The sequence below is a fragment of the Somniosus microcephalus genome, chromosome 28 (genome assembly GCF_052327205.1).
Source record: "Somniosus microcephalus isolate GS21.2 chromosome 28, FLI_Smic_1.0, whole genome shotgun sequence".
In the NCBI taxonomy this organism is placed as follows: domain Eukaryota; kingdom Metazoa; phylum Chordata; class Chondrichthyes; order Squaliformes; family Somniosidae; genus Somniosus; species Somniosus microcephalus.
Genome location: NC_141014.1, coordinates 38,530,937 through 38,593,976, shown reverse-complemented (window position 1 = coordinate 38,593,976; position 63,040 = coordinate 38,530,937). Strand labels below are relative to the sequence as shown.

At 47.1% G+C, this 63,040-nt stretch overlaps 3 protein-coding genes across 3 annotated transcripts; 1 reads left to right on the top strand and 2 right to left on the bottom strand.

The window, feature by feature from the left end:
• Positions 1-9,190: 9,190 nt before the first annotated feature.
• Positions 9,191-10,524, top strand: LOC147099629 (urotensin-2 receptor-like). Its single transcript, XM_085969335.1, has one exon. It carries the CDS (start codon positions 9,261-9,263, stop codon positions 10,272-10,274), a length of 1,014 nt encoding a protein of 337 aa, XP_085825461.1. The 5' UTR covers positions 9,191-9,260; the 3' UTR covers positions 10,275-10,524.
• Positions 10,525-18,015: 7,491 nt separating this feature from the next.
• LOC147099628 (galectin-1-like) lies at positions 18,016-30,813 on the bottom strand. The gene is made up of 4 exons (XM_085969891.1): positions 30,707-30,813; positions 27,095-27,174; positions 25,273-25,432; positions 18,016-20,147 (listed from the first exon to the last, which is right to left on the bottom strand). The coding sequence occupies exons 1-4, from the start codon at positions 30,713-30,715 to the stop codon at positions 19,998-20,000; spliced, it is 399 nt and encodes a 132-aa protein (XP_085826017.1). The 5' UTR covers positions 30,716-30,813; the 3' UTR covers positions 18,016-19,997.
• Positions 30,814-37,834: 7,021 nt separating this feature from the next.
• Positions 37,835-51,146, bottom strand: LOC147099627 (galectin-1-like). Its single transcript, XM_085969890.1, has 4 exons — positions 51,040-51,146; positions 47,077-47,156; positions 45,230-45,398; positions 37,835-39,510 (listed from the first exon to the last, which is right to left on the bottom strand). The coding sequence occupies exons 1-4, from the start codon at positions 51,046-51,048 to the stop codon at positions 39,361-39,363; spliced, it is 408 nt and encodes a 135-aa protein (XP_085826016.1). The 5' UTR covers positions 51,049-51,146; the 3' UTR covers positions 37,835-39,360.
• Positions 51,147-63,040: the final 11,894 nt, after the last annotated feature.

The window sequence follows — 63,040 nt, the reverse complement described above, 5'->3', positions numbered from 1 at the left end:
TGACTGATGAGTCCAATGCGGGACCTACAGTCTCTGTCACAGGTGGGGCAGACGGTGGTTGAAGGGGCGGGTGGGTGGGGTGCTTGGGTTGACGTGCGCTCCTTGCACTGCCTGCGCTTGGCTTCCGCTTGCTCCCGGCGAAGAGACTCGAGGTGTTCGGCGCCTTCCCAGATGCTGCTCCTCCACTTTGTGCAGTCTTGGGCCAGGGATTCCCAGGTGTTGGTGGGGATGTTACACTTTTTCAAGGAGGCTTTGAGGGTGTCCTTGAAGTGTTTCCTCTGCCCACCTGGGGCTCTCTTGCCGTGCCGGAGCTCCGAGTAGAGCGCTTGTTTTGGGAGTCTCGTATCGGGCATGGGGACAACGTGACCCGTCCATCGGAGCTGATCGAGCGTGGTCAGAGCTTCGATGCTGGGGATGTTGGCCTGAGCGAGAACACTGACGTTGGTGCACCTATCCTGCCAATGGATTTGCAGGATCTTGTGGAGGCAGCGTTGGTGGTACCTCTCCAGTGCTTTGAGGTGAGATGACTGGCCAAGACACCTTCTTCCGACTGCAGTGCTGATTTTCTTTAGCCACCGTATTTTTATACAGCTTTCCTCGTCTTTTGCATTAAACCATTCATTCAGAGATAGTGAAATGTCCCTTTAATGTCAGTCTGAGTTGTTTTGAGCTGTCAAACGTTCACACTCACACATCCTGTGTGGCTATTATTCAGTTTGTCCTCATCACTGCCCAGAATTGTTCATTCACTCCGCAAGTTTACAAAGGTGGCAGAAAACCACTTGGTTCGGTTCATGAGTCACGTCGTATTCTGTATTTCAAAACTGCAAAGGTTTGACTTCTCACCTTTAACCTCAGAAAAGTCACCATGTCTACAATACTCAGGGGGTTTGTTTATCTCTGTTGTCTCTCACTACCCCCTGCACTCACAACCATGGTTCCTGCCTTATCAGTGAGAGACTGCTTGTTACATTCACCAACTTTATTTCACTTTATAAAACCTTTTTGCCAGGCAAAGTTTTTCAAGAAACATTAAAATATAAGGGTCTGTATATACTTTCTACAACACCCCCCACCCCACCCGCGCCCCCCCACCCCCACACCCCACCACCCCGCTCAATCGAAGAAGGTTATTGTGAATGTTGCCCTTTATCTTAACGTGACTGGAGGACAAAGTGATGCTTCAGTTGTACAGAGCCTTGGTCAGACCCCATCTGGACACTGCGTTCAGTTCCGGGCTCCGACCCTCAGGGAGGATATATTGACCTTGGAGGGGGGAGCAGCGCAGATTCATCAGAACGATAGCAAAATACTGCGGATGCTGGAAATCCGAAATAACAACAGGAAATGCTGGAAAAACTCAGCAGGCCAGGCAACATCCGTGGAGAGAGAAATAGAGTCAACGTTTCGGGTCTTGATAAAGGGTTTTGACCCGAAACGTCGACTCTAATTTCTCTCCACGGATGTTGCCTGGCCTGCTGAGTTTTTCCAGCATTTTCTGTTGTTATTTCATCAGAATGATACCTGGGGCTCAGAGGGTTAAATTATGACAGGTGGCTTAAACTTGGCTTGTATTCCCTGGAGTTTAGAAGGTTGACTGGAGATCTGATCGAGGTGTTTGAAATGTTAAAAGGATACGATAGGGTAGATACAGGGTAACTCTTTTGTGTTTTGTGAGGGGGTTGGGGGGGCAGTCTAGAACAAGAGGGCATCTTCTTAGATTTAGAGCCAGGCCGTTCAGAAGGGAAATCAGGAAGCAGTCCTTCACACAAAGGGCAGTGGAAATCTGGAACTCGCTCCCCCAGAAAGCAGTGGATGCTGCCGGTCAACTGGAGGTTTCAAGGCAGAGATCGACAGATTATTGTTGGATAAATGTATCAAGGAGTAGAGCGGAAAGGCGGTTAAATGAAGTTGAGGTACAGATCAGCTATGATTGAATAGAACGGTGAAGCAGGTTCGAGGAGATGACTGGGCTCCTCCTGTTCCTATGTGCCCTCCCCCCTCCTCCATGCTGCACCGTAACAGTGAACACATTGCGAACAGGCTCATTGCTCAGATGGGGGAAACTAGTTTACCACTACTGCAGAGCAGCCCCTACCTATCTCTGTAACATCTCTCTTGGCGGGACAGTGTCGAGGGAGCTTTACTCTGTATGTGACCCGTGCTGTACCTGCCCTGGGAGTGTTTGATGGGGCAGTGTAGAGGAGCTTTACTCTGTATCTAACCCGTGCTGTACCTGCCCTGGGAGTGTTTGATGGGACAGTGTAGAGGGAGCTTTACTCTGTATCTAACCCGTGCTGTACCTGCCCTGGGAGTGTTTGATGGGACAGTGTAGAGGGAGCTTTACTATGTATCTAACCCGTGCTGTACCTGCCCTGGGAGTGTTTGATGAGACAGTGTAGAGGGAGCTTTACTCTGTATCTAACCCGTGCTGTACCTGCCCTGGGAGTGTTTGATGGGCCAGTGCAGAGGGAGCTGTACTCTGTATCTAACCCGTGCTGTACCTGCCCTGGGAGTGTTTGATGGGACAGTGTAGAGGGAGCTTTACTCTGTATCTAACCCGTGCTGTACCTGCCCTGGGAGTGTTTGATGGGACAGTGTAGAGGGAGCTTTACTCTGTATCTAACCCATGCTGTACCTGCCCCGGGAGTGTTTGATGGGACAGTGTAGAGGGAGCTTTACTCTGTATGTGACCCGTGCTGTACCTGCCCTGGGAGTGTTTGATGGGGCAGTGTAGAGGAGCTTTACTCTGTATGTGACCCGTGCTGTACCTGCCCTGGGAGTGTTTGATGGGACAGTGTAGAGGGAGCTTTACTCTGTATCTAACCCGTGCTGTACCTGCCCTGGGAGTGTTTGATGGGGCAGTGTAGAGGAGCTTTACTCTGTATCTAACCCGTGCTGTACCTGCCCTGGGAGTGTTTGATGGGACAGTGTAGAGGGAGCTTTACTATGTATCTAACCCGTGCTGTACCTGCCCTGGGAGTGTTTGATGAGACAGTGTAGAGGGAGCTTTACTCTGTATCTAACCCGTGCTGTACCTGCCCTAGGAGTGTTTGATGGGCCAGTGCAGAGGGAGCTGTACTCTGTATCTAACCCGTGCTGTACCTGCCCTGGGAGTGTTTGATGGGACAGTGTAGAGGGAGCTTTACTCTGTATCTAACCCGTGCTGTACCTGCCCTGGGAGTGTTTGATGGGACAGTGTAGAGGGAGCTTTACTCTGTATCTAACCCGTGCTGTACCTGCCCCGGGAGTGTTTGATGGGACAGTGTAGAGGGAGCTTTACTCTGTATCTAACCCGTACTGTACGTGCCCTGGGAGTGTTTGATGGGACAGTTTAGAGGGAGCTTTACTCTGTATCTAACCCGTGCTGTACCTGCCCTGGGAGTGTTTGATAAGAACATAGAAGCAGCTTAGCAAGTATTGAACGCCCCCCCGCCCCCGCAACCAACCAACCTGAAGACCCTTGCAGCACCGTCCACCCAACCTAGAATTCACAGTTCACAGACCCTGTAAGAATGTGTAAAGGAGGTTCACTGCAATTCAAGTCGAATAAATTGCTTTAAGATATAACAGCAGCTTAGATCAGGTGAAATATTAGCAATCACCTACTTTTTGTTTTTTTATTCATTCACGGGATGTGGGCGTCGCTGGCAAGGCCGGCATTTATTGCCCATCCCTAGTTGCCCCTTGAGAAGGTGGTGGTGAGCCGCCTTCTTGAACCGCTGCAGTCCGTGTGGTGAAGGTGTTCCCGCAGTGCTGTTAGGGAGGGAGTTCCACTCTCTGGGTAAAGAAGTTTCTCCTGAATTCCCCATTGGATTTATTAGTGACTCTCTTATATTGATGGCCCCTAGTTCTGGTCTCCCCCACAAGTGGAAGCATCTTCTCTACGTCTACCCTATCGAACCCCTTCATAATCTTAAAGATTCATCTTCAAGACACTGGGAGCAAAACTGGGAGAAAAATCATAGAGACATTAAAACAATGAAGCTAGCTACAAAAAGACAAGTTGCAGTTGTTGTTCAGGTCGGTTCCGGCTGTGATGCACACCGAGGTCGAATAACCAGCTGCTACTCACCATCTCGCTTCAGGCGTGAAATGGCCACGTGGGCAAGGTCCCCAAGGGCAGTCACTACACAGGATTACATGGGATATACAGCACAGAAACAGGCCATTCGGCCCAACCAGTCCATGCCGGTGTTTATGCTCCACTCGAGCCTCCTCCCGGCTTTCCTCATCTAACTCTATCAGCGTAACCCTCTATTCCCTTCTCCCTCAGATGCTTGTCCAGCCTCCCCTTAAATGTATCGATACTATTCTCCTCAACCACTCCCTGTGGTAGCGAGTTCCACATTCTCACCACTCTCTGGGTAAAGAAGTTTCTCCTGAATTCCCTATTGGATTTCTTGGTGACTATCTTATATTGATGGCCTCTAGTTATGCTCTTCCCCACAAGTGGAAACACTCTCTCTGTATCCACTCGATCAAAACCTTTCATCATTTTAAAGACCTCTGTTGGGTCACCCCTCAGCCTTCTTTATTCAAGAGAAAAGAGACCCAGCCTGTTCATCCTTTCCTGATATGTATACCCTCGCATTTCTGGTATCATCCTTGTAAATCTTCTCCGCACCCTCTCCAGTGCCTCTATATCCTTTTTATAATATGGAGACCAGAACTGTACGCAGTACTCCAAGTGTGGTCTAACCAAGGTTCGATACAGGTTTAGCATAACTTCCCTACTTTTCAATTCTATCCCTCTAGAAATAAACCCTAGTGCTTGGTTTGCTTTTTTTATGGCCTTGCTAACCTGTATCTCAACTATCAGTGATTTGTGTATTTGTACTCCGAGATCCCTTTGTTCCTCTACCCCACCTAGACTCGCCCCCTCCAAGTGATAAGTGACCTCCCCATTCTTCCTACCAAAATGTAATACCTCACATTTATCCGTATAATGGGCGGTCAATCCACTGCCGCCATCTTGGGACCCGTGGAAGTTGAATTTTATCCTGGGTAACTCCGAGCAGCGAGTTCCCCTGATGGCAGCGTTCCCGTTAAGCCGCGCGGCCACGCTGTGGTCTGGAGGTCCCACGCAGGGCGCTCACTGGCTCTACAAAGGAAATAACCGCGCGGGCGCAAAAAAAATCGAATGGACTGCGCGGCCAGTTAAAGGGCCCCGCACACCAACAAAAAAAATTATAGGGGGTCGTTGGCCACATAAGGTGACATAAACAATGGGATTTTTTAAAATCAACTGATGCAGACAAATTAACCAAAATCTAAATCAAAAACCGGAAAAATTATGGAATTACTTTTGCTGAGGAGAAGGGAAATGGGTTAATATTTCGAGTGAAGAGCTCTCGTCAGAACTGCGAGCTGAACGATGGGGAAGCATTTTCGTATGGCTGGGAAAAGGCAGGTGGAAGAGGCGATTTGGGATAGTGTAAAGTGGGCAATATTGGATCAGCCGCCCGTTATACGTCTCTTCGTTTCCGTTTGAAGTCGCAGTGGGAACTGAAGCCCGTAAGCACTGCGCTGATCGCTGAACGGAAACAATAAACCTACCCAGCTTACGGGGTTCAAAGACCCCAGTGCGAGCAGTGCCAAGATCAGGCCACCCCTATTGGCACTGGCAGATTACTGGGTGTCAGTGTAAAATTCCGATGTAGCTAGAGAGAGAGAGCGCGCGATAGGGAGAAAGACAGAAAGAAAAAGAAAGCGTGATGGGAAGAAAGAGAGAGCGATAGGGAGAAAGACAGAGGGTGTGACAGAAAGATAGAGAGTGCAGTAGGGAGAAAGATAGAGGGCGTGACAGAAAGATAGAGAGTGCAGTAGGGAGAAAGATAGAGGGCGTGACAGAAAGATAGAGAGTGCAGTAGGGAGAAAGATAGAGGGCGTGACAGAAAGATAGAGTGCGCAGTAGGGAGAAAGATAGAGGGCATGACAGAAAGATAGAGAGCGCAGTAGGGAGAAAGACAAAGAGAGAAAGAGTGTGACAGAACTAAAGCGATAGTAATGGTCAGAAAGACAGAGAGAAAGAGAGCATGACAGAAAGAGATAGCGATAGAGAGAAAGACAGGGAGAGAAAGAGGGTGAGAACTAAAGAGATGGTGATAGGGAGCAAGACGTAGAAAGAGAAAGGCAGAGAGGAGGCAGAGAAAAACTGATGAGCAGAGAGTGGGGCAGGGAGAGAGAAAAAGAGAGGGAGATGGAGGAATAGAGGGAGGGGAAAGGAACTATTGCGAAAGTGAGAGGGTAAAGAGCAAAATTCTGATCACCCACCTAACATACAGAGAGTCGGCATGTATAAGAGCATCACACACGCGTGACACACACGTGGTCGTCCAACCCACAACCTTCAGATCAAGAGTTACACATCTGTCCCCGTGCGAGGTACCGAAATAACAATCTCCCAGCTCAGGGCCGCAATGCCCACAGGCTATTATGACCAATCCCCTTCTGACCCAGCGCCCACACAGGGGTCACTGGAGACCAATCAGAAGCAGGAGCTCAGGCTGATCATCTTCTCATTCTTAGCCTGGTTGGGGGGGGGGGGGGAGGGGGCGTGTTGAGGACAATCGAATCAATCCTGCTACCGTCCTAACTGAGCATGGGTCGGGGGTCAGACCTGGACCACCTAGTCCTTATGGCTCAGTCCCTCGATGGACAGTTCACTCACCCAGTGAGTTACTGGAACGGAGGGTCAAAATTGCAATTTTAAAATTTCTTTTAAAAGGTGGAGGAAGTATATTTTGCACAAAGGAGGCCATTGAAGTTCTGCTGAACCTTTATAAAACACTGGACCGGTCTCAACTGGAGTATTGTGTCCAATTCTGGGCACCACACTTTAGGAAGGATGTGAAGGCCCTTGAGAGGGTGCAGAGGAGATTTACCAGAATGGTTCCGGGGATGGGGGATCTTAGCTACAAGGACAGGTTGGAGAAGCTGGATTTGTTTTCATTAGAGCAAAGGAGGTTGCGGGGTGATTTGATCGAGGTGTACAAGATTATGACGGGTTTGGATAGGCTAGACGGGGAAAGGCTGTTCCCACTAGTTGATGGTACAAGGACTAGGGGACACAGATTTAAGGCTTTGGGCAAGAGATACAGGGGGGACGTGAGGAAAAACTTTTTTATGCAGCGAGTGGTGAGGACCTGGAACTCGCTGCCGACGGAAGGGGTGGAAGCGGAGACACTCAATATTTTCAAGGGGAGGCTGGATAGGCACTTGAGGGAAATAAACTTGCAGGGCTATGGGGATAGAGCGGGGGAATGGGACTGACTGGATTGCTCTACAGAGAGCCGGCACGGACTCGATGGGCTGAATGGCCTCCTGTGTTGTTATGACTCTATGACTATGACATAAATATATCTCACACCCCAGGCTATACCTTATCCTACGTATAGCACACTCCAAGAGTTGACAAGGACTGATGTCAGGCCATATGATTGGGCGTACAGTATTTAAGGACAAACTGCATTCTATTGGCATTACTTTAAACATTAGAAGGGAAGGTACTTGTCCCTTTCAGAGCACTTTAAATACCTCAAACCAGGGCGCCTTAGTACCAGGGAGCACGGATGGGCACAGGTTCAGGAGCCAGTCTTTTCAGTTGGCATTCTGAGAGGCATCATGTAGGGCATGTGCCAAGCAAGGGTCAGAGGCATGAGATGGAGGGAGGGGGAAGAGAGAAAATCAGAGGGGGAAGAAAGAAGAAAGAAATACTTGCATTTCTATAGCGCCTTTCACAACCTCAGGGCGTCCCAAAGTGCTTTACAGCCAATGAAGTACTTTTTTTGAAGTGTAGTCGCTGTTGTAATGTAGGAAACTCGGCAGCCAATTTGCGCACAGCAAGCTCCCAATGTGATAATGACCAGATCATCTCTTTCAGTGATGTTGAATGAGGGATAAATATTGGCCCCAGGACACTGGGGAGAACTCCCCCCGCTCTTCTTCGATATAGTGGTCGTGGGATCTTTTATGTCCACCTGAGAGGGGAGACGGGCCCTCAGTTTAACGTCTCACCCAAAAGACAGTGCAGCACTCCCTCGGGAGTGTCAGCCTGGATTTTTGTGCTCAAGTCTCTGGAGTGGGATTCGAACCCACAACCTTCTGACACAGAGGCGCGGGTGCTGCCCACTGAGCCACGGCTGACACACCTTGGTGACTTATGCTTCTCCTAGTGTCTAGGTGCAGAGAGGAGACTGCTCCATGCTTCAGAAGTAGGTGGCCATGCAGATGAGAAAAAAGATGTAAGTATGGGCTAAAAATGTACCCATGAGAAAAGGCGGCCAAAAAAACTCTTTTGGGGGGAAAATTCGGTATCGCCCTGTTTGGGGCGCCATTATCGGCCGTGCGCAAAGTTTAGCGCCTGGCGCTAATTATCGCCTCCGACAGCAAACTTGGCTTTTATCGCCCCTGGAGGTGATTGAAGCGCTAAATCAGGCGCTTCACACCTGTCTTAAGGTGCAAAGGCCGAGGAGTGAGGCGCTACCTCAGAGCGCTGGCGAAGCAAGGAAGGGCAATTTATTATGTTTATGTTAATGTATTACAAGCCAAATGAATGTTGAATGTTTAAATGTCTTAATCTAAATGTACACTCTCGGGAGCCGCAAGCCTACATTTCGTTGTACTGCACTTGTGCACTAACAATGACAATAAAGTTGATTATGAATATGATTATGATTATGAAATAAACCTGCAAAGTGCTGCTCAGTACCCAAAACTCCTTCACACAGTGTTGAATCTCTCCAGAAGTCTCTCTCTCTCTCTCTCTCAGAATGCGTGGTGCAAAAATGTCACCGACTAAAAAAGGCAGGAAGCGGTCGCCTTTAAACAGCGCTCCCCCAGTCCCTTCCTGACAGCATAACGCTCCCCTCAACCTGTCATTGCTAGCGGCAGGCGGTAAGGCAGGGGGCGCCACTCAATATCCGGTCTGGAGCACTTACGGGGCGTTGCGCACTCGACTGACGTCACAATCTGCCGGAGCAGGAGATCGTGGCGGTATTGTTTAGCGCCGCTGCAAAATGTTTAGTTAATTTCGCGCGCGGCACATACATCGCCGCGCCCGGGCGCTAATTGCTTTGCGCCCCATTAGCGCCCTCTTAAGGCGCTAACGGGAGGCGCAAACAGCTGAATCTTTTCCCCCTTTGAGTACTCATAGAAAAATACAGTGTGGATTATTTTTTAGATGCCCTGAAATGGGATAGCAGGAAGCAGAGACATCATAAGAAGTTACGAGACACTGTGGCAAACTAAGAGGCAAAATGGAAGGAGTTGATGGAGGCCAACTGTCAAAGGTCAACTCGACTAGCAATTCATCCCTTCAAAGTCAAGGTAATGTAAACGAGATCCTGATCACTTCATTCCTCGGCGCTACTCTGGTTCTCATGTGCATCTTTGGTACAGTCGGCAATGTCTACACTTTGGTGATCACCAACCAATCAATGAAGTCTGCCGGCTCCATGTACGTCTACATTACAAACCTAGCGCTGGCTGACCTTCTCTACTTGTTCACCATCCCTTTCGTGGTGTGCACCTACTTTGCCAAAGATTGGTACTTCGAGGAAGTCGGGTGCCGAGTCCTCCTCAGCCTGGACCTGCTGACCATGCACGCCAGCATTTTCATTCTCACCGCCATGAGTATGGAGAGATACAGGGCCGTGGCAAGGCCCCTGCACATCAGGCGCTCGAGGAGTGGCAGAAAGCTGATTACCGTGGTCATTTGGCTATTGTCCTGCCTTTTGGCCTTACCGATGATGATTATGATCCACCTAAGAGAAAGCACCAGCCCTTCGGGGTCACGGAAGAGAATTTGTTACCCAACTTGGAAACCAGAGGCCTACAAAGCGTATCTCACCATTTTATTCCACACCAGCGTCCTAGCCCCGGGCATCATCATCGGATACTTGTACATCCGCCTGGCACACACCTACTGGATCTCGGGTAGGACGGTTTTGGAGAAGAAGAATGGCATCCTGAAGCAAAGGGTTTTGTACATGATTTTTGTCATCATCTTGGCGTATTGGGCCTGCTTCGCTCCCTTCTGGGTCTGGCAGCTGGTGAAACTTTACAGCCACGAGTCGCTGAGGTTGTCGCCGCCGGCCCACATGTACGTCAACTTCTTTCTGACCTGCTTGACCTACGGCAACAGCTGCATCAACCCGTTCCTCTACACGCTCCTCACCAAAAATTACAAGGAGTGCGCGGCGCATCGCCGCAGGGGCTCGGCCGAGCGGGTCACCTTTAAGAGGTGGCAGGGAGAGAGCCCAAGGGACTGAGAGGTCGGCCGCGCAAAGGGGCACCAGGAAAGCGACGCGAGCGAGTGCACAAGGAGAGAGGTCGGGCGGCCGCGTCTAACTCGAGCGAATGGGTTTTGTTGCCAGTGACTGCCGGCACGGAACTAGAATGAGTTGCTGTTGAATTTCGCATCATTTTACCTTCATGTGTATTCAAGATAAAGCAGATGACTGTGTTAGAGGTAGAGTATGTCTCCCCATTAGCTAGTGATAAAAGAACATAGGAACAGGCCATTCAGCCCCTCGAGCCTGTTCCGCCATTCAATGAGATCGTGGCTGGTCTGTATCTTAACTCCATCTACCCGCCTTGGTTCTGTAACCCTTAATACCCTTACCCAACAAAAATCTATCAATCTCAGTTTTGAAATTTCCAATTGACCTTCCCCCCACCCCACCCCACCTCACCCACCACCCCACCCCCAGCCTCGACAGTTTTCTGGGGGAGAGAGTTCCAGATTTCCAGTCCCCTTTGTGTGAAGAAGTGCTTCCTGACATCACCCCTGAACGGCCTGACTCTAATTTTAAGGTTGTGCCCCCTTGTTCTGGACTCCCCCCACCAGAGGAATTAGAATGTGCCTTTAGATCTGGTTGAATCAGATGCAGTGAGGGCCCCATCCATCTGATCCCTCTCTTCTGATAGGGAGAATTATTCCAATTTTTTCTCTGCGCTGTCCTATCAAGGGCAAATACAGTGAGAGTAAAGCTTCCTCTATAACATTCCATCAAACCCTTCCAGGTCAGGTACAACATTGGATTAGATAAACCTCCCTCCACTCTGCACCCTCTCCATGCCCTTGGCATCTTTCCAAAAGTATGAAGTCCAAAACTAGACACAATGGCCCAGAAATTCGGGTCGGGGGCTTCCCGCGGGTGCAAGCCCCCGACCTACACTTACCTAGCGCGCCGGCAGTTGACCTCTTGGCCTGCGTGGAATTCCTCTCCGAGGCCTGTCCCAGAGGCCGGCGCGCTATGCTGGCGTGTCCCAGGGGCGTAGTTAGTGCGAAGCGTCCCCTGGGATCACGTGAGCAACCGGCAGCCAATCGGAGCAGGGAATGCTCCATTCATAAGTCTTGACAGATAGACCTGTCAAAACGTATAAATGCTGAGGCTGTAAAAATGTACTTTACCTTCAAATAAAAAAAATTTTAAATCACACTTTGTAAATAAACTATAAATGACATTAAATAACTATTTTAAACAAAAATTTAAATTTTTGAAAAAAATAATTTTATAAAAAAACGGGGCTAAAAATAAACTTACCTTGCTTTAAAGTATTTAAAAGTAAAAAACCTGTGGAAAAAATGTTTTAATTTTAAATAATTGACCACTTACCTTTGAAAATGAAGTCCTTACGGCTGCTTTTGACATTTCTAAAATGTACAGACTTACCCGCACGTTAAAACCTGTAAAAAAAAAGGAAGTTCAACGCGCACGCGCAGACTCCCGCGCGCACGCGTTCGACCTCTGAACCCCTTGGTTCAGAGGATCGGAAGTGCCGGTTTCCCGCACATGCGCAGTGCACGCAAGATTCCGGCACTTCCATCGGGTCCACGCGTGAGTACTCCGTCCGTACTCACGTGTTGGGACCCGAATTTCTGGGCCAATATCCCAACTGTGACCTAAGCAATGATTGGTGAGAAAAGTATAAATTTAAAAAAAAATAAACTTTGGCACACTTGAGAGAGAAGAGATTGTTCTCAGTTCTCTGGGACAGTTTCAATCCAGGTACGAGAGGTAGAACAACAATGCCCTTACAGAGTATAACACACGCCCTAATCAGACAGAAAGGCGGCTTCATTCTTCACTTGATTTGAACCGGATTCCAAGGGTCAAAGTGCAGTCTATCCAAACGTACGGTGCCACTCAGTGACTGGGTCGTACTTTTGACCAGGGCCATTAATCATTGTTAAGAGGCCCAATTTGCAAATAAACCTCTCAGACATTGAAGAAGAAAAAAAGACTTGCATTTCTATAGCGCCTTTCACGACCACTGACTTCCCAAAGGGCTTTACAGCCAATTAAGTACTTTTTTGAAGTGTAGCCACTGTTGTAATGTAGGAAACACAGCAGCTAATTTGCACAGAGCAAGATCCCACACACAGCAATGTGATAATGACCAGATCATCTGTTTTAGATGTTGACTGAGGGATTAAATATCGGGGCCAGGACAGCGGGGTGAACTTCACTGCTCCTCTTCCAATAGTGGCCGTGGGATCTTTTACGTCCACCTGATAGAGCAGACAGGGCCTCAGTTTAACGTCTCATCCAAAAGACAGCACCTCCAACAGTGCAGCGCTCCCTCAGTACTGCACTGGGAGTGTCAGCCTAGATTTTTGTGCTCAAGTCTCTGGATTGGGCTTGAACCTACAACCTTCTGACTCAGAGGTAAGAATCATTTCAACCTACCATGGCATCTTTAAGGTGAAGAGCACACTGGGTGTTTTTGAGAAGTCCATCTCCATCCAACAATTTGACGGACTCCCTAACTCGCTCAAGGCACAGCCAGCTGAAAGGGGGGTTGCATGGCAGCTTGGTTCAGTTGGTAGCCCTCTCACCTCGCTGTCAGAAGGTAGTGGGTTCAAGCCTCACTCTGCACATAATCCAGGCCAACACTTCACTGCAGCACTGAAGGAGTGCTGCACTGTCGGAGGTGCTGTCTTTCGGATGAGATGTTATGAAACCTTGGAATCTGGTTCAAGCTGAGTCAGAAGGTTGTAGGTTCAAGTCCCACGTCAGGGACTTGAGCATATAAATCTAGGCTGACACTCCCTGTGCATTACTGAGGGAGTGCTGCACTGTTGGAGGCGCCGTCTTTTGGATGAGACGTTAAACCGAGGCTCCGTCTGCCCTGTCAGGTGGATGTAAAAGATCCCATGGCCACTATTTCGAAGAAGAGCAGGGGCGTTCTCCCCGGTGTCCTGGCCAATATTTATCCCTCAATCAACATCACTAAAACAGATGATCTGGTCATTATCACATTGCTGTTTGTGGGAGCTTGCTGTGTGTAAATTAGCTGCCGCATTTCCCACATTACAACAGTGACTACACTTCAAAAAGTACTTCATTGGCTGTAAAGCACTTTGAGATGTCCGGTGGTCATGAAAGGCGTTATATAAATGTGTTCCCTCGGTTACAGACAAGGTTTGTTACTCCCTGTGTTGTGCTTACCTTGTGCTACATTAGAATGTCTTGTACTGTGTGTAGACTGTGTAATTGTCAGCTGCCCAATAAAGTTGGCTTTGAATTAATGACACGCAGGTCACTGTCGCTTGTGAACAGCCAATGGCTTTAGAGTTATTTATGCCGTGCATAAAATCTTGTATCAATACTTCTGTGAGATCACTCCGCCCCTCACCCCACCCCTGCCACCAATATACAGGTCACATGTTTGCACTCAGAGGGACCTGGGTGTCCTTGTACTTGAATCACAGAAAGTTAACATGCAGGTTCAGCAAGCAATTAGGAAAGCAAATGGTATGTTAGCTTTTGTTACAAAGGGATTAGAGTATAAGAGTAAAGAAGTCTTACTACAATTATACAGGGCATTGGTGAGGCCACACCTGGAGTACTGTGTACAGTTCTGGTCTCCTTGCCTAAGGAAAGACATACCTTAGAGGGAGTGCAGCAAAGGTTCACTAGACTGGTTCCTGGGATGAGGGGATTGTCCTATGAGGAGAGATTGAGGAGACTAGGCCTATATTCTCTAGAGTTTAGAAGAATGAGAGGTGATCTCATTGAAACATACAAAATTCTTAAGGGGCTTGACAGGGTAGATGCAGGGAGGATGTTTCCCCCTGGCTGAGGAGTCTAGAACACGGGGTCACAGTCTCAGAATAAGGGGCCGGCCATTTAGGACTGAGATGAGGAGAAATTTCTTCACACAGAGGGTGGAGAATCTTTGGAATTCTCTGCCCCAGAGGGCTGTGGAGGCTCAGTCGTTGAGTATATTCAAGACAGAGGTCAACAAATTTTTTGGGAACGAAGGAAATTAAGGGATATGGGGATAGTGCAGGAAGGTGGAGTTGAGGTAGGAGATCAGCCATGATCTTATTGAATGGCGGAGCAGGCTCGAGAGGCTGAATGGCCGACTCCTACTCCGATTTCTTATGTCATTTCTTAAGATCTACTCAACAACACTCAAGAAGCTCAGCACTCAAGAGGTCAATAAATCTGGTTGGTAACCAGAGGGCACAGATTGAAGGTGATTGCCAAAAGAACCAGAGGGGAGATGAGGAGAATGTTTTTAAGCAGCGAGTTGTTGTGATCTGGAATGCGCTGCCTGAAAGGGCGGTGGAAGCAGATTGAATAATAACTTTCAAAAAGGAATTGGAAAAATACTTGAACTGGAAGGAACTGGCACAGGCACGATGGGCCAAATAGCCTTTTCTGTGCTGTAATGTTCTCAGATTCGATGAGATTTACGGTCCCACACTTTAAACCGAACCAACACCCAAATATTCAAGACCTAGTTAAGTGTTATTTCACAGACAGACTGTCACACCAGCCTCACGAGCACTGGTGGCAGACTGCAAGAGGGAGAAGTGTGAATGGGCGCTCTCACACCTTGCCCAGCCAGGACTCCCAGTGATTACCCTTCACCAGTTTCGCCGAGCAGACCATTTTCTTTTTTAAGCGGCTCGCACACTCGCTTCAACAGACTCTCGGCCCCTCGGTGTTGCAGTTGCCCCATTTCCTTTGTGCCTCACGCGATTAACAGAGCTGTGAAGAGTCTGCCAGGAAATGGTCCTCTGGTCACCCGCTCGGTTGGAAGGTGTTGTGTTGGGTTGCAGCAGCTGCTATTACTGTAGGTGCTGCAGATACACACAAGTGGTGTTAGCTGCTGTTTTTGAACGCTCATTTCTTACAAATTGTGGTCACGAATGGAAACAAATTAAATAGAACATCCTTTGTCTACGTGTTTATGTTTAAAGTGGCACCATCATTGAAAGTCAAAAACCAGAGCAGGTGCAAGGAGGGCGGGGAGGAAAAGGGTTGGCTATGATCGGGCACAGCGGATCATAGCAAACCACAGCGGATCAAAACTCAATTAAAATCCTCAGCGACCCACATCGAGTAAGTGACCTGATCACGAAGCTCAGAAGCAAAGCGGGATGAAGGTTCCTCCTATAATTTGGGAAAGCAAAGACCTCTAGTGTTCAGTTTATCTGCTAGAAATTGCCCGACAGCCCAGCCAAAAGCTGGAGTGCCCTAGAGTTGGGGGCAGGTCGCAACCCCACCACCAGCCCAGCCAGTCGAGCAGCTGGTGTCGGAGAGACTGGGATTGAGATGGCCAGGGGACCCGCCTGCTCTCTTAACCAGTGAACACCACAGGGAGAATGTAAAAGGGAGACAAACCAGGTAGAAAACCCCCCCTCATTAGAATAAGAGCGCCTAGGAGGCCATGCGGCCCATCGAGCCAGCTCTTTGAAAGACCTATCCAATCAGTCCCACTTCCCCCGCAGCGCTTCCCACATTACAACAGTGACTACACTCCAAAAGTACTTCATTGGCTGTAAAGGGCTTTGAGATGTGCGGTGGTCATGAAAGACGCTATTGAAATGCAAGTCTTTGAGTGCTGCAATTTCCACCCCACATGTATTTATCCAATTCACTTTTGAAAGTTAACATTGAATCTGCTTCCACTGCCCTTTCAGGCAGCGCATTCCAGATATTTGCTTCTGGTTCGTTTGCCAATTACCTTAAAATCGGAGTCTGCTGGTTACTGACCCCTCCTTATCTACTCTATCAAACCCCCCGCCCCCTCCCTCATAATTTTGAGCATCTCTGATCAAATCTCCCCTTCAACCTTCTCTGCTCCAAGGACAACAATCACAGCTTCTCCACATAACTGAAGTGCCTGATCCCTGGTAAAATCTCCTCCGCACCCTCTCCCAGGGCTCGATATCCATCTTAGTGCAGTGACCAGAAGTAGTAGCTGCATTAAACAACTGCCACTAGCTCACCGGCTACACTACAGCTGCCGCAATCACATGGTTGGATGATTAGAGACTCTGGGAGCAAGACTTCAATTAGCATCGATGAGAGTTAGTGCGTTTTTTAAATGTATTGCGCTGCCTCAGGTTAGGATAGAAACAACTTTGACTTAATATTATTGAATCAGATGGCTTCTGCTCTGCATACCCGACAGCAATAGAAGAAAAATGGAGCAGAGAGATTGGGGAAGGAATGGATAGGGAAGCTCAGACAAATATGGATAAGGTAGAAACAGAAAGGGAAATTTAAAGCATGATAGAGGAGAAATGGAAGAGGGGAAGGGGTGAGAAAGAAAATAAAGTCCAATCAACAAAACAGAATTCTGAACTATGTCACTAAAACAGTAGGGTATAAAGTTCAGATGCTATGCTTAACCTTGTGCTACCTTGACAGACCATACCTCAATATTGCACCCAGTTCTAGTCACCAAAACGAGAGAGACTTTGAACCTCCAGAGGTAGAGGCAAGAGGCCAATCCCAGTGTCAGAGGGACCGAGCTACAAGGAACGACCTAGAGAGAGAAACTTGCCAGCACAGAAAAAGAGGCAACCTTGTATGACAGTACTGAAGAGAGGAAAATCTAGACAGCCACCTGGAACTAAACTAGGAGGTTGTTTGTCACAGGCACACGGCTTCAAAATAGTTAAAGGCTGTTGTGTATGTACCTTTAAGAGAAGAACTGATTCTATACTGCAGTACCGGCAGTGACCACCCCTGTATATAAAGCCATAGCAGGCTTCTGTACTTCAGTCTTGAATTACTCTCTGTTCAGTAAATACCTGTTTTATTGTTCTCCTGCAGTCTGAGTATTATTGATCCTCAGACACTACAAAGGCAAATTTGGAACAGATGTCATGAGGTTCTTGACTCTGAGCAACACATGAAATTAACTGCTAGATAGAGCTGGAATAGAACACTGGAGTTCCACACTGAGGGTGGGGATGGAGTGTAGGGTCTTTCTGGAGGGATGAGCCAAGATGGTCTCAGTCATCGATCTAATGCATCTTCCAATTCCACATTTGACAACAGCCATCCTGGATTTTGAAAGCGCTCACCGCTGGGCAAAAAAAACCCCACAAAACCTAGCTACCAGAATCAGCTACAAGTCAGAACTGTTAAGTTGCACAATACAGGCCCCTGACCGCAGCCAACTGTTGAGAGTGAGTGAGAATCTGCGAGTAAACCCAAGATTCCTCCTTGGAGATTGGAATGTGCTAGATGGATGCACTGGAGAACTACTCAGATTTATTGCATTTGGTGGATAATTGCAATTTTCACAGATACTAAAGAAATGGGATTCACAGACCCTGAATTGTCGACTTCATTATTTACAACTTATCATGGTGATGCCAGTTAGCAGTGTGCTGATAATGCTCCCTTTGCCACAGTGATGCAATATCGTTGCAGCTCCCCTTGGAGGCTTGCAGCAAATGCACAATGGTCGTCCTATCAACGCTCACTATTGCAGCAGGAGAGAGAGATAAGAGGGAGACCATTAGACGCACTTGGCCTAGCCATCAGAGCAAAATCCCATCAGATCATCCAACCAACTACCCTAACCAGAGGAAGATCACACCAAGGGTTGATGACTTTTGTACATTGTTCAAGTACTAAAGAGCAAAATCAGCTCTCCCTTCACTTGAAGGCAGGAAATTCATCTGAAGGGTTGTTCCTCCATTGAGCAAGTGACCTGATCACTCAAAATAAAATTAAACAAACACAACCAATCTCAAATCTCAGATTTTTTATTGATATGATCAAAAAAAGGACTCAAATTTCACAATAGAACCGCAGATAGCTTGTACAGACGATAGCCCCCAAAAGATGGATTCAGCTGCCGCAATAGAGCGTCCAGTTTTGGTTGAATGGAGCTTATAAAAACACATCCATCTGTGAACCAATGTATTTAAATGGACATGAAAGGCCGAGACTCGCTCCAAGCAAGAGAACATTGAACTGTCAAACCACCTAGTGCTCAACACCAGTCACGAGACTAGGCCCTTGTACAGTTTGGAATGCGATGAAAATCCTGCCACAGCACAAAAAAAAAATTCAGTGAATGAATCACAATTATGCAACTCAGAATGAGTGAATTGTGCACAATCTTTAGATTACCTAAAAAAGGACGAGGTCAAAAGCAAGCCTGAATTGGCCCTTTGTCTGGGATTCAGTCACCTTCATGCAGCCAAGTTGAAAATTTATTAAACACTTAATGCCATTTGAATATTGAAATAGACAGTATACCAATATTAAGTGGGAAATGTACAACAGCATATGAATAAATCTCTCACCAACAAGTTCATTCATGCAAGTTAGTTTGTGCAAGCCCTTTAATGAACCTCAGGATTAGTCGGCCTCCAGTGAGAAGGTGGGCAGGTTTGAAGACACTCGAGGCAAACATTGCTCAGTTGCTGGATCTAGATCAAAGACCAAGTCAGGGATCAGTTGCATGAACAAGGAAACAAACCTGTCGCACCCATGCTGTGTTCTACATCAGTCCTCGTGAACATTTGTCCATGAGCTGCTGATGGCAGCAGCCAAGGTTTGGAGCAAGATCGCGACGGTCAGTGTCCTGGGCACTCCTTCCCCCATCAAACCCAAGGAGTCACCAATTGCTCTCCCTACAAGGAGTCTCCAATTGCTCTCCCTACCTCTATAGGGGGCAGAATTGGCAGTATTTACTAGAGACATGGTCAGGACCAGATCAGGGTTCCTCAGGACATACAAGTGAGATAGTAGAGGTTGAAGAGGGAATTGGAGGCAAATCCTCTACCCCATATCTGAAAGGGGGGGGGGGGGAAAACGAGAGAGCATGTGCTTTTGACATTCCCTCTTCCCATTTGGGAAAAGGGGAATTAAGTGCAATTGGCAATAGAAAGTAGTTCCAGAATTTGCAGTTTAGAAAAACTAGAGCTGAAGAATTGGAATCCTAGAGTGGGAATAAAATCTAAAATGTTCCTCATTGGAGTATTTAATAGGCTAAAGAAAAATCCTGCAAACATAGGGTCAATACTGGCATCAAAGGGTCAACACCCTCGGGGTGCAAGAGGTAGCAGCACGTAACATTGGAACCAAATGGCAATTAGAGACGGAAGGTGACAAACATTAATTTTTCCACAGGGAAGCTGGGTGGTAGTTATTGGTCTCAAGTTAAAGCCAATCCAAAAGGGGGTGAGGATTGACTCAGGTTTGATTCATTTACCCACATTAGAAAAAAGGATTGATGGATCCTAGTAGGACTAAACTATAGGTTTAGTTTATGAAGATTCATTAACAAGCCAATGAAGACAAGACAGATCAGCAGCCCAGGGTAGACTGGTCTGAAGACTCAGGCGGCAGGTTGGGTTACACCCAAGAGATCTGTACAGATGGACACCCATGGGATGGAGGGATGCTCCAAGCCATTGGATGGTCAACAGTGTTAAACCGATTTGAGCTACAGCCAATGTAGAAATGTGACAACGGGTGAAAATGCCGAGTTTCTAAGTCAAGCCCCGATGGCCAAACCATTTAGAAAATATTGCCGAGTTAAAAAACGAGTTAACAGTTTTGCATAGCTCCTGACGTACAACATTCCCAACACAAAAGCAGCCTTCTAAACATGGCCCAGTGTTGAACCCACCCCTCCCTCCCCACCCCAAAAACAAGAGTCCTTCCACTTGAAGTCCTATAGCAACCCATTTGCTCATTAAACACCAGACAGTGAAATGGTCAATAATCAAATTTCAGGGACTGCACCCTAACATCCCCTTCCACACTAAGGAAGGTTATTATATCCATGCAGGTCCGGTTAGGGAACTCCAGAACACAGTCATCGGTCAACTTAATCTTAAACACATCTCCATGGAATGTAATGGAAAGCTGTCGAGACAAAAATGGGAAACAAGATGGGTGTCAGAAAGGGAAATTATAGAATTCACAGTACAGGAGCAGGCCAACTGGTCTATGCTCCATGAGCCACGCCCTACTCCACTTCATCTCCCCTAGTGACAGATCCTTTGCTTCCTCCCGTACTTAAATGCATCAATGCTATTCACCTCAGCTACTCCCTGCGCGAGTTCCGCATTCTCACCACTGGCAGGGTTTCTCCCGAATTCCCTATCGCAATTTATTAGTGACTATTTTTCCAGGCAGTTCTGCACCTATACATTAAACAAAAAACACTCGCAAAAACTACAGGGAGGGAAGACGTGACATGGAGCACATTTGTAGTTTTATAAATTTAACAGTATTTGCTTAATTGAAGCTTTAAGGCTCCAAATTCTGAGCAAAGTTTATTCCAGATCACGTCAACTTTTCTTTGCTTCTACCCAGCATTAGTATCAAAGATCTTCCACCTACACCAAACCAACAATAGACAAAAACAAAACCCAAAAAAGGTTAAGCACATTGCAACAACTTGCATTTTTAAAGGTGTTTTTATTGTAGTAAAAATGTACTTCACAGGAGCGATTATCAGACAGAATTTGACACCAAGCCACAGGAGGAAACATTCAGACAGGTGGTAACCAAAAGCTTGGTCAAAGAGGTAGGTTTTAAGGGGCGCCTTTATATTAAAAAAAGGGAGATGTAGAGAGGCGGCAAGGTTTAGGGAGGGGATTCTAGAGCTTAGGGCCCAGGCAGCTGAAGGCACGGCCACCAATGGTGGAGCGATGGAAATTGGGGGAACGAGCAAGAGGCCAGAATTGGAGGAGCGCAGAGATCGGAGAGGGTGTAGTGCTATAAACCTGCATTCAGTGACCAAGTCATTACTTCAGGATACTGAACACCCAGGACAGAAGGTTCTATACAAAAAGGCGCACAACAACTTTTAAATTTATTTAACCAGGAGGGGGGCAAACTACCAGATATTTCCAACGGTGAACTACAGGAACTCTCAGCTTAAACCTTCAGTGCCACAGTGGAGGCTGCTGGTCCAAGCATGAGGCTCTGTTCTATTGCCCAGTGCAGCTCAACACAGGCACCTTCCAGGGGCGAGCATTGGCTCCAGATACAAGCAGAGAGTCAGAATTATTAATTGAGGAAAGGGTGGCTAGAAGGGAGGGGGGGGGGGGGGGGGGGGGGGGGGGGAGAAGCTTGGAGGACCAATTTCAATAATCAGCCACTAGTTAAATTTTGGGTGGGTGGTGGGGTTGGAAGGAAAGGCACGAGAGAAGAACGGCAAACAAAGGTTTGATGGTGGAAACTTTAAGATAATAGAAAAGGTGAATGAGAAAGCCAAGCAAAGTAAAAGTTTACACAATTTTAAATACACACTATTCAATGACAAAATAGCTTTATTATTACCAAAAGTAAATAAGCGGTTCCCAGTCCAAATCTAGACCAACCTCACTTTGGTTAGAGTCGCCCGCCCGCAGTAGGCTAGATACTCATTCCAGTGGTTGAACTGGGCAAATCTGTAAAGTTAGTCCCAACACGGGCCGGTGGAGTGCGCTGCTACAGAGGGGTGAACGCTGCTCAGAGCGCGAGACACCACACCCCCAATAGTGTATCCATTCACTTGGATTAAGGCAGGCCCAGGTTATAAAGTTACAATTGTGTGAAAGCCAGACTACAAGACAAGCTGCATACAGTTAAATGTTGGAAAAGGTCGCCACCTAGTGTGGCACCCAAGGCATTAACAGAATTCAATTCCTTATGAATAGAAAGAAAGACTTGCATTTATATAGTGCCTTTGACAACCACCAGACGTCTTAAAGCACTTTACAGCCAATGAAGTACTTTTTGCATTGTAGGCACTGTTGTAATGTAGGAAACGCAGCAGCCAATTTGCACACAGCAAGCTCCCACAAACAGCAATGTGATAATGACCAGATAATCTGTTATGTTGATCGAGGGGTAAATATTGGTCCAGGACACCGGGGAGAACTCCCCTGCTCTTCCAATAGTGGCTGTGGGATCTTTTACGTCCACTTGAGTGAACAGACGGGGCTGCTGTTTAACGTCTCATCCGAAAGACGGCACCTCCGACAGTGCAGCACTCCCCTGGGAGTGTCAGCCTGGATTTTGTGCTCAAGTCCCTGGAGGGGGGACTTGAACCCAGAACCTTCTGACTGAGGCAAGTGTGCTGCCCACTGAGCCACAGCTGACACTAATAAAAAATTTAAAACTTATTTTGAATGGGAGGAGGGGGGGGGGGGGGAAGGTTGAATTGATGCCAGCCAGTCCAGAAGCTGGACTGGACACTGGACACCAAGCACCTTATATGGCCAACAGCTCAAATCAGCAGTGACAACTCCTCTTGCTCCACAAGCTCCTCCACTTACACAGCACTATGAGCATTGTAAAACATCCAGAGGCACTTCACTGGAGTCTTAACAACATTGGAGACTGAGCCACAGCAATATTGGGACAGGGGACCAAAAACTTGGTCAAAGAGGCAGTTTTAAAGATCAGAGGCAGCAGCTGAAGGCAGTGCTGCCAATGACGGTGTGAAGAAAACAGGGCACGCACAGAGATCTCGGGGGGGGGGGGGGGGGGCTGGGGGCTGGAAGAGGTTACAGAGATAGGGAAGAGAGAGGCCATGGAGGGATTTGAAAACAAGGGCGAGAATTTTAAAACAGATACAAAAACACCCCATGGAGACCGACTTCACATCCTTCTACAACAACCACACCCCCCACCCCGTGAATGTCTGGTCAGTCTGGAGGACTTTAAACCCCTCAAGATATTTTGGACCTTCACTGAAGTTTTCCCCTCAATTTTAAGACAGCATTTGGATCAGAGCCCAGAATACTACTGTGGTCCGTCTCGCAAGCCTTCACCCTACCCAATGTGAAAGGAATAATGCATCTAATGCCGATTCTATTGGACCCAAACAGTGGAGTGTGTCCCTCCGTGAAGCACCTTGCGATTCAAAAAATCCAATTACCTCTAATCAGAGACAAATTCTAGTTATACTACTTCAGAATTTCTATACTCCCCGCCCCCAGTTACCATCTTACACAACGCCAAGATCACCTCCGCTTCTTTTTAAAAATGTTTGACAAGGTGAAGTTTCTCCTGTCTTGTCTCAAGACACTAACGATCAGCTTTACAGCTCCCCTGATGCAAGATTTTCCAGAACACTCCCAATTTAAATTGCGATTCGCATGAGCAGGTTTTAATCATGGTCCTGTGGCATTGGATTAGTTACAACTGAAACCCAGATCCTAGCAGTATTAGTTTTTAAAACAAGATTGGAACTGGAGCTGCGATAACTCAGGAGCTGCATGGTGAGGATCCAGTAGATGGTATCCAAGAGAGTGAGTTAGCCTCTCGCCATCACCAAGCATAAAACATGCAACATGTCTGGATGAGCATGTCTGGATGAGTGCAGCTCCAACAACACCCGAAGCTCAACACAATCCAGGACAAAGCAGCCCACTTGATTGTTGGCAACCCATCCACCACCTTAAACATTCACTCCCTCCGCCACCGGCGCACCGTGGCTGCAGTGTGTACCATCTACAAGATGCACTGCAGCAACTCTCCAAGGCTTCTTCGGCAACACCTCCCAAACCCACGGCCTCTTCCACCTAGAAGGACAAGGACAGCAGGCGCATGGGAACACCGCCACCTCCAAGTTCCCCTCCAAGTCACACACCATCCTGAACTGGAAATATAATCGGCTGCCGCTGGGTCAAAATCCTGGAACTCCCTCCCCAACAGCACTGTGGGAGTACCTTCACCACACGGACTGCAGCGATTCAAGAGGGCGGCTCACCACCACCTTCTCAAGGGCAATCAATGCTGGCCTTGCCAGCGACGCCCACATCCCATAAACAAATTAAAAATTAGACAGTGAAACAGTAAAGTAGTTAATGGGAGTACAAGGCAGATGGCGTCTAACTTTCCAAAGCAAGGCCCATCATAGTTGGGACCCGGTTTAAAGTCTTACATTTGATAAAGTGACCTAGTCAGTATTGCCCTGTTCTAGATTTAGTGGCTTTGCTCCCAATGTGATCCCCACACTTGACCGTAGGCAACGGACCCACATCCCAGTGGAATCAATACAAGCTAGGACACCAGCTCCTGGTATGCGGGCAGGGGAATGCACAACAGACAGGCAATCTATTGAAAAAGGGAAAAAAAAGGCATTTTATTGCAGCTAGCGGTCAATGGTAGAGGCAGACAGAAAGATAAAAAACTGGAAGCCAGTAGGTTTAAGCTGCAGCACTGCCTCCACATGGAGACAACTCAACAATGCTATAGGCACCCTGGCTTGGAGTAGGCCTGCTACTTTATGGGGCATATACCAGCACAGACAGAAACTATTCTTAGCATACAGGAGGATTGCAGAGGGTTCCAACAAAGCTTAAACAGCCAAATTGCTCGGCGGTGTGTTCTTCAAGTCAGAGACACTCAACCTTACTGTAATCTGGGAGCTGGGAAGCAGTGAAATTGTCAGTGGTGATTGAAGTCCCACTAACTGGAGAGCCAGGCCACAGACTGTTGAAGACTTGAGGAAGTGCAGCCTGTAGTGGGCAGGACACCATCCTCAAGTCAACATCGAAGCGACAATGGCTTCAGCCCAGCAATCCACTTATCCCAACAGAAGGAAGGGAGGAGAACAGACTAAAGATAATGCGCTCTGCACTCTTCCTGGGGTAGAGTTCCACAGCCACAAGGGACTTCGAACAGCTGAGCTAGGATCCTTCAGAGCCTGGTCAGCAAGTACTAGAACCCAAGAGCTTCACCTCCCAACTTAATGCAGTCCCCTGACACTTATATAGTCGGGTGTGGAAACAGGAGTAGGCCATTTGGTCCCTTGAGCCTGTTGACTCCTAATTTTTCCTCCCTAGCTTGGGAAAGTTCTGGCCACCTCCACTTGTTCCTAGAAGATAGAGATGTTAACAAAACATAACCATGGACAAAACAAGAGACATTCCTGGTCGCCTCCACATTCAGATGCCAATCCACCAGGGAAGGCCAACAAAGACTTGAAGCAGCTCTCCTTCTCCCTCAGCCACAGGGAACACATTTAGATCACAGCCTCCATCCTCACCTTAAAGACTTCTCCCATCTCGAATGGGAAGACCTCCTCTCGCTGCTCAGTGCGCCACACACCAGCTTCTTTACTGTTAATGACGATCACTCTACCAACAAACCTAGGGTTAAAGTGCAACGCCAACTCAGAGTCCTCTTTTCCCAGATTAATCGCAAACCTGCAACAACAAAAAAAAGTGTTCAAGCTCCACACACCTTGCTGTAAATAAGCCAAGGGAATAAAAAAAGATATTGCCAGTGGGATTTTCAATTCACTCAATGTGGGCATTGCTTGCCCATCCTAGTTGTCCCAAAAAACTGCTGCAATCCACGAGCAGCTTGATAGAACATAAATAGGAGCAGGAGTAGGCCATTCAGCCCCTCGAGCCTGCTCCGCCATTTAATGAGATCATGGCTGATCCCATTTGGGCCTCAACTCCACTTTCCTGCCCGCTCCCCAATAGGCCAATTCTGAGGGCAGTTACAAGTCAACCACACTAGCGTGGGACTGGAGTCACTTGTAGCTAAACTGGGCAAGGACAGCAGATTTCCTTCCCTAAAAAAAGACATTAGTGAACTACTGTAGTTGGGTTTTAAAAAAAAAAAAACCACAATCCAACAACTTCATGGTCACTTACTGGCACCAGCTTTTAATTTCCCCAAAACCAATTTTTTTTTTTTTTTTTTTTAATTCTCAAAGTTGCCATGGTGGGACTTGACCTCTTACTCTAGTAACACAACCACTAATGTGCCCAGCAGACCAATAGTTCACCCTGACCCATCAGGATAGACAAGTAGCAGCCAGATGGAATGGAAAAGTCATCCTTCACACGACCCCAAGTGATTATGGAAGCTTCAACAGTGACTACAATGTACTGCATAGATTTGGGATGGCCAGAGGTCGTGACATGTGTGATATAAATGCAAGTCTTTCTGCAGAATTTAATGAAAACCACATCACTGGTCACACAAGCAAGCTCCACATTGCATTCATTCAATCAGGATTATGGGAGGCCTTTCCCCCCCTCCCCCCAATCCCTAAACCATCACGATGCAAGAGAGTGACTGGACAATGTCAACCCTACCTTGACAGTCGACAGTGTCCATCATACACGGCACCCATCCTAGATTCTACTGAACAGAAAAAACATCCAAGAATCCTTGCCAATTTTCTCTTGAGAAGGCCTCAGCTAATGCTAGGGAACAGTTCCATGATACGAGGCTTCTGGTATCTCCCCAAAAGGTCTCTTGCGTGAACTTGCGCAGCAAATCTCAAGGCGGCTATTCAACTGCAGCAGTATCATAGCCAAGTCCAAAAACCGCAAGGGCAGTTCCGATTGCAATCCAGTAACTCCTAGGAGCGGGCACCCAATTTCTGCTCTTTAGCCCAGGGTGCTGAGGCCAACTGGGATTTCTGGTTGAATCGCACACTTTCCAGCCAAGGAAACAAAAAACCAACTTGCATTTATGTAGCGCCTTTAATGTAGGAAGACATCCAAAAGGTGCTACACAGAAGCAAGACAAACGAGGAGCTATTAGGACAGGTGACTAAAAGCTTGGTCAAAGGTGAGTTTTAAGGAGTGTCTTAAAAAGGATTGGAGGGGTAGACAAAGATTTAGGGAGGGAATTCCAGAGCTCCAAGGCCCAGACATCAGTGGTGGGTTGAAGGACATAAGGGGGTGAAGCACAAGAGTCCAGAGTTGGAGAAATGGCGAGTTCGAGGGTTGTAGGGCTAGAAGTTTAGAGATGGGGAGGGGGTCGAGGCCATGGAGGGGAGAAAGCAGCACAGACGAGAATATTCAAAAAGCAATTAAATCTTTTAAAAAGGAATTAAATCTTACCGGTCTGCCTCTGGGTCAATAAACCCTTTGATTTTGACAGAGTCACCAACTTTCATGTCTACATTATGCATTACTAGAACCTATTGAGACAGGAAAGCAGAGATTAAGAGCAGAGTGCCAAAGGATCAAACATTAGATGATCAGTTTAAATACAACTGGGGGCCAAGCACTCACCCCCCTGGGCCCTCCCAACTTATAATATCTATTGGCAATTAAACCCCACGAAACAAAAGTGGGGAGAATAATAAATGAACAGGTAACTAGTGCTGGCACTCACTCCATGCAGCACCCATCAAAACTGGTCACCCGATATAGTGCACTATTAAAAGTAGCCATGGAAACGCCAACACGGACATTTAGCATCGGAAGGGCGCCAGCTTCATGAAGGCATATTAAAGTTTAAACAAACAGCCTCCAAACTGGTGGGACAGGATGGGCTGAACCCAACTCTTCCATTCCAAGAGAGTTAGGAACCCAAAAGGAATGTAGTATGATGGTTGCAAAGAAGTGCACAGAGATAGAAATTGTGCTACATGAGGCATTGTAGATCCCATGGGATCTTCTACTGTATTCCCTAGGATCTGTATTCCCTAGGATCTGGATAGCCCAGTTAGAAGACAACATACTAGCATTCAAGACACATTGTAATGACTACACTTCAAGGAGTTGGAGGAAGACATGTGTGAAGGTCAGAACCTTGAATGTGCTAAATTCTGGATAGCATAATACTGACCAGGCATCAAGCTAGTGTTAAATCAAAAAAAGGAACCGAACAACAAGAATAGGAAGTTATCTTTCAAAGAAAAAAGAGTGGGTGGAGGCACGGAACAAAAATAGAAATCACCAACCAAGCGTTCTGTCGCTATAGTCAAGAGAGTCACAAAATGGATCTGGTCATGGCATTTATTTGGTTATTATTAGCATCTCCGCCACCCCCAGGAGTTCAGCATTTAGTTCTAGTTTGATGCAAAGTACAGCTTTATTGCCATGCTTCTGCCCCAACTTCAGGAGTGTCTCACTGCAGAGAGAGAAGCCGTGTCAGGTATTGAATGCAGAAGATACCAGCAGAGACCAGCTTGTGTTGACTAAACAAGCAGCGAGTCGGCACACTTTCTTTCTAGAGAATTGGCACCAAGTGAATGTGAAACAAGACTTTGAAGAAGTGAGGCATCTAAGGGCCTCTATGAAGGCTACAAGTAGAAAGTCTTATCTTCCTGAATTATCCAACCCCAGCTCACCTAGTCTCAAGCAGTTTACATAAAATAGATTCAGCTCCTTAAAAAAGCTCTTCAAGCTAAACGGATATTTTGCCCTGCAGGAAGGTTTATAGCAAATCTTTTGGATCATTCTCCCTCCCTTTGGAGAGCTAGTCTCAATTAGATACAAAAGTTAATCTACCCAAGAGTAGGCTTTACCTTCAGAAGCCATGACGGTCTCAATTCCCACACTGGCTCAATGTGAAGATACCAGTTTAGTGCCATCAATTCCTAGAGGGCTTAGAATCATACAACAGAAGGAGGCTATGCAACCCATATGCCTGTGCCAGCTCTTTGGTAGAGTTATCCAACTGGTCCCACTGCCCTGCTCGTTCACCAAGTATTTCTCCAATTCCCTTTTGATGAGACATTAAAACCCAGAGGCCTCGTCTGTCCCCTCAGGTGGACATAAAAGATCCCATGGCACGATGTCAAAGAGCGGGGAGTTATCCCCAGTGTCCTGGCCAATATTAACAGAGTCCCTTATTTATTCTACCAAAAGCCTTCTTGCTTTTTAGCGACTCGATCAAATCTCAACCTTCTCCACTCTGAACAATTCCAGTTTCTCCCCATACGGAAGTCTGTCATCCCTAGTACCAGTCTAGTGCACCTACAAACATGCGTTTAGTCTCCACAAATTGAAGGGAATTTCTATTCCCAACATGGACCCAAGACGTAGAGTTCAGAGGAATAAGCCCAGGTCCTCTGGCAGTGGGTGAATTCTGTCGTCGAGAATGTGATTTGCAGAGAAGAAAGAGGAAAATGGAACAGGTTTGAGGGGGGCTAAGCAAATCCCCTTAACACAATAAAAAAGGGGAACCAACAATCTTCTACAGAATCTTGTAATGTGTAAAGGTCAGTTCTAGATTATTTGGCTCCTATTTCTGCATCAGGCATTGTGTTGCAACTGATCAAGATACCACATACAAAAAACTCAAACCACAATCTCATCCCTTGCCCCCCAAAAGCCATCCTGTTCCAGCTTTTAAAGGATCGGCAATTTGAACACAAGTCAAACAAGAGAATCCCAAAACAATGGTTTCCAAACTGGTGTAGAAGACCCCAAAATAATGACACTCCAACCTGACTGCCAACAGGCCAGTGCCAACTACCCAAACATAAAGCCGTGTTACCACCACATAAAGTGCTTGGGAACACAAGTTATTAAAACAAACATAAATTTATAGGCAGTGTCAGCCGTGGCTCGGTGGGCAGCACTCTCACTCAAGTCAGAAGGTTGTGGGTTCAAGTCCCACTCCAGGGATTTGAGCACATAAAGCTAGGCGGACATTCCCAGTGCAGCACTGAGGGAGCGCCGCACTGTCAGAGGTGCCGTCTTTCAGATGAGACTTTAAACCGAGGCCCGTCTGCTCTCTCAGGTGGACATAAAAGAGCCCATGGCACTATCTCGAAGAGGAGCAGGGGAGTTCTCCCCGGTGTCGTGGGGACAATATTTATCCTCAACCAACATAACAAAACCAGATTATCTGGTCATTATCACATTGCTGTTTGTGGGAGCTTGCTGTGCGCAAATTGGCTGCCACATTTCCCACAGTGACTACATTTCAAAATATACTTAATTGGCTGTAAAGCACTTTGAGACTTCTAGTGGTCATGGAAGGCGCTATAGAAATGAAAGTCTTTCTTAATTGAGATACTATGCTTAACTTAGAACAAGTATGCCAAACCCTGGATTGAAAGGCTCATGGACCCCCCTTAATATCTCAAACATTTAATTGGTATCCATATATCCCAATTTAGGGCAAGTTCTAAAAAAAGCTAAATGAAATTGCAGCTTTACTCTTTAGAGTAGGTGGCACTTAAGAACCACACACTAGTTGTAGGAATCAAGAGGTATTGATCAGCCACTTCATTCCCCTCCCCAAAAATCACTCAATCTTTGCCCCACCACCCACTCTGGCTCTCCATTAGGGGGTCTTCCAGCCACTCAACCTCTTTGGGCCTACTGACAAAGATTGCTTAAATAGTGACTGGAATTATTGTCTTTGCATGGGTGACGAGTTAATGACAAAAAATGCTTTAAACAAACAACCACCAACAAGGTCACTAGCTGTAGAGTAAAGACCCTGATGAGAAACACATATTTCCGAGGTATTTTCCCCCCAAATCAGCTGGCATTAGAGCACCTCTGCGAGATAATAGACAACTCAAGCTTCACGCCAGTTATATCACCCCAGTGCGATAGCAAAATACTGCGGATGCTGGAAATCCAAAATAACAACAGAAAATGCTGGAAAAACTCAGCAAGCCAGGCAACATCCGTGGAGAGAGAAATAGAGTTAACGTTTCGGGTCAAAACCCTTCTATATCAACCCAGTGGCAGTTCAATACTCACAGGCTTCATGTTCGGTGGTTATTTGTTCCCTCTCTCAGTTTACAGTTATAATCAGCTTCCTAACAGAACACATGAAGTAACTGCTCCAGCCACAGACTTATATCAGTACCATTGTCATCAGATTGCACATGACTGGCACTTACGACGGTCCAATCAGTGCGCTTACTATCAGGCAACCCCCCCCCACCCATTGGAGGCAACACCCAATCAGATGCATCCAATCAAAGGAGTCGCTGGTACAATTGGCAGCGATTAAGCTCTTTCTGAAGCAAGCTGATGGTGGGGTTGTGATAAAGGGACATGGTGTTAAACTCAGTACATATTTACTTGTCAGAGATTCTGGCTCAGTAAACACTTTAGGATGGCTTTTTGTTCTTTTCACAGTGAAGAGAAGTACAAGGATTACTTTGTACCTGGTAAATGAGACAGCGTCAGAGGGATTCCGGGGTTTTTCTTTTGGGAGGTTGTAAGGGGTTTTTTCTTGCTAGGTCTCTCTCTCTGGTGAGACCTCTCTCTCTTTTGCACAGTAATTTACCCAGTGGTTCGACCCACTCACCCCTTAGGTTTTGTACACTGGACTTTGAGGCAGGAACTACAATGCAGAGAATACTCTGTAGACCAAGTTTAATGAAACGAAGTGAAATTTTATTGCATAAAGGAAAAATTGAATGTAAGCCAAAATAAGGTACATGGGAGGGAAAAACAAATCATAATACAGTACTAACCAATATATCCACAGGCATATTATACTTTACAAGGTTCATCATGAAATAGGGAAACACACGGAACATCGAGGGACAACTCATTGTTAATTATCCCCTAAAATGCCCACCCCCTAAGCCTAGCTGGATTAGATTATGAGGGGCCAGAAACATGCTCACCAGTCCCAGTTAGAAAATAGAGGTTTTGAAGTCTGCGTTTTGGTCCTCTCAGGCGCCCTGTCTCCACGCGGTCAGCGGAGCGCAGCGGGCTGCGACACACTCTTCTCTCCCTCGAGGTGATGGACTCGGACAGGCTGGATGTAAGCAGGCCTGGACGTCGGCGTGGAGAGAGACCAACTGTTTGACTATTTTCATAGGTTTCTTCTTGGAGGGTCGCCGTCTTTTCATCTCGCCAAATGGCCCGGGGTTTGTCGATGATCTCCCGATAGCTACCCCGGGTCTGGGCGCTGACTCGATCGTCCCTCTCGAACCTCTCTCTCGAACTTCTCTCCGAACTCGAACCTCGATCGTCTGAACCTGATCCTCTCCCCGATTGTCTCAACTCGATCCTCTGAACTCGAACTTCTTCCGATTCTCTGCCCTCCCGATAGCTACCCCGGGTTTCCAATTATACTTCTCATGGAGGCCCTTATCTCCCGCCACATCAAGGTTAGTCTTGGTTTAATTTTTGGCGGGCTTGTAGCACAGAGGGGTAGTCATTGTGTTTAAAGTACTTTCGGGATGGCCGGTAACTGCCATCTCTGGTCTGGAATGACCTTGTATTGTCTTTAATGGGTCTTGATGTCCCCCTTTGAACTTGAGGCTGTTTCCCTTTGTCTGGGTAAACATTTTGATGGCCTTTATCTACAGGCTGATCTGATTGGATCTGCATCCAATCCATATGTATGGGGTTCTGTCTGGTTTCGCATTCTCCGGAATTGCATTCCAGAACTTACTGTGGGCTGAATCCACAAAAGCGGTCTGGGGACTGCAGGAACCATTTTTTAAAATGTCCCAAAAAGCTGGTCACGGGGTCTGGCGGCCATTTTGTGTGCCCCTTTTTCTGGGCCTCTTTTAAAACAGTCTTTAAAATTAAGGCCTTTTCTGCCAATAGACCCTTGTAGGACAATGTTCAATTTTGTGAATCCTACAGGTAGAGAAGATTATTTAATAATTATAGCCTTTGGGAATGGTGTGTCTGGGCTTGTGTGAAAGAAGAAAAGACTTGCATCTATATAGCGCCTTTCACCACCTCAGGACGTCCCAACGTGCTCTACAGCCAATGAAGTACTTTTGAAGTGTAGTCACTGTTGTAATGTAGGAAACACGGCAGCCAATTTGCGCACAGCAAGCTCCCACAAACAGCAATGTGATAGCGACCAGATCATCTGTTTTAGTGATGTCAGCTGAGGGATAAATATTGGCCAGGACACCGGGGAGAACCCCCCCCCTGCTCTTCTTCAAAATAGTGACCGTGGGGTCTTTTACGTCCACCTGAGAGGGCAGACGGGGTTTTAACATCTCATCTGAAAGATGGCACCTCTGACAGTGCAGCACTCCCTCAGCACTGCTCTTGTATTATGCAAGGAAAAGTGCTACAAGTGTGGGAAACAAGGACACATAAAACGAGCTTGCAGGGCGAAATCACCGGTGGAGGAATCCAAACCAAAAGGGGGGAAGGACAGCAAAACCAAGGGAGAGAAGTGAAAAAACATGGAGCACACCACATCAGCGGGGAAGCTGAGGAAGAAGAGGACATGTTCATAATGTATGGCATGTCAGAGAACATTCCAAAAGTGGCTCCTATCACATTGCAACTGACAGTAAATGATTCTAAGGTGAACTTTGAAGTGGATACAGGGTGCGGCGTGACCATAATGAACAAGGCAGAGTACTCAAAATTGTGGAACCGTGCAAATGTTCCAGAGTTAAAGCCTTGCTCCCTGCATCTTAAAACATATACAGGTGAACGAGTAGCGACATTAGGTACAGCTAAGGTAACTGTGCAACACAGGGACACAGTGGAACAGCTACCTGTAGTTATAGTATCGGGTACCGGACCAAACCTGTTAGGTCGGGGCTGGATAAAAGAACTTAAATTAGACTGGGGAGCAGTACATCAAATAGATGCAGGCAAACAGTTGACTTTGCAAGAAGTGTTGACTGAACATGAGAATGTGTTCAAGGAGGAACTTGGCACATTTAATGGCCCCCCAGCTAAGATTTATGTAGACAAGGAGGCACCGCCAAGGTTTTTTAAACAACGACCTGTGCCTTATGCCATGAAACCAAAGGTAGAGGGTGAGCTTGACTGTCTATTGGAGAGAGAACATACTGGAGCCAGTGAAATGCTCAGAATGGGCAGCTCCCATAGTACCTGTTTTAAAACCAGACAATTCGGTAAGACTCTGTGGAGACTATAAATTGACAGTCAATCAGGTGTCCAAACTAGAGCAGTATCCTATTCCCAAAACAGAGGATCTCTTTGCAAACCTGGCTGGAGGAAAGAAATTCACAAAGTTGGATATGAGTCATGCCTACTTGCAGATTACGCTGGATGACGAATCAAAGAAGTATGTCACCATAAATACACACAAGGGCTTGTTTACATATAACCGCTTACCGTTTGGTGTCTCATCTAGTCCAGCTATCTTCCAGAGGACAATCGAAGGTGTACTGTAAGGGATTCCACATGTTTCCATCTATCTGGATGACATTCTGGTGACGGGAAGAACCGACCAGGAGCATCTGAGCACTCTAAGAGAGGTACTACAGAGATTGGAGAGGGCAGGGTTCTGGCTCAAGAGGAGTAAGTGCACTTTCCTGGGGAATGAGGCAGTGTTGCTTGGACACAGAGTGGATGCCACCGGGCTCCATCCACTCAAGGAGAAGGTACAAGCACTGCAGGATGCCCCTGCTCCTACAAATGTGGCTGAGTTAAAAGCTTACCTGGGACTGCTGAACTATTATAACAGGTTTTTACCAAACTTGTCAACTGTGTTAGCACCTCTTCACAAACTACTGTGCAAGGAGACAGTGGCAGTGGGGAGAGGAGCAGGGGGTTTCATTTGAACAGTCCAAGAAACTGATGCTGTCGTCAGATGTGCTGGTTCACTACAACGCAGAGAAAGACATCATTCTCTCTTGTGACGCTTCACCTTACAGGGTGGGGGCAGTTCTTTCACACTGCATGGAAGATGGAACTGAAAGACCAATAGGATTTATGTCCCGAACTCTAACACCAGCGGAAAAAAAACTATTCCCAGTTAGACAAAGAGGGGTTAGCAGTAATGTTTGGGTTACAGAGGTTCCACAAGTACATATATGGCAGGAAGTTCACCATATGCACCGATCATAAACCTCCTCTCTCTTTTCAATTAAATGAAAGCAGTTCCACAGATGGTGTCACCCCGGATCCAGAGGTGGGCCGTGACGTTGAGGGCATATGAGTATGTCATCGTCTACAAGGCGGGCAAGTACCATGGGAACGCAGATGCCTTGAGCCGTCTTCCACTGCCAGGCACACCTATCCGTGCAGCTCCAGAGGACAGAGTGTTGATGTTGGAGGACACTGACACAGCACTTGTGACTGCAGAGCAAGTAAGAACATGGACAGGTAAAGATCCAGTACTGTCTAGAGTTCGAGAATATGTGGTGAGGGGATGGCCACAGCATCCGGAAGGGGCTGACTTCACACCCTACAGTGTCAGGAAAACAGAGCTGAGTGTGCAGGATGGTTGCGTGTTGTGGGGAGCACGAGTGATTATTCCACAGCCAGCACGACAGTCTATCCTAGAGCAACTACATCAGTGTCATCCTGGGGTCTCGCGTATGAAAGCCTTGGCTAAGAGTTACTTGTGGTGGCCAAAGCTAGATGAGGCGATAGAAAATCTAGTCAAGATATGCAGCACTTGTCAGGAACACCAGAAGGCACCAGCAGCGGCTCCTCTCCACCCCGGGAGTGGCCGGATAAACCATGGAGAAGATTGCACTTAGATTATGCGGGTCCATTCATGGGGAAGATGTTCCTCAATCATTGATGCACATTCCAAATGGATGGATGTTTATCCTGTAAATTCTGCTTCCGCCACTACTACTATAGACTGCCTGCGTCGGAGCTTCAGTAATCAAGGGCTACCGGAGATTGTGGTAAGTGACAATGCCACTTGTTTTGTGAGTAGAGACAAAAGAGTTCTTCAGAAAAAATGGCATAGTGCAGGTGACCTCGGCCCCATATCATCCGTCCTCAAATGGTCTTGCGGAGAGCCGTACAAACATTTAAAGAGATGATGAAAAAAAGTGCAGAAAGGAGTTTAGCAGCCAAAGTGTCACGGGTTCTGTTCAGCTACAGAATAACACCTCAATCCACCACAGGACTCTATCCTGCGGAGATGTTATTAGGTCGTAGACTACGCTCCACTCTTGACCTTGTCCACCCAGACCTAAAAAGGAAAATGGAAAACAGAAAACAGACAAAACAAACAAAAAGAGAACCATGACAAAAGAACAAAGAGCCGAAGTTTTGGAGAAGGAGATGCTGTCCTTACCAGGAATTTCAGTTATGGACCCAAGTGGATTCCTGGCTTCATAGACTCAATGACCGGTCCCGTATTATACAAGGTCATGTTGGGTGATGGTAGGGTAGTACGCAGACATGGTGATCAGATACTTACCAGACAAGGGGAAATTGAAATGAAGGTTCCAGATGCAATGGCGGAGGACAGGGTTGCCCCCAGTTATCCAAGTGCATCTGTGGTAGCACCACCAGGGACAGAGACAATTCCACAGGAACCCATTCATCAAGAGGAAACTATCGTTGCAGAGTCAGATACTCCGAGCACTGCTCAGGAGTAGCTGGTGGCTTCACCACAAACAAGCAGGGATTTTACTGTCAGACGTTCACAAAGGACTCGCAAGCCACCAGAGAGATTGATACTGACCTGTTAGATTCGTCAAGTATGGAACATGGTGAATGGAGACTTCTTATGTGACCCTTAGGAATGGTTGTTTGTTAAGAAATTCATACTGAAATCTTAAGGGAGGAGGGATATAGTAATCTGGGATGTTATGATTAAGGTTATCCACCAGGTGGTGCTGTAGCTAATGCTGCTGCTAAGGTCAGGAGTTAGCTTCCTGCTAAGGTCAACAAAGGTGCAATGCCTGGAAGCAGGCCTGCCTGGTTGTCTCGCAGTCGTTCAATAAAGTACTCGTCTTAATCCTCATACCTCGCCTCTTCGCGTTCCTTGTCTCACTACATGGATTTATCACAGCAACGTTTGCACACTGAACATTACTGACCTTTCTAAAGAGTGCATCAGATGTACAGCTTGTGAAAGAAGGAACTCGCATTTCTCCAGCGCCTTTGACAACCTCAGGACGCCTCAAAGCGCTTTACAGCCAATGAAATACTTTTTGAAGTGTGGTCACTGTTGTAATGTGGGAAATATGGCAGCCAATTTGCACACAGCAAGCTCCCACAAACGACGACGTGATAATGACCAGATAACCTGTTTTAGTGATGTTGGTTGAGAGATAAATATTGGCCCCAGGACACCGGGGAGAACTGCCCTGCTCTTCTTCAAAAATAGTGCCATGGGATCTTTTACGTGCACCTGAGAGCGCAGACGGGGCCTCGGTTTAACATCTCATTAGAAAGACGGCACCTCCGACAGTACAGCACTCCCTCAGTACTGCCCCTCCGACGTGCAGCGCTCCCTCAGTACTGCCCCTCCGACAGTGCCGCACTCCCCCAGTACTACCAGCCTAGAATTTTGTGCTAAGTCTCTGGAGTGGGGAGTGTGCTGCTCACTGAGCCACAGCTGACTCCAATAGCGCCTTTAAATGTAGTAAAATGTCCGAAGGCACTTCGCAGGAGCGTAAAATTTGACACCGGGCCACATAAGGAGATATTAGGACATTTGGTCAGAAGAGGTCGGTTTTAAAGGAGCATCTTAAAGGATGAGAGAGAACTAGCGAGGCAGAGAGGTTTAGAGAGAGAATTCCAGAGCTTGGGGCCCAGGCCGCTGAACGCACAGCCGCCACTGGTGGAGTGATTATAATCAGGGATGCTCAAGAGGCCAGAATTAGAGGAGTGCAGAGATCTCAAGGGGAGGTTGTGGGGCTGGAGGAGGTTACAGGGATAGGGAGGGGGCGGACACCACGGCGGGATTTGAAAACAAGGATGAGAATTTGTAGAGCACATGTAAAAAAACATGTGCTCAACACCAGTCACGAGAGTAGGCCCTTGTACAGTTTGGATTGCGATGAAAATCCTGCCACAGCACAAAAAAATTCAGTGAATGAATCACAATTATGCAACTCAGAATGATGAGTGAATTGTGCACAATCTTTAGATTGCCTAAAAAGGACAAGATCAAAAGCAAGCCTGAATTGGCCCTTTGTCTGGGATTCAGTCACCTTCATGCAGCCAAGTTGAAAATTTATTACAAACACTTAATGCCATTTGAATATTGAAATAGACAGTATACCAATATTAATGGGAAATGTACAATAGCACATGAATAAATCTCTCACCAACAAGTACATTCATGCAAGTTAGTTTGTGCAAATGGAAACCCTTTAAATGAACCTCAGGATTAGTCGGCCTCCAGTGAGAAGGTGGGCAGGTTTGAGGACACTCGAGGCAAACATTGCTCAGTTGCTGGATCTAGATCAAAGACCAAGTCAGGGATCAGTTGCATGAACAAGGAAACAAACCTGTCGCACCTATGCTGTGTTCTACATCAGTCCTCGTGAACATTTGTCCATGAGGTGCTGATGGCAGCAGCCAAGGTTTGGAGCAAGAGCGCGACGGTCAGTGTCCTGGGCACTCCTTCCCCCATCAAACCCACGGAGTCTCCAATTGCTCTCCCTACCTCTATAGGGGGCAGAATTGACCGTATTTACTAGAGACATGGTCAGGACCAGATCAGGGTTCCTCAGGACATACAAATGAGATAGTAGAGGTTGAAGAGGGAATTGGAGGCAAATCCTCTACCCTATGTCTGGAAAAAAAAAAAAGGGGGGGGGGGGGGGAGGAAACAAGAGAGCATGTGCTTTTGACATTCCCTCTTCCCATTTGGGAAAAGGGGAACGTGCAATTGGCAATAGAAAAGCAGTTCCAGAATTTGCAGTTTAGAAAAGCTAGAGCTGAAGAATTGGAATCCTAGAGTGGGAATAAAATCTAAAATGTTCCTCATTGGAGTATTTAAATAGGCTAAAGAAAAATCCTGCAAACATAGGGTCAATACTGGCATCAAAGGGTCAACATCCTCAGGGTGCAAGAGGTAGCAGCACATAACATTGGAACCAAATGGCAATTAGAGATGGATGGTGACAAACATTAATTTTTCCACAGGGAAGCTGGGTGGTAGTTATTGGTCTCAAGTTAAAGCCAATCCAAAGGGGGTGAGGATTGACTCAGATTTGATTCATTTACCCACATTAGAAAAAAAAAGTTAGAAAGGATTGATGGATCCTAGTAGGACTAAACTATAGGTTTAGTTTATGAAGATTCATTAACAAGCCAATGAAGACAAGACAGATCAGCAGCCCAGGGTAGACTGGTCTGAAGACTGAGGCGGCAGGTTGGGTTACACCCAAGAGATCTGTACAGATGGACACCCATGGGATGGAGGGATGCTCCAAGCCATTGGATGGTCAAGTGTTAAACTGATCGAGCTACAGCCAGTGTAGAAATGTGACAACGGGTGAAAATGCTGAGTTTAAGTCAAGCCCCGATGGCCAAACCATTTAGAAAATATTGCCGAGTTAAAAAACGAGTTAACAGTTTTGCATAGCTCCTGATGTATAAAATTCCCAGCACAAAAGCAGCCTTCTAAACATGGCCCAGTGTTGAACCCACTCCTCCCTCCCCACCCCAAAAACAAGAGTCCTTCCACTTGAAGTCCTATAGCAACCCATTTGCTCATTAAACACCAGACAGTGAAATGGTCAATAATCAAATTTCAGGGACTGCACCCTAACATCCCCTTCCACACTAAGGAAGGTTATTATATCCATGCAGGTCCGGTTAGGGAACTCCAGGACACAGTCATCGTTCAACTTAATCTCAAACGCACCTCCATGGAATGTAATGGAAAGCTGTCGAGACAAAAATGGGAAACAAGATGGGTGTCAGAAAGGGAAAAGATTATAGAATTCACAGTACAGGAGCAGGCCAACTGGTCTATGCTCCATGAGCCACGCCCTACTCCACTTCATCTCCCCTAGTGACAGATCCTTTGCTTCCTCACGTACTTAAATGCATCAATGCTATTCACCTCAACTATTCCCTGCGCTAGTGAGTTCTGCATTCTCACCACTGGCAGGCTTTCTCCTGAATTCCCAATCGGATTTATTTTTCAGGCAGCTCTGCACCTATACATTAAACAAAAACACTTGCAAAAACTGTACAGGGAGGGAGATGTGACATGGAGCACATTTGTAGTTTTATAATTTTTTTTTTACAGTTTTTGCTTAATTGAAGCTTTAAGGCTCCAAATTCTGAGCAAAGTTTATTCCAGATCACGTCAACTTTTCTTTGCTTCTACCCAGCATTAGTATCAAAGACCTTCCACCTACACCGAACCAACAATAGACAACAAAAAGAAACCAAAAAGTTAAGCACATTGCAATAACTTGCATTTTTAAAAAGGTGTTTTTATTGTAGTAAAGAGTCCCAAGGTGCTTCACAGGAGCGATTATCAGACAGAATTTGACACCAAGCCACAGGAGGAGACATTAGGACAGGTGGTGACCAAAAGCTTGATCAAAGAGGTAGATTTTAAGGGGCGCCTTTATATTAAAAAATGGAGCTGTAGAGAGGCGGAGAGGTTTAGGGAGGGAATTCCAGAGCTTAGGGCCCTGGGCAGCTGAAGGCACGGCCGCCAATGGTGGAGCAATGGAAATTGGGGGGGGGGGGAGAATGAACAAGAGGCCAGAATTGGAGGAGCGCAGAGATCTGGGAGAGCGTAGTACTACAAATCTGCATTCAGTGTCCAAGTCATTACAGGAAACTTTCGATTAACCGGCCCCTAAATAACCGGAACGCTATCCATCGACAAAATTCAGGAGTAGGTTCAGATAACATTACTTTTTTTACTCCATTTGTGGCTGTGCAAGGGTGTAGCTGAAGCTGTTGCGAAGCTAGAGACACTTGCAACTTGTGCCGATTGTTTTGAAGCTGTTGGGTTTGTTGCTTTATATGGAGCTCTGAGCTCCATATCTTATATAGCGTTTGGTTATCTGGAATTGTTGATGAACTGGCACCACGTCAGTCCCGTCCATGCCAGATACTAGAAAGTTTCCTGTTCTTCATGATACTGAACACCCAGGACAGGAGGGGGGGGGGGGGAAAAAAGGAGAAGGGAGAAGGGACGAGAACTACCAGATATTTCCCCTAATTGCAGCAGTGAACGACAGGAACTCTTGGCTTAAACCTTCAGTGCCAGTGGAGGCTGCTGGTCCAAGCATGAGGCTCTCTGTTCTATTGCCCAGTGCAGCTCAACACAGGCACCTTCCAGGGGCGAGCATTGGCTCCAGATACAAGCCGAGAGTCAGAATTATTAATTGAGGAAAGAGTGGCTAGAAGGGGGGGGGGGGGGGGGGAAAGAAAGAGAAGCTTGGAGGACCAATTTCAATAATCAGCCACTAGTTAATTTTGGGTGGGTGGTGGGGTTGGAAGGAAAGGCATGAGAGAAGAACGGCAAACAAAGGTTTGATGGTGGAAACTTTAAGATAATAGAAAAAGGTGAATGAGAAAGACAAGCAAAGTCAAAGTTTTTACACAATTTTAAATACACACTATTCAATGACAAGATAGCTTTATTACCAAAAGTAAATAAGGGTATGAGGATAGGGACTCGGTAGATAGACTCGGGCCGAGTGGCTTCAGTGCCAATAAGGGCTGTGATTCTATGTGGTGACCTGAACTGAAACTCAGAGCAGAGAACCAATCCAATTGCTTCTCTAGACCTTGCTAGCTGCTCCAGCATCAAGCGCTGAACATCCCCTTCACATCGGGATCCTCCGCCAATTCCAGATTTATTGCTGCAGAGGTCAACCATGCAGGAGCAGCGATTCCCAGTCCAAATCTAGACCAACCTCACTTTGGTTAGAGTCGCCCGCCCGCAGTAGGCTACAGATACTCATTCCAGTGGTTGAACTGGGCAAATCAGAAAAGTTAGTCCCAACGTGCGTCAGTCGAGTGCGCTACTACAGAGGGGTGAACGCTGCTCAGAGCGCGAGACACCACACCCCTAATAGTGTATCCATTCACTTGGATCAAGGCAGGCCCAAGTTTTAAAGTTAGAATTCTGCAAAAGCCAGACTACAAGCCAAGCTCTGTACACAGTTAAATGTTGGAAAAGGCCACCACCTAGTGTGGCACCCAAGGCATTAACAGAATTCAATTCCTTATGAATAGAAAGAAAGACTTGCATTTCTATAGCGCCTTTCACAACCACCAGACATCTCAAAGCACTTTACAGCCAATGAAGTACTTTTTGAAGTGTAGTCACTGTTTTAATGTAGGAAACACAGCAGCCAATTTGCGCACAGCAAGCTCCCACAAACCGCAATGTGATAATGACCAGATCATCTGTTTTAGTGATGTTGATAGAGGGATAAATATTGGCCCCAGGACACCGGGGAGAACACGCCTGCACTTCGAAATAGTGCCATGGGATCTTTTACATCCACCTGAGAGCAGACGGAGCCTCAGTTAAACGTCTCATCTGAAAGACGGCACCTCCAACAGTGCAGCACTCCCCCAGCACTACACTGGGAGTGTCAGCCTGGATTTTGTGCTCAAGTCCCTGGAGTGGGGACTTGAACACACAACCTTCTGACTCAGGGGCGAGGGTGCAGCCCACTGAATAAAACTTATTTTGAAGGGGGGGGGGGGGGTGGGGGGTGAATTGATGCCAGCCAGTCCAGAAGCAGGAAGCACTGGACACCAAGCACCTTATATGGCCAACAGCTCAAATCAGCAGTGACAACTCCTCTTGCTCCACAAGCTCCTCCACTTACACAGCACCATGAGCATTGTAAAACGTCCCAAGGCACTTCACTGGAGTCTTAACATTGGAGACTGAGCCATAGCGATATTGGGACAGGGGACCAAAAACTTGGTCAAAAGAGGCAGTTTTAAAGATCAGAGACACAGCAGCTGAAGGCAGCGCTGCCAATGGCGGTGTGAAGAAAACAGGGTACGCACACAGAGATCTCGGGGGGTGGGGGGGGGGGGGGGGGGGGTTGTGGGGCTGGAGGAGGTTACAGAGATAGGGAAGAGCAAGGCCATGGAGGGATTTGAAAACCAAGGGCAAGAATTTTTAAACAGATACAAAAGCACCCCATGGAGACCGACTCACATCCTTCTACTTAACAACCCGCCCCCCGGCCCGCGTGAATGTCTGGTCAGTCTGGAGGACTTTAAACCCCTCAGAAGATATTTTGGACCTTCACTGAAGTTTTCCCCCTCAAATTTTAAGACAGCATTTGGATCAGAGCCCAGAATACTACTGTGGTCCGTCTTCCAAACCTTCACCCTACCCAACGTGAAAGGAATAATGCATCTAATGCCGATTCTATGGGACCCAAACAGTGAAGTGCGTCCCTCCATGAAGCACCTTACAATTCAAAAAATCCAATTACCTCTAATCAAAGACAAATTCTAGTTATACCACTTCAGAATTTCTATACTCCCCGCCCCCAGTTGCCATCTTACACAACGCCAAGATCACCTCCGCTTTTTACAAATGTTTGACAAGATGAAGTTTCTCCGGTCTTGCCTCAGACACTAACGATCAGCTTTACAGCTCCCCTGATGCAAGATTTTCCAGAACAATCCCAATTTAAATTGCGATTTGCATGAGCAGGTTTTAATCATGGTCCTGTGGCATTGGATTAGTTACAACTGAAACCCAGATCCAAGCAGTATTAGTTTTTAAACAAGATTGGAACTGGAGCTGCAATGACTCAGGAGCTGCAGTGAGGATCCAGTAGATGGTATCCAGGAGAGAGAGTGAGCCAGCCTCTCGCCAACACCAAGCATAAAACATGCAACATGTCTGGATGAGCATGCCTGGATGAGTGCAGCTCCAACAACACTCAAGAAGCTCGACACCATCCAGGACAAAGCAGCCTGCTTGATGGCAACCCATCCACCACCTTAAACATTCACTCCCTCCACCACTGGCACACCGTGGCTGCAGTGTGTACCATCTACAAGATGCACTGCAGCAACTCGCCAAGGATTCTATGGCAGCACCTCCCAAACCCGCCACCTCTTCCACCTAGAAGGACAAGGGCAGCAGGTGCATGGGAACACCATCACCTCCAAGTTCCCCGCCAAGTCACACACCATCCGGACTTGGAAATATATCGGCCGATCCTGCATCGTCGCTGGGTCAAAATCCTGGAACTCCCTCCCTAACAGCACTGTGGGAGCACCTTCACCACATGGACTGCAGCGGCAGCTCACCACCACCTTCTCAAGGGGCAACTAGGGATGGGCAATAAATGCTGGGCCTTGCCAGCGACGCCCACATCCCATAAACAAAAATTAGACAGTGAAACAGTAAAGTAAAGTAGTTAATGGGAGTACAAGGCAGATGGCATCTAACTTTCCAAAGCAAAGCCCATCATAGTTGGGACCCAGTTTAAAGTCTTACATTTGATAAATTGACCTAGTTATTATTGCCCCGTTCTAGATTTAGTGGCTTTGCGCCCAATGTGATCCCACACTTGACCGTAGGCAAGGGACCCACATCCCAGTGGAATCAATACAAGCTAGGACACCAGCTCCTGGTGTGCAGGGGAAATGCACAACAGATAGGCAATCTATTGAAAAAGGAAAAAGAGGCATTTTATTGCAGCTAGCGGTCAACAGTAGCAGAGGCAGACAGACGAAAAACAACTGGAAACCAGTAGGTTTCAGCTGCAGCACTATCTCCACATGGAGACAACTCAACAATGCTATAGGCACCCTGGCTTGAAGAGTAGGCCTGTTACTTTATGGGGCATATATGCCAGAGGCACAAGTGCCAGCAGACAAAACCAACTATTCTCAGCATACAGGAGGATTGCAGAGGGTTCCAACAAAGCTTAAAACAGCCAAATTGCTGGGCGGTGTGTTCAAGTCAGACAGACACTCAAACTTACTGTAATCTGGGAAGCAGCGTGATTGAAGTCCCACTAACCTTCCCAGCTCCTGGATTAGTCAGTGGTGAGTGAAGTCCCACTAACTGGAGAGAGCCAGTCCACAGACTGTTACAGAAGACTTGAGGAAGTGCAGCCTGTAGCATGCAGGACACCATCCTCAAGTCAACATCAAAGCTACAATGGCTTCAGCCCAGCAATCCACTTATCCCAACAGAAGGGAGAATAGACTAAAGATAATGCGCTCTGCACTCTTCCTGGGTGGAGTTCCACAGCCACAATGGCCTTTGAACAGCTGAGCTAGGATCCTTCAGAGCCTGGTCAGCAAGCGTTAGAACCCAAGAGCTTCACCTCCCAACTTAATGCGGTCCCCTGACACTTATATAGTCAGGTGTGGAAACAGGAGTAGGCCATTTGGTCCCTTGAGCCTGTTGACTCCCAATTCTTCCTCCCTAGCTTGGGAAAATTCTGGCCACCTCAACCTGTTCCTAGAAGATAGATATATGTTAATTCAACATAACCATGGACAAAAAAAAAGACATTCCTGGTCGCCACCACATTCAGATGCCAATCCACTAGGGAAGGCCAAAAAAGGCATGAAGCAGCTCTCCTTCTCCCTCAGCCACAGGGAACACATTTAGATCACAGCCTCCATCCTCACCTTAAAGACTTCTCCCATCTCGAATGGGAAGACCTCCTCTCGCTGCTCTGTGCTCCACTCAGCAGCTTCTTTACTGTTAATGACGATCACTTTGCCATCATCATCATCAAACCTAGGGTTAAAGTGCAACGCCAACTCAGAGTTCTCTTTTCCCAGATTAATTGAAAACCTGCAACAGCAAAAAAAAGTGTTCAAGCTCCACACACACCTTGCTGTAAATAAGCCAAGAGATTAAAAAGATATTGCCAGTGGGATTTTCAATTCACTCAATGTGGGCATTGCTTGCCCATCCTAGTTGTCCCAAGAAACTGCTGCAATCCATGAGCGGTTTTTGACAACCGAGCAGCTTGAGAGAACAAATAGGAGCAGGAGTCAGCCATTCGGCCCCTCTAGCCTGCTCCGCCATTTAATGAGATCATGGCTGATCCCATTTTGGCCTCAACTCCACTTTCCCACCCGTTCCCCAATAGGCCAATTCTGAGGGCAGTTACAAGTCAACCACACTAGCGTGGGACTGGAGTCACTTGTAGCTAAACTGGGCAAGGACAGCAGATTTCCTTCCCTAAAAAGAGACATTAGTGAACTACTGTAGTTGGGTTTTAAAAAAAAAAAAACAATCCAACAACTTCATGGTCACTTACTGGCACCAGCTTTTAATTTCCCCAAAAACAATTGTTTTTTTTTGTTGTAATTCTCGAAGTTGCCATGGTGGGACTTGACCTCTTACTCTAGTAACACAACCACTAATGTGCCCAGCAGACCAATAGTTCACCCTGACCCATCAGGATAGACAAGTAGCAGCTAGGTGGAATGGAAAAGTCATCCTTCACACGACCCCAAGTGATTATGGAAGCTTCAACAGTGACTACAATGTACTGCATCAATTTGGGATGGCCAGAGGTCGTGACATAAATGCAAGTCTTTCTGCAGAATTTAATGAAAACCACATCACTGGTCACACAAGCAAGCTCCACATTGCATTCATTCAATCAGGATTATGGGAGGCCTTTCTCCCCCACCACCCCCCCCCGACCCAATCCCTAAACCATCACGATGCAAGAGTGACTGGACAATGTCAACCCTACCTTGGCAGTCGACAGTGTCCATCATACACGGCACCCATCCTAGATTCTACTGAACAGAAAAAACATCCAAAAATCTTTGCCAATTTTCTCTTAAGGCCTCAACTAATGCTAGGGAATGGTTCCATGGATACGAGACTTCTGGTATCTCCCCAAATGGTCTCTTGCGTGCACTTGGGAAGCAAGTCGCAGATGGCTATTCAACTGCAGCAGTATCGTAGCCAAGTCCAAAAACCACAAGGGCGGTTCCAATTGCAATCCAGTAACTTCTACAAGAGCAGGCACCCAATTTCTTAGCCCAGGATGCGGAGGCCAACCGGGATTTCTGGTCTATACGGTTGAACTGCACACTTTCCAGCCAAGGAAACAAAAAACCAACTTGCATTTATGTAGCGCCTTGAACGTAGGAAGAAATCCAAAAAAGGTGCTACACAGAAGCACAAGACAAACGAGGAGATATTAGGACAGGTGACTAAAAGCTTGGTCAAAGGGGAGTTTTAAAGGAGTGTCTTAAAAAGGATTGGAGGGGTAGACAAAGATTTAGGGAGGGAATTCCAGAGCTCAAGGCCCAGACACCAGTGGTGGGTTGAAGGACATAAGGGGGTGAAGCACAAGAGTCCAGAGTTGGAGAAATGGCGAGTTTGAGGGTTGTAGGGCTAGAAGTTTAGAGATGGGGAGGGGTCGCGGCCATGGAGGGGAAGAAAGCAGCACAGACAAGAATATTTAAAAAGCAATTAAATCTTTTAAAAAGGAATTAAATCTTACCTGTCTGCCTCTGGGTCAATAAACCCTTTGATTTTGACAGAGTCACCAACTTTCATGTCTACATTATGCATTTCCAGAACCTATTGAGACAGGAAAGCAGAGTGCCAAAGGATCAAACATTAGATGATCAGTTTAAATACAACTGGAAGGGCAAGCACTCACCCCCTGGGCCCTCCCAACTTATTGTATCTATTGGCAATTAAACCCCACAAAACAAAAGTGGGGAGAAGAATAAATGAACATGTAGCCAGTGCTGGCACTCACTCCATGCAGCACCCAGCAAAACTGGTCACCCGATATAGTGCACTATTAAAAGCAGCCATGGAAACACCAACACAGACATTTAGCATTGGAAGGGCGCCAGCTTCATGAAGGCATATTAAAGTTCAAACAAACAAAAACAGCCTCCAAACTGGTGGGACAGGATGGGCTGAACCCAACTCTTCCATTCAAAAAAGAGAGTTAGGAACCCAAAAAGGAATGTAGTATGATGGTTGCAAAGAAGTGCACAGAGATAGAAATGGTGCTACATGAGGCATTGTAGATCCCATGGGATCTTCTACTGTATTCCCTAGGATCTGTATTCCCTAGGATCTGGATAGCCCAGTTAGAAGACACAACATACTAGCATTCAAGACACATTGTAATGACTACACTTCAAGGAGTTGGAGGAAGACATGTGTGAAGGTCAGAAACTTGAATGTGCTAAATTCTGGATAGCATAATACTGACCAGGCATCAAGCTAGTGTTAAATCAAAAAAAGGAACCCAACAGCAAGAATAGGAAGTTATCTTTCAAAGAAAAAAAGAGTGGGTGGAGGCACGGAACAAAAATAGAATCACCAACCAAGCGTTCTGTCGCTATAGTCAAGAGTCACTAAATGGATCTCGTCATGCCGTTTATTTGGTTATTAGCATCTCCGCTGCCCCCAGGAGTTCTCAGCATTTAGTTCTAGTTTGATGCAAAAGTACAGCTTTATTGCCGTGCTTCTGCCCCAACTTCAGGAGTGTCTCACTGCAGAGAAGCCGTGTCAGGTATTGAATGCAGAAGATACCAGCTTGTGTTGACTTTTTTTCCCCCTTGAGAATTGGCACCAAGTGAATGTGAAACAAGACTTTGAAGAAGTAGTGAGGCATCCAAGGGCCTCTATGAAGGCTACAAGTAGAAAGTCTTATCTACCTGAATTATCCAACCCCAGCTCACCTAGTCTCAAGCAGGTTTACACAAAATAGATTTAGCTCCTTAAAAAACACAAGCTCTTCAAGCTAAAAACAGATATTTTGCCCTGCAGGAAGGTTTATAGCTAATTTTTTTGGATCATTTTCCCTCCCTTTGGATAGTTAGTCTCAATTAGATACAAAAGTTAATCTGCCCAAGAGTAGGCTTTACCTTCAGAAGCCATGACGGTCTCAATTCCCACACTGGCTCAATGTGAAGATACCAGTTTAGTGCCATCAATTCCTAGAGGGCTTAGAATCATACAACAGAAGGAGGCTATGCAACCCATATGCCTGTGCCAGCTCTTTGGTAGAGTTATCCAACTGGCCCCACTGCCCTGCTCGTTCCCCAAGTATTTCTCCAATTCCCTTTTGAAGAGACATTAAAACCCAGAGGCCTCGTCTGTCCCCTCAGGTGGACATAAAAGATCCCATGGCACGATGTCAAAGAGCGGGGAGTTATCCCCAGTGTCCTGGCCAATATTAACAGAGTCCCTTATTTATTCTACCAAAACCACTCTTCATTTTTAAAGACTCGATCAAATCTCAACCTTCTCCGCCCTGAACAATTCCAGTTTCTCCACATACGGAAGTCGGTCATCCCTAGTACCAGTCTAGTGCACCTACAAACATGTGTTTAGTCTCCACAAATTGAAGGGACTTTCTATTCCCAACATGGACCCAAGACGTAGAGTTCAGAGGAATAAGCCCAGGTCCTCTGGCAGTGGGTGAATTCGGTCAGAGAATGTGATTTACAGAGGAGAAAAAGAGGAAAATGGAACAGGTTTGAAGGGGGGGGGGGGGAGGGTGGCCTAAGCAAATCCCCTTAACACAATAAAAAAGGGGAACCAACAATCTTCTACAGAATCTTGTAATGTGGAAAGAGGACACGTAGGTCTGTTCTACATTATTTGGTTCCCATTTCTGCATCAGGCATTATGTTGCAACTGATCAAGATACCACATACAAAAAACTCAACCACAATCTCATCCCTTGCCCCCAAAAGCCATCCTGTTCCAGCTTTAAAAAGGATTGGCAATTTGAACACAAGTCAAACAAGAGAATCCCAAAACAATGGCTTCCAAACTGGTGTAGAAGACCCCAAAACTGACACTCCAACCTGACTGCCAACAGGTCAGTGCCAACTACCCAAAGATAAAGTCATGTTACCACCGCATAAAGTGCTTGGGGACACAGGTCATTAAAATCAGCATAAATTTACAGGCAGCGTCAGCCATGGCTCAGTGGGCAGCAGGCTCACCCAAGTCAGAAGGTTGTGGGTTCAAGTCCCACTCCAGGGACTTGAGCGCATAAAGCTAGGCGGACACTCCCAGTGCAGCGCTGAGGGAGCGCCGCACTGCCAGAGGTGCCGTCTTTCAGATGAGACGTTAAACCGAGGCCCCGTCTGCGCTCTCGGGTGGACATAAAAGATCCCATGGCACTATCTCGAAGAAGAGCGGCAGCGGCGGCGGGGGGGGGGGGGTTCTCCCCGGTGTCCTGGGCCAATATTTATCCTTCAGCCAACATCACTAAACAGATTATCTGGTCATTATCACATTGCTGTTTGTGGGAGCTTGCTGTGCGCAAATTGGCTGCCACGTTTCCCATATTACAGCAGTGACTACACTTCAAAAAAGTACTTAATTGGCTGTAAAGCACTTTGAGACATCCGGTGGTCATGGAAGGCACTATAGAAATGAAAGTCTTTTTCTTAATTGAGATACTATGCTTAACTTTGAACAAGTATGCCAGGCCCTGGATTGATAGCCTCATGGGTCCCCTTAAGATCTCAAGCACTTAATTGGTATCCAGGGATCCCAATTTAGGAGGAGGTCTCAAAAAAAACACTTAAAGAGTAAAGCTGCAATTTCATTTAAAGTAGGTGGCACTCAAGAGCCACACACTAGTTGTAGGAATCAAGAGGTATTGATCAGCCACTTCATTCCCCTCCCCAAATCACTGAACTTTTGTCCCACCACCCACTCTGGCTCACCATTAGGGGGTCTTCCAGCCACTCAACCTCTTTAGGCCTACTGACAAAGATTGCTTAAATATTGACTGGAATTATTGTCTTTGTATGGGTGACGAGTTAATGACAAAAAAAAATGCTTTAAAAAACAAACACCAACAAGGTCACCAGCTGTAGAGTAAAGACCCTGATGAGAAACACATTTCCGAGGTATTTCCCCCCCAAATCAGCTGGCATTAGAGTACCTGAGAGATAATAGACAACTCAAGCTTCACACCAGTTATATCAACCCCAGTACGATAGCAAAATACTGCGGATGCTGGAAATCCAAAATAACAACAGAAAATACTGGAAAAACTCAGCAGGCCAGGCAACATCCGTTGAGAGAGAGAAATAGAGTTAACGTTTCAGGTCGAAACCCTTCTACAGGAAACTTTGTGTTATCCGGAGGCTAAATGTCCGGCAAGCTCGAGCCACTGGCAAAAATCAGGAGCCGTTTTTTTTTCCCCTTTTTGTTTCATTTCGTTGCTTTTTTCCTGAAAAGTCAGGCTCTGCAAGGTCTGTAGCTAAGCAACAGCTTCAGCTAGAGACGCTACAGAGATGCTTGCCAACTGTTGCCAAGCAACAGGGTTTGTTGATTCATACGGAGATGAAAATCTCCATATGTTTCAACATTGCAGCTGGAGTGTCCGGCAGTTTTCAGGGAACAGCAACAGCTCGGTCCCGGATAGCACAAAGTTTCCTGTATATCAACCCAGTGGCAGTTCAATACTCACAGGCTTCATGTTCGGTGGTGAGGTGGTTATTTGTTCCCTCTCTCAGTTTACAGTTAGAATCAGCTTCCTGACAGAACACATGCAGTAGCTGCTCCAGCCACAGGCTTATATCAGCAGCATTGTCATCAGGTTGCACATGACTGGCACTTACGATGGTCCAATCAGTGCGCTTACTCTCAGGCAACGCCCCCCACCCATTGGAGGCAACAACCAATCAAGTGCCAGGCACACCGGTGCATCCAATCAAAGAAGCCGCTGGTACAATTGGCAGCGATTAAGCTGGCGGTGGGGTTGTGTTAAAGGGACATGGTGTTAAACTCAGTGCATATTTACCTGTCAGAGATTTTGGCTCAGTAAACACTTTAGGATGGCTTTTTGTTCTTTTCACAGTGAAGAGAAGTACAAGGATTACTTTGTACCTGGTAAGTTCAATTCAATTCAATTTTATTTGTCATATATGCAGCAGACGTGTGTACTGCACAATGAAATGTTGATTTTTACGAGTCCTCCCAATGAGACGGCGTCAGAGGGATTGCGGGGTTTTTCTTTTGGGAGGTACAGAAGATCATTTAATAATTATAGCATTGGGAATGGTGTGTCTAGGCTTGTGTGAAAGAAAAGAAAGACTTGCATCTATACAGCGTCATTCACAACCTCAGGACGTCCCAACGCGCTTTACAGCCAATGAAGTACTTTTTGAAGTGTAGTCACTGTTGTAATGTGGGAAACGCGGCAGCCAATTTGCACACAGCAAGCTCCCACAAATAGCAATGTGATAATGACCAGATCATCTGTTTTAGTGATGTTAGTTGAGGGATAAATATTGACCAGGATGAACTCCCCCCTGCTCTTTTTCAAAATAGTGCCGTGGGGACTTTTACGTCCACCTGAGAGGGCAGACCGGATTTTAACATCTCATCTGAAAGACGGCACCTCTGACAGTGCAGCATTCCCTCAGCACTGCTCTGGGAGTGTCAGCCTGGATTTTGTGCTCAAGTCCCTGGAGTGAGGACTTGAACCCACAACCTTCTGACTCAGAGGGGAGAGTGCTACCAGCTGAGCCACATGCGTGCGTGTCGAAGGAACGCAACTACCTGTCGATACGTGGTTGACCCTTAACTGCCCTCTGAAGAGGCCCAGCAAGCCACTCCATTGTATCAAGCCCGTTTATCAAGAATAAAACCAGCCGGCGCCACACGGACTGCAGCGGTTCAAGAAGGCTCACCACCACCTTCTCCAGGGCAACTAGAAATGGGCAACAATTGCCGGCCTTGCCAGCGACGCCCACATCGGAAGAGCGTAGAGATCTTGGAGGCGGTTGGAGGCAGTTGGGTGGAGCGTTTGTAGGGCTGGCGAAGGTTACAGAGATAGTGAAGGGTGAGGCCATGAGGGATTTAAACATGAGTGTGAGAAATGTTAAATTGGGACACTGGGGGACTGGAAGTCAGTGTAGGTCAACGAGCACAGGGGGTGATGGGCGAAAGGGACTTGCTGCGAGTTAGGACACGGGGCAGCAGAGTTTCAGATGAGCTGAAGTTTATGGAGGATGGGAGGCCGGCCAGGAGTGTGTTGGAATAATCGAGTCTGGAGGTAACAAAGGCATGGATGAGGGTTTCAGCAGCAGATGAGCTGAGGCAGGGGTGGAGACGAGTGATGTGACAGTGGAGGAAGTAGGTGGCCTTGGTGATGGAGAGGATATGGGGACGGAAGCTCGGCTCAGGGTTAAATAGCACGCCAAAGTTGAGAACAGTCTGGTTCAACAGGCGACAGTGGCCGGGGGCGGGGGGTGGAATCGGCGGAATCCTAACTGCCAGTGCACGTTAATCTTGGATTACCAACCAAGTCACTGAGGCCATCTTTGTCTGTTCAAGCGATGACATGATCCCTGGAAGTGTATCTTGTTCTCTAGTTCATTAAGCTAGGCACCGACTCCCTGATGTCTCTTTATCTTCCGATGCAGGTGTGTACATCTGCTCACAGTGCAAGCCTGGACATTTCGGAACAGAAAGTCATTCGGCCCATTGTGTCTGTGGCCGGTGCTAACCCCTCATCAGAGCAATCGACTCCAACCCCCATTTTCCTCTACCCTCTAATATTTTTCTTTAACTTGTTTATCTAATTCCCTCTTCAATTGATTTTGGCTTCAAAAGCCCCCTGTGCTAATGGATTCCACCACCTTGCATGTACAAAAATAAATTTCTCGACAAAGTTACATAGAATGTACAGCACAGAAACAGGCCATTCGGCCCAACTGGTCCGTGCCGGTGTTTCTGCTCCACACGAGCCTCCTCTCACCCTGCTCCATCTCACCCTATCAACATAACCTTCTATTCCCTTCTCCCTCATGTGTTTATCCAGCTTCCCTTTAAATGTATTTGTGCTATTCGCCTCAACCACTCCCACATTCTCGCCACTCTCTGGGTAAAGAAGTTTCTCCTGAATTTCCGATTGGATTGAATGGCGGAGCAGGCTCGCGGGGCTGAATGGCCTTCTTCTGTTCCCACATTACTAACTCGTCAACAATCTCAGCGCCTCTTCCCACCTACACTGCTAAAGTAGAGCGCCCCATATCGAAGAACAGTGGGTGACTCGAGCCTCATTTACCTTCTCATGGTATGATATGGAGTATGTTGAGTCATTGTGTACCTTTACCAGAGAGCTGGACTGGTTCCTGGCTCGGGGGGAGCTCGCATAATACAAGAGGTAGGTACCAAATTATATAAGAACATAAGAACATAAGAACCTAAGAAATAGGAGCAGGAGGCCATGAGGCCTCTCGAACCTGCTCCGCCATTCAACAAGATCGTGGCTGATCTTCAAATGCATCGATACTATTCGCCTCAACCACTCCCTGTGGTAGCGAGTTCCACATTCTCACCACTCTCTGGGTAAAGAAGTTTCTCCTGAGCTCCCGATTGGATTTAGTGACTATTTGAGGACACTCGTGGGGCATCGGATGACGGGCTCATTAAGTGAGTGTCTATTTCGAGTCTTTACGCGGCTCGTCCACGGGGTCAAGTCCAACGAGCCATCACAGGCCAAGGCGGGCCACGGGTACTCGGGTGTTGGGGAGGACCAAGTAGATCTTGTGTGAATACGGGCGGCTGGCACAGGTCCCACCAAGCATCGAAGCCAGCACCAAGGTGTAGTCGAAACTGAGTCGTGGTCATGAGGTTGAGCTTAATCGCCCTTTAGTCATCATCTGATGTGTACGAAGCTTTACTACAATAGACACGCGTTATCATAACAAACATCGCATCGACGATCGCAAACAAATACCCAACCAGGTACAACAACTATTTACACTCGCACCCCACCCACCCAGTGTGGAATTCGACCTGGCTTCAAACTGGGGCTCTGGTCATACAATCTCAGGGAGTTTCCGGAGAGCAACGTCTCTTAGACGGTCTTTCTCGAGGTGGGGTTGCTCCATATGCAGCAAGACCTGGACAACATTCAGACTTGGGCTGACAAGTGGCAAGTAACATTCGCACCATACAAGTGCCAGGCAATGACCATCTCCAACAGGCAAGACTCTAACCATCTCCCCTTGACATTCAATGGCATTACCATCGCTGAATCCCCCACTATCAACATCCTGGGGGTTACCATTGATCAGAAACTGAACTGGACCAGCCATATAAATACTGTGGCTACAAGAGCAGGCCAGAGGCTGGGAATTCTGTGGCGAGTGTCTCACCTCCTGACTCCCCAAAGCCTTTCCACCATCTACAAGGCACAAGTCAGGAGTGTGATGGAATACTCTCCACTTGCCTGGATGAGTGCAGCTCCAGCAACACTCAAGAAGCTCGACACCATTCAGGATAAAGCAGCCCGCTTGATTGGCACTCCATCCACCACCTTTAACATTCACTCCCTCCACCACCGGCGCACTGTGGCTGCAGTGTGTACCATCTACAAGATGCACTGCAGCAACTCGCCAAAGCTCCTTCAACAGCACCTTCCAAACCCGCGACCTCTACCACTTAGAAGGACAAGGGCAGCAGACGCATGGGAACATCACCACCTACAAGTTCCCCTCCAAGCCACACACCATCCTGACTTGGACCTGTATCGCTGTTCCTTCACTGTCGCTGGGCCAAAATCCTGGAACTCCCTTCCTAACAGCACTGTGGGTGTACCTACACCATATGGACTGCAGCGGTTCAAGAAGGCGGCTCACCACCATCTTCTCAAGGGCAATTAGGGATGGGCACTAAATGCAGGCCTAGCCAGCGACGCCCACATCCCAGCAATGAATTTTTAAAAATTTAAAAATCTCCTTTTTGTCATCTCCAACTTGGAAAATCTTTTCGTGGCCCCGCCCCGCACCGGTCCCCCGGTTCCTCGGAAGTGCCGGTGACTTTCCTATCCCGGGTAACCAGAGTTGATTGACCGCCGTCGGGCCACGTTCGATTCGCCTTCACTCGCGCCCGGCCACCATCTTGGTTGGCAGAGTCTGGTACGGTCAGCCCTGTTGGAGCGAGTCTGACGGGGGGGGGCTTTTGTCTGGGCCCCACCCAAAATGGACCATTTGTCTTTGGTTTGCCATTCCCCTCCTACGGAAGGCATGAGCGCCGCCGATCATACAGGGAGTTCCTCAGCCAGACGTTTCGCCAACATTGGCGTGTTTCCCAGCGGGGCGGTGTGGAGGTACGACTGACTGCAACTTACAACTCAAAAAATGGCCACAGCCTCTTTGTAAGCCTAGGCTCCTTAACCTTAAGACTTACAGGCTTGCGAGACTTCTTCAAAAGCCCTGCGGTAACTCTTGAGAGTCGTAGTGACTCCAGCATCTTATATTTATGGCCCCTAGTTCTGGTTTCATCTGTGGTTTCCATAGTAACTCATCACATTCGGGTGTCTGACCTGGGGGTCTATAACAATCATTGAAACGTATAAAATTCTGACAGGGCTAGACAGACTGGATGCAGGGAGGATGTTTCCCCTGGCTGGGGGGATCTAGAACGAGGGGTCACAGTCTCAGGATACTGGGTAGGACATTTCGGACTGAGATGAGGAGAGGTTTCTTCACTCAGAGGGTGGTGAGCCTGTGGAATTCTCTACCACAGAAGTCTGTGGAGGCCAAGTCACTGAATATATTTAAGAAGGAGATAGATAGATTTCTAGACACAAAAGGCACCAAGGGATATGGGGAGAGAGTGGGAATATGGTATTGAGATAGAGGATCTGCCATGATCATATTAAATGGCGGAGCAGGCTCGAGGGGCCGAATGGCCGACTCCTGCTCCTATTTATCTATGTTTCTATCATCAATAATCCCTGCTCAGGAGCCCGATCCACTTGGCCCCAGCCAGACTCAGCTGTAGGTGCTGGTGGTCGTATGCTTGACTGTGGACCTGGAGGGGGAGAGACAAGAGCACTGGAGGAGTCCACGCTCCACGTCTAGACGGAGTGTGAGGGATTGCAGCCCCGCCTCCGCTATTCGAAAAGGGGGGGCTGCCTCTCAATTTCTGGCTGCACTTCAGTCCCCACGCTCCTGATCTTTGGCCACCCGGTGCGGAGGGGAGCGGGCCGGTCAGAGGAGCTCCTCGTGGGTCCGCTCCTGGGCCTGGGTCTGGCCAAGGTGGCCATTAACAGGTCCAGGCAGAGCGCAGTGGAGGGAACCGACGTTCCCTGTGAGCGGCGCTTTGCTCTGCGCGGCCTATTTCTTTTACTGCGCGGTCCCTTTACATTTCTGCCCGTGCGCGGTACTCACGGTGGAAAAGCCGGTGAGCGGCCCCGCGCGGCACCTTTCCCATTGCTGCGCGGCGGCACGGCTTAGAGGCAACGTTGACGGGGACCGTTTGCTGCGGCTGCCCGCCTCTCTTCCGCGGCCACTTTCGCACCCGGGCGTCCCTAGAGACGGAGCATGCGGTGTCCGCCGATACGCCTGAGGCTTTCCGTGACCAGTGGGCGCTGGAGGGACTGGAGTGTGTCGTCGACACGGACAATAATGTTACGATTAATAAGTTTTTCCTTTTTTACAGGGAATTTGGAGACGAGGGCAGAAGCAGAGACTTGGTTTACAGTATCGGAGAAGGAAATAATGGATAAAACAACAACTTTGTTCCTTTTGCTGAATTTCTTACCGATTCTGTTGTAGAACTCCCCGTGAATTTTTCTCACTTCAGTGGGCAGAACACCCTGTGCCCTCTCCTTTAGGGCCCAAGCACCATTCTGCTACTAAACATGACTGGTGGGATGAGGGCCTTCTCTGTTCAGGTGGAGGAGTTCATTGGCTGCAGAGTGCAAAGGTCATGAACTCGTAGGTTGCTCCCCAAACTCATTTCAGCTTCAACGAGTTCTTCACGGACAGGAATCCTGAGCACCACAGACTGGCACTGAATCTCAGAGGCCACAAGGGTGACTGTCATTATAGGATGGTTACAGCTCAGTAGAAACATAGAAGCTAGGAGCAGGAGTCGGCCATTCGGCCCCTCGAGCCTGCTCCGCCATGCAATGAGATCATGGCTGATCATCCAAATTCAGTACCCTGTCCCTGCCTTCTCCCCATATCCCTTGATCCCTTTAGCCTTAAGAAATATATCCAACTCTTTTCTGAATATATTTAATGAACTGGCCTCCACCACCCTCTGTGGCAGAGAATTCCACAGGTTCACCACTCTCTGGGTGAAGAAATTCCTCCTCATTTCAGTCCTAAATGGCTTACCCCTTATCCTTAGAATATGACCCCTGGTTCTGGACTCCCCGGCCATCATAAACATCCTTCCTGCATCTAGTCTGTCCAGGCCTGACAGAATTTTATAGGTTTCGATGAGATCCTCTCTCAATCTTCTAAACTCCATCGAGTATAATCCCAATCGACACAATCTCTCCTCATACGTCATTCCTGCCATCCCAGGTATCAGCCTGGTGAATCTTCGCTGCACTCCTTCCATGGCAAGAACGTCCTTCCTCAGGTAAGGTGACCAAAACTGCACACAATACTCAAGGTGCGGTCTCACCAAGGCCCTGTACAACTGTAGCAAGACGTCCTTGTTACTGTACTCAAACCCTCTTGCTACGAAGGCCAACATACCATTTGCCTTCTTAACCGCCTGCTGCACCTGCATGCTTACCTTCAGCGACTGGTGCACAAGATCACCCAGGTCTCTTTGCACTTCCCCTTCTCCCAATCTATTGCCATTCAAATAATAATCTGCCTTCCTGTTTTTGCCACCAAAGTGGATAACCTCACATTTATCCACATTATAGTGCATTTGCCATGTTTCTGCCCAATCACCCAATCTGTCCAAATCGTACTGGAGTTTCACGACATCCTCCTCACAGCTTACCCTCCCACCCAGCTTTGTGTCGTCTGCAAATTTGGAGATATTACATCCAATTCCCTCGTCCAGATCATTAATATATATTGTGAACAGCTGGGGTCCTAGGACCGATCCTTGCGGTACCCCACTAGTCACTGCCTGCCACTCGGAAAACGACCCGTTTATTCCAACTCTTTGCTTTCTGTCCGCCAACCAGTTCTCTATCCAAGTCAATACCTTGCCCCCAATCCCATGTGCCTTAATTTTGCACGCTAATCTCTTATGTGGGACCTTATCGAAAGCCTTCTGAAAGTCCAAATACACCACATCCACTGGTTCTCCCTTATCTATTTTACCAGTTACATCCTCAAAAAATTCCAGTAGATTAGTCAAGCATGATTTACCTTTTGTAAATCCATGTTGACTTTGTCATATCCTGTCACTGTTTTCCAAGTGCTCTGCTATTACATCTTTTATAATAGATTCTAGCATTTTCCCCACTTACCGGTCTATAATTCTCCGCTTTTTCTCTACCACCTTTTTTGAATAGTGGGGTAACATTAGCTACCCTCCAATCCATGGGTACTGTTCCAGAGTCTATCGAGTTCTGGAAGATGACTCGTCGAGACGGCCCGTCGAGCCCGTGTCGGCTCTCTGCAAGAGCCCTTCAGCTAGTCCCACTCCCCCGCCCATTCCCCGTAGCCCTGCAAATCTTTTTTCTTTCAGGTACTTATCCAATTTCCTTTTGAAAGCCACGATTGAATCTGCCTCCACCGCCCTCTCAGGCAGTGCATTCCAGATCCTAACCACTCGCTGCGTAAATAAGTTTTCCCTTTGGTTCTTCTGCCAATCACATTAAATCTGTGTCCTCTAGTTCTCGACCCTTCCAGCAATGGGAACAGTTTCTCTCTATCTACTCTGTCTAGACCCCTGATGATTTTGAACACCTCGTTCAAATCTCCTCTCAACCCTTCTCTGCTCTAAGGAGAACAACCCCAGCTTCTCCAGTCTATCCACGTAACTGAAGTCCCTCATCCCTGGAACCACTCATAAATCTTACGCAAAATGAAAATGCCGCAGCGTTGATCTGAGGCAGGGGTAAGAACTCTGAAGGTGTGTGTGGGGACCTTTATCAGATACGGTGATGGAGTTCGATGAAGTAGGGTGGGAGGAGGCTTGTGTGGAGCATGGCGAGACCACCCCTGGAGTACTGTGTGCAGTTTTGTTCTCCTTACCTAAGAAAGGATATACTTGCCATAGAGGGAGTGCAGCGAAGGTTCACCAGACTGATTCCTGGGATGGCAGGACTGTCGTATGAGGAGAGATTGGGTCGACTAGGCCTGTATTCACTCAAGTTTAGAAGAATGAGAGGGGATCTCATCGAAACGTATAAAATTCTGCCAGGGCTAGACAGACTGGATGCAGGGAGGATGTTTCCCCTGGCTGGGGGGGGGGGGGGGGGGTCTAGAACGAGTAGTCTCAGGATATGGGGTAGGACATTTAGGACTGAGATGAGGAGAAATGTCTTCACTCAGAGGGTGGTGAACCTGTGGAATTCTCTACCACAGAAGGCTGTGGAGGCCAAGCCACTGAATATATTTAAGAAGGAGATAGATAGATTTCTAGACACAAAAGGCATCAAGGGGTATGGGGAGAGAGCGGGAATATGGTATTGAGATAGAGGATCAGCCATGATCATATTGAATGGCGGAGCAGGCTCGAAGGGCCGACTCCTGCTCCTATTTTTCTAAGTTTCTAAAAGTTAATCTCGGTTGACCGTTGATCACTATCTTGTAATAAAGGTTACACTTTGAACATCCACTGAAATAGATTCACCCACCGTGGAAAGATTCCTCTCACTGCAAAGCACAGAAGGAAAAGCTGACCTCCGACAGCGCGGCCTCTTAATAATGATCATAAACTATCTGCGGGTTGCGGTCCCGGAGAATCTTTCACCCTTCCCGTGACGAGCGTCCAAACCACTAGGGTGGCCAATTGCTTACTCGGTGACCTCCACCACGGTACGGAAGCTCGGCTCAAAGGTCTGCAGGAACTGGTGCGAGGCTTGTGTACAGCTGAGGGAACAGCACCTAAACCGAGGGTTCCAACTGGAAATGGTGCTGCCCTTTTTTAAAGTTGCTTTACCCCCGATCCGTACGCACCCATCGGATGGACAATAATGAACAACCAGGCCTGCCTATCTCAGGAGCGGCTGCAAAGCCAGATGTCAATCCAGTCATGAGCATGGTTTAAAAACTCAGTTGTGTACCCACCTTGAAATTGTTGTGGACTATTTTAAACCAACACTCGACACAAGGTTTGGATCGATAGTCAAGTTGTCTTTATTGCACCAGTGGGGAAAACAGTCTGCTCTGTCTTAGCCAGACCTCTTCCACATAGAAGGACAAGGGGCAGCAGGTGCATGGGAATTCCACCACCACCACCAGAGAGATGTGATAAATGGCAGTTAGAGAGATTACCTGTAAACATCTGACATCATTCTCTGACTATATAAGCTGTGTTTTTAATGCATCTCTCCACTTCACCTGACGAAGGAACAGCGCTCCGAAAGCTTGTGATTTCAAATAAAGCTGTTGGACTATAACCTGGTGTTGTGATTTCTTACATTTGTCCACCCCAGTCCAACACCGGCATCTCCACACCACGTTCAAATTTGGCTAGGGTAAATAAAATTAGAGAGTTAAATGCGTGGCTCAAAGCCTGGTGTGGGAGAAATGGGTTTTGCTTCCTGGGACACTGGCATCAGTACTGGGACAGGGGAGAGCTGTTCCGTTGGGACGGACTTCACTTGGCCAGTGCCGGGACTAGAGTCCTGGCGTAATCGAATAACTAGGGCTGTAGAGAGGGCTTTAAACTAATTAGTTGGGGGGTGGGGGGGTGGGGGGGGGGGGGGGGGGGGGGGGGGGGGAGGTTTTAAGAGAGCGAAAAATAAAAATGACAGCAGAGAAGGCAATAGAGCAAGGTAGCAGTGGGGGAATTAAAAACCAGAGTGTGTCAGGAAGGGACAGAATGTATAATGATAAAAGGTAAAGTAGTAATAGGGGTAAAAGCAGGAATAAATTGTCAGAAAACATATTTGAAAGTTCTTTATCTGAATGCATGCAGCATTTGCAACAAAATTGACGGTACAAATAACTACACATGGGTATGATCTGGTGGCCATTACAGGAACATGGCTGCAAGATAATCATGACTGGGAACTAAACATACAAGGGTATTTGACAGACAGGAAGGAAAGGGAGGTGGGGTTGCTATGTTAATCAAGGATGGAATCACTGCAATAGTCAGAAATGATATTGGGTCAAAGGATCAGGATAGTGAAATAGTTTGGGTGGAGATAAGGAAGAAGAAGGGGAAAAAGTCACTAGTGGGCGTAGTCTATAGGCCTCCTAACAGTTGCAACTCTGTTGGTCGGAGTATAAATCAGGAAATAGTTGGGGCTTGTAATAAGGGAACAGCTATAATCATGGGGGATTTTAACTTTCATATTGACTGGACTAATCAAATTGGGCATGGCAGCCTTGAGGAAGAGTTTATAGAGTGTATTAGGGACAGGTTCCTTGAGCAGTATGTAACTGAACCAACCAGGGGGCAGGCAATCTTAGATCTGGTCCTGTGTAATGAAACAGGATTAATAAAAATTGTCCTAGTAAAGGAGCCCCTTGGAATGAGTGACCATAATATGGTTGAATTCCAAATTCAGTTTGAGGGTGAGAGATTTGGATCTCAAACCAGCATACTGAGCTTAAATAAAGGAGACTATGTACCTTCAGAGAGTAGAATTGACTAAAGTGGACTGGGAAAACAGATTAAAGTGTAAGACGGTACAAGAGCAGTGGTCTACATTCAAGGAGATATTTCACATCTTTCAAGATAAATATATTCCACTGAGGAAAAAGGGGAGTAAAAGAAAAGACAGCCACCCGTGGCTTAGTAAAGTAATAAAGGATAGTATCCAATTGAAAACAAGGGCAAATAAAGTAGCCAAATCTAGTGGGAGGATAGAAGATTGGGAAGCATTTAAAAGCCAGCAAACAATAACTAAAAGATTAATTAAGGAAAAGGGAAGATAGATTATGAAAGTAAACTAGCAAAAAATATAAAAACAGATAGCAAGAGTTTCTACAGCTATATAAAAAGAAAAAGGGTGGCTAAAGTGAACATTGGTCCCTTAGAGGATGGGACCAGGAAACTAGTGGTGGGGAACATGGAGATGGCAAAGACGCTGAACAAATATTTTGTATCAGTCTTTACAGTAGAGGACACTAAAAATATCCCAACACTGGACACAGGGGGCAATGGTTGGGTGGGGGGGGGGGGGGGGGAGCTAAAGACGATTAAAATCACTAAGGAGATGGTACTCAGTAAAATAATGGGACTTAAGGTGCATAAATCCCCCGGACCTGATGGCCTACATCCTAGGGTCTTGAGAGAAGTGGCGGTAGGGATTGTGGATGCATTGGTGATTATTTTCCAGAACTCCCTGGACTCAGGAAAGGTCCCGGCAGATTGGAAAACTGCTAATGTAACACCCTTATTTAAGAAGGGAAGTAGACAAAAAGCTGGAAACTATAGACCAGTTAGCCTAACATCTGTGGTTGGCAAAATGTTGTAGTCCATTATTAAGGAAACAGTAACAGAGCATTTGGATAAACATAATTTAATAGGACAGAGTCAGCATGGTCTTATGAAGGGGAAGTCTGTTTGAC

Excerpts from the sequence above, each read along its gene's own strand:
- LOC147099627 (XM_085969890.1), bottom strand. Across the intron at positions 45,399-47,076 it reads ATTGACCCAGAGGCAGACAG|GTTTTCAATTAATCTGGGAA; the intron begins GTAAGATTTAAT and ends TTGCTGTTGCAG. Across the intron at positions 39,511-45,229 it reads AGATGGGAGAAGTCTTTAAG|CTTTCCATTACATTCCATGG; the intron begins GTGAGGATGGAG and ends TTGTCTCGACAG.
- LOC147099629 (XM_085969335.1), top strand. The coding sequence starts at position 9,261 with ATGGAAGGAGTTGATGGAGGCCAACTGTCAAAGGTCAACTCGACTAGC.
- LOC147099628 (XM_085969891.1), bottom strand. Across the intron at positions 25,433-27,094 it reads ATTGACCCAGAGGCAGACCG|GTTTGCGATTAATCTGGGAA; the intron begins GTAAGATTTAAT and ends TTGTTGTTGCAG. Across the intron at positions 20,148-25,272 it reads AGATGGGAGAAGTCTTTAAG|CTTTCCATTACATTCCATGG; the intron begins GTGAGGATGGAG and ends TTGTCTCGACAG.